The sequence below is a fragment of the Rousettus aegyptiacus genome, unplaced genomic scaffold (genome assembly GCF_014176215.1).
Source record: "Rousettus aegyptiacus isolate mRouAeg1 unplaced genomic scaffold, mRouAeg1.p scaffold_m13_p_13, whole genome shotgun sequence".
Taxonomy (NCBI): domain Eukaryota; kingdom Metazoa; phylum Chordata; class Mammalia; order Chiroptera; family Pteropodidae; genus Rousettus; species Rousettus aegyptiacus.
Window position 1 is genome coordinate 71,884,962 of NW_023416288.1, and position 72,089 is coordinate 71,957,050.

Sequence of the window (72,089 nt, forward strand, 5' to 3'; positions counted from 1 at the left end):
CCACAGCTCAGCATAGCTCAACATATGACCCTGTGGCCTGACTTCTGACCAGAAGTCCACTGGAATTCTTCACCAAGACACCAATGCATCTGCCTTGAGTGACTCCTTTATGTTTTTTTTTCTCAGAGTCCAGGCTCCTCAGGAACTCTAGGTGGCTGTCCCTGTCTGAGGTCCTGTCACATGTTGGGGGATCAAGGCAGAGGCTCACAGTGCTTTAAGAGACCACACATTTCTGCTGTCTCCCCAGGCTTGGAGGACACTTTCCACGTTGCTTTCTGGTCTTGCTTTTTCTTTTCATTTCTGAGAGGACCCTATATAATAACTGTTCAAAGTGCTTTTAGAAGCACAACATGAAATCTCCTTGAAGGATTGTCCGTGAAAATAAAATGCCAATGCTAGTCTTTTTCCTACAAACACAGATCCTGTAATGTGACCCTGTTGTGCTGACAGCCACATTCAATGGGTGAGAGGAAAAGCTGCAGAATTCTCACCTGAAACTATCCAATAAGGAGGATATGACCTTATGAGATATGAAGTGGCAGAGGAAAAAATGGAAATCAACTCAAAGTGGAAGAAAGTAACATGAATTTTGGGGGGGAAGGGGCACACGTATACCTTTTCTGTGCAAGAAAATACATACTCAATTATTTGCAAATGACAAGCATTATTACTATGATAATCATTGTTTAATTAAAAATATTATTTAATTCAAAATGAGTAACATTGTAATAATAAAATATATATGCTTAGCATTATATATTTTCATTCACGTGATATCATTTGCTCTTGACTATATCTTGGAAAGGAAGTATGGTAGATAAGATTTCCCCATTTTGCAGCTATGAAAAGTCAAGTGCTTTTCATGTTAATTGAGCTCCAAAGTCTACTAGCCAGCAGACAGTTGAGTGGGACTAGAACTCAAGAGGATTGTTTTCCTACTTTATCTCTCTGCTCTAAACTGTAAGACTGGGAGTGAAAATATAATTTATAGATGACTTATTCTTAAGCAAATCAGTTACTTTGAAGTACATCCTTCAAATTAGCCACAAAAGACCTTCCTACACTATCCAGTGAATGACCAAATTTTCCCTTCCTTTAGATCACATACTTAACCCCAAATGAGCCAAGTAAGTGAATATGTATTAAATGCTCCCAGCACTCTGTAGCTGTGAGCTGTTTGGAAGGATGTGGGTTTACAGAAAGATTAAGAATGTGCAGTCACCCATTCATTCAGAAATATCCAAATAACAATTACTGTGTGCCGAGTATCACCCTAGACTCTAGTGCTGCTCTGGCCAACATAGTAGCCATGGACCACAAGCTGTGATTTAAATTTAAATTAAATAAAATTAGATACAGTTTAAAAATTCAGTTCATAGTCACACTAGCCACATTTTAAATGCTCAATAGCCACATGTGGCTAGTGGCTACTATTGGACAAAACAGATATAGATTCTTAAAGGAAGAAAATTTCCTTAAATCTTTCTATTTATTAGAACAGAAATAGAGCATTTCAATAATTGCAGAAAGTTCTATTGGATAGCACTGCTTCATAATTATAAAGACATAAAGGGATGAGATTTGGTCTCTCACTTTTAAGAACTTATAATTATTGTATGTCTGTCATAAAACAGAATACGTCATGGTAAATTCTATAACCGAATATCAGTTTAATGTAGTGGATATCAGTTTAGTGTTGTGTCTGTCCCTATGATAAACTTAGTGAACATACTGATAGGTAAAAATTGGTCTCTATCTCCCAGTAGCTTATAGTTCAGTGGAGATATGAAGAAAATGCCTCAAATTCTTGAAGACCAGAGCCACTTCCTCTGCTTGGGAAAATGACAAGAAGAAAAGATAATTATGTCCATTTCTTCTATCTTCTCTATCCATATACATGCCTTATTTATTGAATGGCACAGGAAATACTTCAATGACTGTATTGGGTAGTAAGCAATTATTATAACCTTGCATGTGCATTCTCAAAGCACTGGCTCCCTTTGTTCTATTTTGCAAATAGGCCTGAACCATAAGGTGGGAACTGTGACAATCCCAAATTCTCTTGGCAACATTATTCATAAGACAGGCAATTGGACCTCATGCCAAAGACACTTCTTTTTGCACTCTGATGCTTGAAGCGGAGAGAACCTTCCTCTCAAACCCTCCTCCTCCATGAGTCAAGTGCAGAAGAAATTTATGTTTCACAACAATCTCACAGTTCTAAGAATGGCTAGTGGTGACTTTTTGTTAAAGCTTCTGGCAACAGTTCTTTTGTATCTCTCTCTCTTTTTTTGTCTTTATCATCTCATTTAAATTGTACAAATAATGAAATAGTTTTGCTCTTTATAGTAAAATAACTCGTCCTTTAATTTGCTGGTAGTGGCTGAATATTAGCTGTTTACTGAGACTTGTATTAAAGAGACAGCTATTCATTGGCTAAACTCTGAGGGAAAAAGTTTTCATTGACATCTATGGTTGGTGCCAAGAATTTAATCCTCAGGTCTTTTCCTGACTGACATTCATGTTACTCTACAGAGAGGAAGTTGCCCAACAGTGAAAGTACAATGTTGTCAAGAAAGACTTTTATTCCCATCTGGTTTATTTCCTCCTGTTAGTGACCTTGGATAGTTCCTTCTTCAATCTATGGCTGTGCTTCTGCCTCTACACTCGATACTGATGCACCATTCATTGCACTTGTTGTATGTTTTGAAATATTTGCTAAAATGTTAAAGAGAGATGAGACAGCCTAAGCTCCCAGGTAATCTGGGTTTATCACTTGCTCCACTAGCCACTCATTAAGAGACCCTAGGTAAGTCATTTTTTTCTTGGTGTTTAATTATTCCCATCTATAAAATGGGGTTATGAGCACCCTTCCATCCCTAACTCATAAAAATATAGAAGGATATAGATGTAGAAGAACTTGGAAGCTTATAGTTTTGTAGACATTTAGATTGAAATACTAGACATGGTATATCTCTATTACTAATTAACTTTCCCCTTGAATGAGTAATCTTTCAAACCAGGGTGCTCTGCTGCCATAGCTGCTACTTATTGGACTAGGAAGGATCACAAATGCAGAAGGAGCCAATCTGTAATCTAGTCTGAGCTAATCAGATGTCCCCTGTGAGTCTGTGGAGATAGAAATGCTGAAAAGGAAGCGAAACAATGATGGATCTTTGGAGTAAAAGGTCAGGTAGATTTTGGACATTTTTACTCAGTCTGTATTGATGAACACAAAAAGAAATATGCTCTATGAATGAACTGGATGTGTTAAGAAAAGCAGGTAAGTGATCCAGAGGCACTAGAAAGAATAAGATAGGGTGATGGAGTCTGTTTGTAACTATAATTCCCATGAGGTCTGGCTCTGTTTTAGACATTTTCACATTTCCATTTGAACTACCATCTAATGAGGTAAGAGGCATTATGGTTACTAGTTTAAGAGAATGTAGTCAGTTATGAGACTTATCCAAGGTCACACAGATTATTCTGAGGTTGGTTGAGGATTTAATTATAGGTCCCTGCTTCTAAACTCAAAGTTGTTGTTGTTGTTGTTTGTCCTACAGGGTGGCTTATTATTTGTATTTGTTACTGTTTAAAGTTGAAGGTGAAATAAAATCTAAAGAAATTGTTCTAGCTCGATGCAGATACTGACGGCTGATGTTCTATTTGTAAGTGGCCTGAGCAATATTTGACATCATCCTGAATATTTTTCTTAATGTTCAAACCTCACCGTTAAATTATTTCCTCCTCATGCATATAAATGACACTATTAATTTCTTCCTACTCGTCCTACTCAAATCATTACCATTTCTGTTAGAATCGGAGTGTGAGTTTGCAAAACTATGATATATTTTAATTGGTATTTATTCATGGTTTTGATAGATATTTTCTGAGTTTGGTCATCTTCTCAGTTGAGCCTGCATCTTCAAAACACATTATTAAAACATATTTGAGTGACAGGCACAAAAGCAATCACTAGTATTTCATTTAAGAATGAAGTTGATATAAAAAAATGTATTTATTTCACCAAGTCAATCAATGATTTTCCAATTTTCTTAGTGATAAAACTATTTAGTCAAAAAAATATTATGCCAAAAATTAATATGAAAAGAAATTAAAATAGGGCTTGTCTGTTTGAAAGAAAGTGGTAGACGCTATTCCTCTCATCTCTTCCCCCCGCCCACCACTGTTCCCTAAGGAGCTAATCAATACTTTTGGATTCTATAGGGTACAGTTTTAAAGCTCCTCTATCAAACTATAAAATTTATTGTTAATAATTTTATTTTACAAAAAGCTATTTTCTCAGCAGAAAAATAGCAAAATATTAACTCCATTTTAGAGTTGCTTCATTGATGCTTCACTGAACTTCCATGAAGACAAAGGCCTTTCTTACCCACCTTTGTCTTACTTATTGTTTTTATTTCTTATTACATCAAATAGTTGCTCCATAAGTGCCTGTTGAAGGAATAAAGTGAACAGCTATATGAACAGAAACTTGGACGAGGGCCTACATTACCTGCATTGCTTTTTACCATTTATTGTTTTTTTTTCTCCTCGATAGTACACAATGCTATTGTAATACTGCCAAATGGTGTTCTGCATTTACTATTTCTCTCAAGAACATAGTGAGTTTTGGAGCTAATGGTCATGGGTGTTAAACTTGCTGAGTAATCTCAAGTAAGTTACTTAACCCTTCTGAACTTCTATCTTCTGATCTCAAAAAACGGAGCAATGATGTGCACTCGATTTATATAATTACACATAAACCATAGAGCTATTGTTAGGAGTATTATTTGTAAGATGCTTAGCACACTGCTTGGCATATGGTAGGTGCTCAGTATATAAAGCTATTTTTGTTTGAGAACAACATAAAAGGCAATGAAGCAAAGAACAAAATGGTAGTGAAAATGAAGTCAGTGTCAAGCCAAATTATATCAATCAATGTGAACTTTGTGCTGTGCATTTCACAGAGCGCTCACTTGTGTTATGCAGTTGACAGAACTTTCTGTTTTAGAGTTGGCAGGTAACTAAATCTCACCTTTTCCAAGAGGCTGTGCAATGTCATGAAGGATTTAAAAAACAACCTTTTGAAAAGGACTTTGACTAATGCCTGGGATAGTTAGTATTTCATTAATAGTTGGCAACATATTAATAAAAACAAAGGAGAGGAGTTAGTTTGTTGCCCATTCATAGAGTGGCTCACACTGACAGCTGTTGCTTTTATAAAAATGACCGCCTTTTTCCTGTTGCAAATATCCCACTCTTTATGCCAGTTTTCATGTTTTCTTTCTTTCTTTTTTTTCAGTTGTCCTGTTAAAGTACTAGGCAGGTATATAGTCTTTTTCCCTTTGACATTTAAATTACTCAACTTTCTACAGCATAAAATCCTCATTCCAGTTGATTTTATTCACTTGCCCAGTCTAACTCTTTCCACTTTATCACAGTAAAAAAATTAAAAAAATAAAAAAAAAATCCTTCTTCCTTCCTTGTAACTTTCTAGCTCTGTGAAAGTTTAAGTGACTCATCACATAGTGGAATTGATGAAATTAGCAGCTGCTGGAAAATAATTTTTTTCTTTAATAACTGTATCAACACGTGTTTGCTATTTTTCAAGAAGAAAAATATATATCAAATGCCCATGGTAGTCCTTGTTAAATCTTTCGTTGTGGAACCTCATGATTTTATACATAAAAATGTTTAAATGGGTACAGTAGAGAAAATTTTGATGGGGGAATGAAATCATTAAAATATAAAGTGAAACGAGAGAAGAAAAAAATGGCAAGTATGTTGTGGATAATGCTGGAATTTATTTCAGAACAAGTTAGGTGATTTTCTTCATGACACTATTAGTGGTAAAGCAGAAATTTGGCACCTGGTGCCTTCATAGTTTCCAAGATAGCTTGACCCATTTATCCATCCATCTATTTATTGAACAAATACTAATTGAGTGTTATGATGTTATGGTAAAATCTCAATTTCGTGGAGTTTATATCCTAAGGGAGATAAACATAAATTGTAAATGACAAAATAATTATTCAATACGATATGTGCTGTGAAGGAAATAGAAAAGAGACTAAGGTAGAGATTAAAAAGGGAGGACTTGCTTCAGATAGGGAAGACATGGATGACCTCTCTGAGGAGCAACATGGAGGCTAAAAGATGAGAAGGAGGTAGCACAGAGGAAGGTGTAAGAACATATCGGTCAGGGGCAATGTCCATGCAAAGTCCTGTGAGCAGATAGGGCTTAATGTGTTCTTGGGAATGAAAAAAGATCAGTGTGTCTGGAGCACAGATAGTGAGGAAGTGGTGATATGAGCTAAGATGGAGAGAAAGGTAGGGGATGTGTGATGTAAGACTCTGTAGTCCTTGGTGAAGGGCTTAAATTTTATACTGAATACAATGAGAAGTTACTGGAAGATTTTAAACTCTGTATGTTTATGTACTTACGTGTGTGATGATTTGTGTTGTTGTGATGCAAAATGGCCAAATGAGTCAGAATGAGGTTGGCAAGAGTGTCAACGGAAAGACTAGCTAAGACCAGGATTTAAATAATGGTCGCTCATAGTAAGGTAGTGACAGTGGAGATGAAGCAAGAGTTCAAAGCCAAGATACATAATAGAGATGGAAACGACAGAATCCTATGAATAAATGATAGAAGATAAACAATCCTAAGAAAAATTGCTAAATGACATGGGAAGTTATTTTGCAGAAGAAGAAACACACATGATCAGTAAACATATTTAAAAGATACTTAACCTCATTGGTAAGAAAGTTATAAATCAAGACTAAAATATGATACTAATTTATACCTATTTGATTAACAAAATTTAAGAAATGTGACAGTTCCAAATGCTAGTGAGAATGTAAATTGCTTTTATTACTTTAAAAAGCCATTTGTCATTATCGAGGAAAATTGAGATGTTTCATAGTCAGGACCAAACAATTTAGTCTTAATGATAACCCCTTGAGGAATTTAGGCCCAAGAACCCCCTCAGGAGAAATGCACAGGTATGATTATAGTAGACCATTGGCATCCCAAGGGCCTATCAAGAGGCAGCTGGATAAATAGTGATATACTCAAACAATGAATTAATATATAGCTATGAAAAACTGAATGAACTAGACTATATTAAATAATGTGGATGAATGTTAAATAATGTTAAGTGAAAAAAAATCAATTGTAATATTCCATTCCACATGATACTGTTTTTTAAAAGGAAAACATAAAAATAGCTAAAACTAAGTAATTTTTAGTTTGAGAGATTGTTTATATCTAAATAAATTTTTTAAGACTTCAAGAAAATAATAAATAGAAAATTTAGGAGAATGGTTACCTCATAGGGGTAGAGGGGGACAAATAAATGGCAGAGAAGGATAAAATGTGTAATTATGAGTTTTTAGTACTGTTCCAGTTTTTTTTGATTAGGTGATCAATTCACAAGTACTAATCAATGATAACTAAATAAGAGAATAAATAAAATCAAATAAAAGAGAGTCACACATAGACTAATGATGACATTGACCTATGCCTATGCCTCTGCCTATGTCTGGGCACCTGAAGTAAATCATTTTAAAAACCTATTTGACCTAAAATACTATTATAGCTAGGGTAATCTGATAGCGTTTAATGTCTATAGATAATTCTTTTAAGATGTTTGACTGTAAAAGAAAAATAGTTTATGATTAGAGGATAATTGAGATCAAGAGAGGGAGTTTTTGTTGTTGTTGTTGTTGTTGTTGTTGTTGTTTTAATGAGATAGATAGACATGATGTTTGCATTCTGATAAGAACAATCTAGGATACAGGAAGAGACTGATGGAAAGGAATAAGAGGATATACCCAAGGAGTAAAGATCTTGGAAAAATAAAAAGGAATGAGATTCAGAACACGCATGGAAAGAATGGTTTTTGATAGGAGTAGGGGACCTTTCTTCATTTTGGTAGTAGAAAAAGAGAAGATAGGAACAAATCTATGTAAATTTGTTTGCATTGTAGAAAGAGAAAAGAGTTTGCATTGATGGCTCCAGTAAATTGGGTGATTAATAACACCTATAGAAATTCATTATTGCTCAAGTAATTGTCAGATTTGAGAATGCATATAAAAAATCAAGTAAAAAAATAGATTCCTAGAGAAATAAAATAGAAGGGTTTTGAATCTCAATGGTAAAATGTTTTTTTATCAGTTCTCTATATTCAGTCTGATTTTATTACACTGTTGAGTTTTTGTACAAATAAATATAAATATTATGACGTTTCACAATTTTAAGTGTTTCTTTCCGTCACTGAAACCTCTGTCTTGTAGTCTGTATATCAACTTGTCAGTCATATCATGGTCCTGGAAGTCATTAAGCTATAATGTGATTGAATATACACTACTATAAAACACTTTTTATGTTGTAAAACCTTATATTTAAATCTTTAAATCAAAGATTTGTGTAAATCTATGAGAACAATTTAATTTTATATTTAGGTGCAAAACGTTTAATTTGCATTTTAATCCCATATTATTGACCATTAATTATTCTTGGTAGAGGCACAACTTGCTTCCAGGTTTCTCTCATTATCAAGAACTCTGTGGTTTGGTACCATGGTTCAGCTCTTAGACTCTGGAGTCAGACTCCATGTCTATTACTGGCTATGGGAACTTGGACAAGTTATTTGACTTCTCTGTACCTAAATTTCCTAATCTGTACAATGAGGTGATAATGAGAGTACATACCACATAGGATTATTGGGAAGATTAAGTGAACAAAATATATTAAAGTATATAGAATAATGCTTAGCACCCAGAGGTTATAATAAGTTCTAACTGCTATTACATTGCTATTGCTAAAGTTTACTCCAACTCGGCTCACATTATCTGCTTATTATGTATTTAAGGGTGTGTGAAATTATTCTGCAAGCAGTAGGAACAGGAAGCCTTATGAAGAGGAGGAAGGCTTAGGGCTCAGAAACCACGCAGACAGGAGGATAGAGAAGTAGAAGGAGCAGTACTTTGGTGTTAGATACACCTGGATTAAACAAGCACTCTGATGCTTATTAGCTGTGCGTAACTGGTGACTCACTAAAATTAAATCTTATTTGTAAAATGAGGACATTAATACCGTCTCGAAATCTTGTATAAATGACATAATCCTATAAAGTGCCTGACAGGGGCTAAGAAATGATGCAATTATTTGAATCACTCCAACATTTTTTTTTTAACAAAAAAAGTAGCAGCATATTTTATGTACAGTTTTTAAATTTTAAAGTTAACATTATATTAGGATCATATTTCCATGTTATTATTCTATTATATAAAAATATTTAAAAGCTGATAGTAGCCTATTAAATGTATATACCATAATTTAACCAATTGCCTATTTCTGAATATTAATTTTGTTTCCAATATTTTCTACTACTGACTATCAAATAATGAATGTCCATGATGATGAACCTTGGTATTCCTCTGTTATTTTTGTTTAGTAAGTGAAATTGTTGGATCAATCATATGTATATTAATTGTCCTCTAGAAGGCTTGTACCAGTTACACTTGCAGAAGCAATGATGAATGTGCTTGCTTCCTTGTACCCTCACCAATTTAGATATTATTTTAATTTTTGATTACTGTAAACTTAGACAAAAATGATATTTCAATGCATTTATTTTTATTACCTCATTACTAACAAATATTTTTCATATGAATGCTTTTTACTCCTTTGTATTACGTTAAGAATATCATCACTTACATCGGAAAAGGTATGAGTCAGCTATTCAGATAGAGTCCCATTCCACTAGGTTGGTGTATATTATTAAGTAGCTAACATTTACAAAGTGTGTAAAGTACAAAGCTGTTTATTCTCAATATGGAGTAAAAGGTGTCTGAAACCATGTAATTATTTGTGCAAACAAAAATGGAACTGTTTTATGTATATGGCTGAACCAAAATATGAATAAATAAAATCTTGATTTGGTTAATCAGTATTCATTTAGAAACTTAAATAATAAAACCAATAGAAAGATAATTCTTTAAAGTCACTTGGGGGCATAACTTTGGCGAGGATCTCACATGCTGCCATGGTCAAAAGCACATCTCCATACTGCTTACTAGACATAGATTTGCTGGGTCAACACAAATACCAGACTGGTTTCCTAATTAGCATCCTCGGTGCTTGCTTGAGAGCCCACCAAAGAGAAGGACACTCTAAACTGCATGGAAGGCATTTCAGGGTGAGGGAGATTAGAAGATCCCCCTGTAAAGTTTTGTTTGGAAACTGCAATGGTTAATTTTGTGTGTCAGCTTGACTAGGATACCCAGATATTTGGTCAAACATTATTCTGGCTGTTTCTGTGAGGGTGTTTTGGATGAGCGAAAGGTTTAAATTGGTAGATTGAGTAATGAAGATTGCTCTCTTCATTGTGGGTGGGCCTCATCCAATCAGTTGATGGACTGAATAGAACAGAGAAGCTGATTCTTTCCTAAAAGAGAATTCTTTGTGCCTGACTGTCTTTGAACTGGAACACTGTTTGGTTTTTTCCCCCTGTCTTTGAACAGTGAAATGTCAGCTTTTCCTGGGTCTGGAGTCTGCCAGCTTTCGGATTGGAACTATGTCATCAGCTCTCCTGGGTCTCTGGCTTGTTGATTCACCTTGCAGATCTTGAGACTTGTTAGCCTTCAAAAATTGGGCAAACCAATTTCTTATAATATCTCTTTCAACATGTATTATTCCTTACACATTCATATATATAATATGTACATTTCCTATTGGTTCTGTTTCTCTGGAGAACCCTAATACAGAAGCTCTGGTCATAAACTTATTCAAGGTCCCCAAATAAATTGTTTCTGAAATGTGCCTTTTAAAAAATTCTGGTTAAGACATGGCAAAACTCAAGGCATTACCCCCTGAATGTGTCATTTTCTAAAGGAGAATACAAATACTCATCACACAAAGTTGTTAGGGGCTCAAATCAGATGACATATAATAAAGCATTGGGTAAATAGCTAAACAAATCTTTCTTATTAATTATAATTTTTATCTAAAGTAACCTCATGGGTGATGGTGGCCTTAGAATATTCTACCTACATACTTTGTGATAGCTGAAAGGTGGAAGATCAACCCTCCAAAACACCATACAAATGTGTATACACACTATATACATGCACACTAACCATTATACATATATACACACGCACACACAGGCACTAACACATACACATCTGTTTTGGGGAAAAATAATAAAGTCGATTGTTGAACTGTTAAACATTTTTATTGTGTAGATTTATAACCTTTACAGACATGCAGGATAAAAAAGTGTAAAATATATCAATAAGCATATAAATTTCAGCCATCTTTTGGAACAGCACTCGATCTGCATGGGGGACTAAGCATCTAAGTAGAACAGACATGTCTTGGGATAGGCAGTTTACAGATTGAATCACAAAGCAATTTCCCAAGTGAGTTTCCTTATATAAAGATAAAATTATCTTTACACTTAAAAAGTATGCAGTATAGTACATTTTCAGTTATGTACACAGTTTAAAAGTAAAACTATGTTCATGCCAGTGTCTGTTTTAAATGCAAACAATCAAAATAGGTAAGATGTCGGTAATTAAAGTGTCAGGAAAATTGAAAGGGACAAAAAAAAAAATCAGGCAGCGTCCATCCAATAGGTGTATGAAACTAAAAGTAAAAGCACAACTGAAGGTTAAAAATAAATTCCCCAAGGACAGAATCTTAATATGAGCAGGAGGAATAAAAAGCTTTTAGATGTACCAGGCAGCTTTCTGGATGACTCAGGTTTACAGGTAACTTACATTCCTCAGTTTGAGTTCAGAAGAATTCTAATTTATTCCAGCAAAACTACTCAATCTTTTATTACTGCCTCCTCCCCCATCTTCTCTCTGAGCAAAATGATGCTTGGATTAGGTCCAAAGCTCCTGGCAGGGGGAGGGGCCATGTGTCGCAGTATAACAGACCTTTGCAAGTGCTTTACTTTAAAGGGGTCACATTTGCAACAACTCTGACAGTCTCACACAATGGCCTCCATTTTATGAGCCCTTCCCCTGAGGCCCACTGATCAGCTGAAAAGGGAACACAATGTTCAGCCACTAAATCACCCCAGTGATGGATTAGTTTGGAGTCAGGAAAGCGTGATTATTCTTGAAAATAAACGAAGTTGAATAGACATGCTGACCTCATTCAGCTGATGAGAGGCAGGGAAAGTTGGCTTCCAGTCCTGCCAGCCCAGAGAGGGCTCAGCCCATTTGTTCACCTTACTTCATTTCATGGGGCTGATGTGGATCATACTCCATATGGATAAAGATGTTGCATGATCAAGTGCAGACAGGAACTTCATCCAACTCTATCTCACAGTCAGAAACAAGCATGAAGAACTCGGTAATGTATTTTCTAATTTTGGTCTCTAGGAAGGTTGCTGATCTAATGTAAGCTGACCAGTTGGACCTTATTTGTAAAGGAAACTGTGATGAACAGGAAGGCACTTGAGGTCTCATTATCTATATAAGAAATATTCTGGCACAGAAAGTATCACAGGTTAAAATTTCAAGAAGGGTAAGGCATTAGTTGGATCATGTGAAGGCAGAGTATGTTTTCTAATTTGATAAAGATCACTAGATCCCACTGGATCATTAAAGTGGATGGCAGCAATTGCTAACACTTCAGATAGTGAGGGAAGAGTCTGCTTAAAACCAGCCCACATACCTGTACAATTAATGGCCATAGCCTGGAATTCTTCCCTTATTACAAAATGATCATTTTAGAATAGGCATTTGAGGTTGTTGGTTCTCATTTTTCTTCCTCAGTTCTTCATATTTCTCTCAAATTATCTTTTAACAATAGAATCATATTTCAGGCAATAAAACAATGATCTACATGCAAATAAAAATGTAAGGAAAACATTTTAAATGAGTTTAAAAAATTTAGACCACCAAAAAAAAAAAATAGATAAAATCGCTCAGAAGAGATAAATAATAGCTCTGAAAACTGAGAGAGTGATTTCTTTTTTCTGAACCAAGAAAATTCACTTATATATTGTTGCTGTACTCGCAACTTAAAACTTGGAATTGGCACCGAGAAAATTAAAAGGAGAAAAAGAAGAATCAGATAGACTTCTATCTTTGAAATGTCATTTATATTTCTTTCTGCATGTTGATACGGATATTGCTGAATATTTTGCCAGTGGCCTCAAAGAGTGGGTCACAGAAGGTGTGGATGCAGATGGAATAGACACGGCTGATGCACTGAATCTCAATCAGGAAACTCTTAATGTACGGTACGACTACCCAGATGTGCAGGAAAGAAACAATGGCAAAGTAAATGCCCCAGATGAGTGCCATAGGGATGCCGAAGAGGGCAGACAGCAGGCGATAAAACCAATATTTCGTCACAGTGAAGGTGGTGAAGCTGGCCTTCCAGATGCCGTCGAAACTGTGTGTCCCTTCTGGTTCTGCAATCACATCTTCAAAATCAATCTAAAAGGAATAAGTGACAGAATATGAGCTTGAAATAGAAGAAAAGAAAAAAACCCACTACTGAGCATCCATATATATATATATATATATATTAGCTTTTATGTGCAGGTTCTGTGTGAGATACTTGAAGGCACCCAGCAACATCAGCATCCCTTGGAACTTGTTGGAAAAGCAGATATTTAGGCCCCGCGTTATTGTGTCTCTGGGGAGTGGAATCCAGGGGGAACTTTTAACATGTTCTCCATGTGTTTCTTTGCCATGTGAAAGGCTGAAAAGTACTACTCTAGATGAAACCAAATGGATATGATAAAATTCCTGCCTTTAGATAAATTAGAACATTGTGAGCTGAGAGAACTCAAGAAGTCTTTACAGGATTGTTTGGGGTCTTGAACAGGGCTTGAAAAATGGGGTATGATTGGAAAGGAAGGAAGAAGGGACTTTGGAAATGGTATGAGCAAGGTCCCAAGTACAAGCATGGATGATGCAGTGAGTAGGCTGTCATCTTACAAAAGAAGATACAGTGGTTCAGAGAGGCAAAGGTGACTTGCTGAAGTCATACACACAACGAAGGTGGGGCCAGAATGAAGACTTGGCCCCTTTCCCAGTAGCATGTTTTCCCACAGTACATATTCACCTAAATGATTAATTCTCAGGAGATTTCATCCCTCTGGAAGGATTTGTATAGACAAAACATTAGATAAAAAAATTACTCCCAGAAGAGTGAGACAGAGTCAGCTCAGCTGCTTGGCATTGGCAAATATATGAAGGGATCTAATGTAGTTTGAAATCCAAACAAGTTGATACCTGTAAGCCATGATACAGCTCAGCTCAGGATTAGAGAAGGAAAACTTGGGTGAATCCATGGAGCCTCTCATTGTTAAGGAGCCACTGTGGATTCAACACAATAAAACTCTTGGAAAAAGTACATGATGCTTACCAATAGTTAAAGTTTATTTTGTACAACATTCTGTTTCTTGATCTGGTGTTCGATTCCTAATAATGTAATATGTAAAAATGGTATGTCCACAATTATGTAAATGAATGAGATAGATTTATTGTCATTCTAATTTTTTCTTTGCTCCTTTAGATCTAGACTCAGAAATAAATATTATCTGTGTTTTAAAAGGTTGTACGAAATATGTGGCAAGTCAGATCAATTCTTTAACAAAGTTTCTGTGTAATTTATTTGCCTACTATGGGGTTTTGTTCTAACACTGCATTTTCCCAAAGCTATTTTTCTTCATTCAAATGCAAGATACTCAAATAATTTTATTTTTTAAAGATGATTTTGTTCTCTAAGAGGATTTGGTGAAACAATTAATTCTCAGGAACTTTGGTGAAGTCAAAATTAATACACTAGAGCAGGCATTCTTAATTTGAGTCAAAGGATTGGCAATGGTGGCCCATGAATGCTTCGAAATAGGTACCTATGTTTAGAGTATACAACGGGAGAGGGTCCATTACTTTCATTTGAAAATAAAGAGTCTATCATCAAAGGAAGTTGGGAAACATTTTACTGGGTCAGGGGATTCCGACTTCTTTATGGAATGGACTTTAAACACATCTGCCTTGAGAAACTTTTCCAAGGGAAGAGATAGTTACTGATATTTGTTGACTGGCTATTATGATCACACACTGTTCTCATTTAACTCACAGCAACTTGGGAATATATTAGTCTCATCTTATAAAAAAAAAATGTGAGGTTCAAAATGTTAATAAATTGTCCAGGTAGATAAGAGATGGATTTGAATTTCAAATCTGGTCTGAAAGATACAGATTATTCAATACCACATATGCTTTAAGAAATATTTTAAAAATTTTCTCTAAGGCAGTTATAATATTTCACAGTTAAAAGTCACATTAACAAAAAAGAGTTTGCTGAATTTGACCTTACTGGTAATTAGAAATTCCTACAGCATGGTATTGGAGGACAGTGTTATGAAGTCATGTACATCATATACACAATTGGCTATTAGTGAATATCTACAAACATATGCATGTGTGTAAGATTTATTGATAATAACTTTATTTTTATAAACTTAAATATAAAGGATTTTTAAATGAACGTATAGAAAATTCTTAAGTTTTAGTTGCTTAGAAAATTTCGGGGTAGCTTTCAAAAAACTGCCAGTGAGCATGATTCATCCTTAGTATATTCAATAAATTAGCTATTGCTCTAGTCTTGAAAATTTAAGGAGGCTTAAAAAAATACTAAAAGTACAGCTGAGAAGAAGAAAACAAAGCAAGTTAAGGAAACACAATGGAGCCAGAAATAAAGCTTAGTATCTCTCTACTTCCATTTCTGCAATAGGAATAGTAATAGATTTTTATGAAGAGTACATGAAATAATGTATATAAAGTCCTTAGCATGGGGATAGAGCACTGCAATACAGTAAATGCTCAGTAGGTAGAAGCATTAAAAAATTCCTTGCTCTGAATGACTAAAATTTTTAATAGACAATTGTAATAAGAGAAACTACCAGCTGCAAAGTATACAGTGGCCGTGAATTCAACCCCACCAAAAGAACTAACTTCCATTTGTAATCATCTACCACAACCCTCTGAGATAAATCCCATTACTCCCATTTTGCAGATGAGGGTAATGTGGAAGGTTAAGAAATCACTCAAGGTTACGCGAATGCTAAGAAGCAAAGCTGGAACTTGTCCTACTTCAAATTTGATATCTTTTTGCTTATGTATTCCCAGGGTGACAAGGCTTTATAGTAGTCTTACTTGCATCATTTTCACCCAGATAGATGTGCTTTCTAAAACATTCACATTTTGATTATTAAGAAAATTACTCTTGTTAACAGTTCCATTTTAAGTTAGGACACTTAGTAACTAGGATGCTTTCCATTTTAGGGGCTGGTTGTATTTTCATGGCCCTGCACAGAGTGTTCTCTCAAGTCTGGGCATCCAGCCCAAAACTCTCACTCTAACTGACAGATCAGGAAACTGAGGCACAGAACAATTTAAGTGGGCCAGACATTCTCAAGATCTCAAGTGAATCAGTAGAAAATCTGAAATTAGAACTCTAACTTCCTGATCCCCAGGCCTATGTCCAGCCCTGTGCGCCACATTACTTCCCTAGGAAATTTTCCCTTCCATCTCTCTCCCCACATCCCTTCACCTAGCCCGTTCATATCTCTAGGCCTCCCCTAAGCCTCTCATTGCCTTCTAAGGTATTGACTTGAATAGTATCTCTGTGTGAGGTTAGGAGAAATGTCCTTTTCACAGCATGAACACAGACATTTCTGTAAATCGATCCAGGGTGAAGAAAACTGGAGGAAACTGTTAAATAAAATATCCTCATTACACCTTTTGACATGTATTCATAATGTACTGAATCCAAAGAAGTTCTGCTAGTCATCAGTCATTCCATTGAAGGGCAACTCAAAATTCCACATCAATCAAAACACAGTTGCTTCGGCATATTCATAGATATTTAAAGCTAAAGGGATCCCCAAGGAAATAAAGCCCCACTGGAGATAGAGAAATTGATGGCTACAGCTGTCAGGTGACTGGGTCAAGAATACCTTCCCATTTAATGGCAGTCGCAGGATTGGAATTCAGGCTTAGGAACCGTCCTCGCCTCTTCCACTACCTCTTCTGCTACCACCACACGTCTTCATTCTGGCTGCTGCATTCTGTAGCCAATGCAAAAGGCAGCTAGGCTTGTGTCTGAACTTGAATAGTACCTTGCTCTCAAGAGGTCCTGCAGGTCTATTGTTCAGTAAATGTTGGTATCTCTCTTTGACAATCCCAATGTACTCATGATTCCCATGCACCATCAGTTTGATTTAGCCCTCATCAAAACTACCACTCTGGAGTTCCATTTCCTCAGGGATTCACTCTTCTTATCCCTCATAGGAGGGCAGGCCTTGACTGGAACAGAACTTTACCTGCTCTTTTAGATTTGGAGCAGAACAGGAATTAGAGATTTGTTTTAAAAACAAATATAAACAAAAGAAATAAACAGAAAACAAGAGATGTAGGTGGGATTGAGCTGCTGCTCCAAGAACTGATTTTCTGTTCCATAATTTACAGAACAAGTTGTCCTTATGACAAGAATCATTATGCAGACCTCAAGATCAAAGGCATAAATGTGCTTCAGTGATTTTTCTATGTCTTCATAGATGCTTTAAAAGGAGTCAACAGTTTATATTGCTAGATTGTTATAAATGACATTAAATACCTTTGTGCAACATTGACTTATGAGGCTAGTTTCAGAAACATAAGTCAACAAAAGTCTAGCAGTAGATGTCAGGAAAAGCAATCTGTTTTTCGTTTTGATAATACTAGGCTAATGCACTAAATCTCAGAAGATTACATCTTATTAAATATATCTTATGGCAATATTTTAAAAACATTTTATATGTACACAGGATTAAAAAAACATGGGGTCATTTTTTGTCTCAAAATCTGGACTTTCTATTTCTGAATAAGAAAATTGTAAGAAGGAAACTTTAAGTACATTTAAGATTTTATAAGTAATGATGCTTGCGAATTCTGTTTCTGTGGGAAAATATCTTTTTAGACTCATAAGTGGAAATCGTGCTTGTATTAGATACATTGAACACATAAATAACAACATAGATGTTTATAGAAAACTCATGTGTTGCCTGCTCAATATCCACAGTCCTACGTTTCTGCCAACAGAATCTTCATTATCCAGGTAATAGCAATAATTCTATGATCTCAGAGACAAATTGTGGTTGGTCTAGATTGTTGTGGTAATGTTAGTCTCCTTGGTGAGTGATTGGTTTATGGAAGACACATGACCCCATCTAACCAATGAGATCTAAGTGGAAATCTACTGGACGTGGCTTTAAGAAAAGCTTTATCTTCCTTATAAAAAAGACAGAGGCCTATGATGCTGCCCTTTTCCCCTTTCATCCTACTTAGAATATGATATGTAGCCTTAATGTAGAGAAGTCATCTTGTGACCATGAAATGACATGCACGATTAAAAGGCCAAGAATATAGAAGATGCTGCTTTTGCCACTATCAAGCTGTAAAAACAATGCTAGTAGCTGTCCATTTCTAGACTTTACTTATGTGACATATATATCCTTATTTTTAAGGTTCGAGCTATTCAGATTTTTAGTTACCTGTAGCAGAAAGCATTCCTAAGTGATACAGTAACTAAACACTATTTCCTGTTGGTTGACATAGTAGGTGTATATCTCCCCATTTAGAAACCTGAATTCAATGTTTAACTTCAATGTAACTTCAAAATACTATTAGATTTTATTCCAGAATATGCTGCCAAACTCATATCAGAAAATATTTGCTTTACATTAACATTTAGTTTTAGCAAAAAAAAAAAAAAAAAATGATAGGATTATAAATTGATCATGAAAGAAACACATGAATGTATTCTATGTAGACAGCACCTATGATGGCTCCACATGATTCTCCCCTTCCCCACTTCCTGGTATCCATGCCCTGTTTAATGCTTTCCCCTTGAGTGTGGGCTGGACTTAGTGATTTGCTTTGAAACAAAACATGGCAAAAGTGATGCGGTGTTACTTCCAAAATTAGGTTATAAAAGACCATCCAACTTGCTTCCTGTTTTTGCTCTCTTCTTACTTGCTTTGCTGGAAGCCAACTGCCACGTTGTGAGTTGTCCTATGGAGAAACTGAAGGAGGACTCTGTCTAACAACCATGAGAAACTGAGGTCCTCTGTCCAACAGTATGGGAAGAACTGAATCTTGCCATTGGCCATGTGAGTGAGCTTGTAAGCAGGTCTCTCCCAGTTGGCTCTTGAGACGTCTCCAGTACTGACAGCTGGATTGCAGCTTGTGAGAGGCCCTGAGTCAGAACCACTCGGCTAAGTCACACCTGAATTCCTGACACGCTGTAAGATGAAAAATGTTTGTTCTTTCAAGCCATGAAATTTTGGGTTAATTTGTTATGCAGCTATAGGAAACTAATACAATTACAAAACAACCACCTTCATTTTGATTATCATTTCTTATTTTCTATTTCATTGCTCTCTTCTACTAGTTAATTCAGTTTTCATGTTTATAGAAATGTGTGTATAAATACCCAGGGATTTGGTTCTAGGCAAAGTCCAGAAATGTTTGAGAAAGAAATACAACATATCCAACTTTCTACAATGCATGTTAAATAAAACATCAGAAAAGTTTTAGGGTGTCGATAGCACAATCAGCTCATACATGTAAAGTGGCTTGGTTTTATACCAAGATATGCACCAAAGACTAAGACCCAGCTCCATCTAGAAAACCTGTCATTGAATCTGGACTCTTGATTATAATGCACTAACACAGGGGTCCTCAGTTCCCAGGAGTTCTCAGTAGGGGCAGTGTGACAAAGGAGTCAACTGTGGGGATGGGCGTGGAGTGCTTGCTAGAATGCAGATGCTCAGGCTCCATTTCAGATTCAGATCAGACCCTCTGAGGTGGGGCTTGGGGAATCTGTAGTTTAAACAAGACTTCTCTTTTTTTTCTCAAGCAAAAGAGCAGGGGATGCCATGCCCCATTTGGATTTAGTGACCGCTCCTTTTTGTCTATGCCTCTCTTTACCCTCCATGCCTCAAAGCCCTGTTTCACTTCCCGCTTCTTTCTGGGAGCGCCTCCTGTGCTGGATGACATCTGGAAGTTGGTGGATAATGAATGGAAATCTCTTTGCAAAGCTTTTCCTAATTTAAGCCTATTAAACATGTATTACTGGACAAGGGTGAATGACTATTGTTTATTACGAAAAACACAAAAACTGGCAATAGAAATCCTGATTTATTTTCATGATTCTAAACCCAGTATAAACAAATGCAAGTTTTAAGAAATGAAATACACACTTTTAAAATCCTAATGTATGCACCAAACCCGGTGGGACAGAAAGAGGGTTTAGACTAATTTCAAACTCCTTTCACTGTTCTCACTCATCTTCCCAACATGTTGAGCAGCCTTTGAAGTCAATGGATTACATGTTGTGTGTGAGTGTATGAGTATAAAGAACTAGCACAGCGAAATGTTACCAGAACACAGAAACTTTGCTCTAATGCCCATGTGTTCTGTCAAGGGCAAGGGCACATACCCACGTGTTTACTGGGCCAAACTGGCACCAACAGGGGAAAAGGCTACAGTGTTCTTACAGCCCTGACTGAAAAGAAGCGGCCTGGATAGTGTTGTAATGTCTGCAATTACTTAGATTCCCAGAGGATCCACACACAGCCCAGGGAAACATGTAAACTCCGGCGGGGATACTGACATGTTTGTGCTGCCTCGAAGTGGTAAGTACTATGTACAAGAGCATAGGATTCTCCCTTGGGGAGGAAGGAAGGGGGGCATTATTAATCAGGGTTCCAATCTGGAGGGGGTAAAAAATGGGTATTTACCTACCTCTGTGAGCAAGAGGGTTGGGGTGTGTGTGGGTGGGTGGGGGATGTGCAGGGGATCTGCAGTTCCTGGCCTGGGCCTCTAGATAGAACCTTTGAGCCTGTCCCTGTGGACTGATCTCCCTCTTACTGCTTTCCAGACATTACAGAGGGCTCAGAATAATAATATTTTACATTTATAGTGCCGTATTTCACTCACCTCCTTCTTTTCAGAAAGTCGTGAAGTTCTAGGTTATTTTCACAATAAGAATGGAAAATAGTTTTCTATATTCCTATTAAGGAAAAGTCACTTAACTAATAAATGACTGGACCAAACCAGAGTTTGGGGCAGGTCTGTGCTTCTTGCACCCATCTTGGTATCCTCCACAATACCTAGTAGTACTAGGCACACATTAATTAGCAAAAAGTATTTCTTCAATATGAATAATACTTTAAAGGAGCTATAACTATCCACTGAAAGGATGTAGGCATATATAACATTTCACTAATCATCATATTATCTTCTATGAATTCTTTGCCTAGTATCACAAGTATATTTTAATTAATTAATTTTTTTCATATCTCATTTTGTTTAAAATGATCTTCTTATTCACCATAGCTCTATAATACCATGACCATTCTGACCAAAATGAAGTGGAGGGTTGGTTATCATTTAGGTGATCTGAGCGACGCAGAAAGCCCACAGAAGAAGGAGATATTCAAATCAGGTCTTCACCTTCAAGGAAAAATGACTTAGAAAATACTGATTAAAGCGTGTTTGCTTGGTTAGGTTTTGCTCCAATGATCTGAATAACTACAGTTCTGTAGACCTGGCCCCAAAGCAGGGGGCACACACTGGAGATGAGGAGGAGGAGCCTCCAAGAGGAAGCAGGGGTAGAAGCAGAGGAGCAGCCTGGCCCTGCCCTGCAGGAGACCAGCGGCAAAGTGCCCCAGCAGGAAGGGGTAGGGTCAAGAGAGTAAATCTGTTCTTTGGTGCCTCTAGTCGACACTTTTCTCATTGTGTGCGTGTGTGTGCACGCACACGCATGCGCATCCACGTGTTTATATGTGTCCCCACTGCAGGAAAGGAGGCCTACAAGTAATTTGTACTTTAGAATGAATTTAGGTGACTGTTTTCTTTCTCGATAGGAGTGCAGGTGGATGCACAGAGCAAGGCAGAGCATCAGTGCCAATTGTCTTTTATGCATCATTAATGGATTCAGGTGTTGAGGGGGCAGATAGATTCTGAGGCGGACTTTTCACAGAGGACTTGGAATAGCAATAATTTATATTATGGACACTATATACCTTAAGGGGTTCACATCACATCCTGTATGTGAAGACCTGCAAGGCAGATGTTATTTCCTCCATTTTATAGACGAGGAGACTGAGCCTCTGGGAGATTATAATCAGTGGTTGGACCAAACCAGGATTCAGTTCTCTTGGTTCTTCATTCAGTTCTCCTGCCATCACACCACACTCTTTAACCCCACCCCAAAGTCCATTCTGTTTGTTCAAACCTGCTCACTCAAACAGTCACATAGGGATTTCTGAATCCACATTCTCTGGTTGCTCTCCCTTGCCTGCACCCAAACTTTCCATCCAAACTAGGAGATAATGCCTCCCCTGACAGCAAATAACCATTTCCACCAGGAAAGGGTGTATGATCAAACTAAGAGGATGCAGCTGGCCTTCTTCCGCTGTCAGACTATGTTTAATGTTGCTCTCACTCTCGGGCAATCAAGCTTCTCTCTGGCCAGGAACCCTCGGTGATTTGACTGACCGGGGTCCCCATGGCTTTCTCATCTCTCCCTGGCTTTTCCTGGTTTATCATAAAACTGTTACTTTTCCTTATTCCATTCCTTTAGGGCCAGTGGTTCTCAAACATTAGTAAACTGAAGAATTTTCTGGGGATGTTTGTTAAAATGAAGATTCCTGAGATTCTGTATCATATTCTGAGGATAGGGTCCAGGTATCTGTACCTTCTCCCCCCATTTCGATGCAAGTGGTCTGGGGAGGACACTTTGAGAAACAAAAGCTGCCATAAGCATCATTCTCTGCTGCATGAGAGGACCTGATAAGAATGATAATAATTTAGTTGCTGTTTTGCCCCCTACTTTTGGAAAGCAATATAGTGACCTGGTTGAAAGCAATATGGTGACCTGGTTGGTGACTGGATTTGAATCCCAACTTTGCTGTATTATCCCACTTATGCTACTGAACTTCTCTGTGCCTAGTTTCCAATCTGTAAAATGCAGGTATAATAATACCTACCTCATAGAACTGTGAGAAAATGTCAGATTTCAGTAACAGTGTCAGAAGGACAGAGGAGATGTTTTGGAAAAGGAGAAGCTCTTGGCATTTCTGAAACCATTCAAGTCGCTGCTTTTTTTTTTTTTGCATTTTGCCATTAAGTGAGCAAGCAGGATTAGCTCATCTCTAGCAAGTGCGTCAGCCTTCAGGAGTTTATTACAAACATGAGGCACACAGTGACCAAGTATGCCCTGGGGAGAAGATGCCTCAGCTGACTGAGCACCTGGATTTGCTAGAAAGTAGCACTAACACCAACTTGATGGAACTCTCTTCACTTTAGATTAATTCCTTTTTGCTTTATTTTTTCTTTCCTTTCATTTGAAGGTAACCAACAGGTGTCTCCATCTTTTGTTCTCCTTAGAAAGGAGTATCAATTATCCTAGGATTTGCTTTATACTTCGAAAATTTAAGCTAAATTTTCCTATTTTTACAGCAAAGATATACATTCCTAGTTTACCTCCTGTTATGCAGTGAATTGAATCTCCCTCCAAAAGATATATTGAAGGCCTAATCCCCTGTACCTTAGAATATGACCTTTTCTGGAACTGGTCTTATAGATGTGATTAGGATGAAGTCATACCGGAGCAAGGTTGGCCCCTTATCCAATGTGGCTAGAGTCTTTACGAGAAGGTGGAAATGTGAAGGCCACAAAGAGGGTGGGCCGTGTGACTAGAGTTGTGTCACTGCAAGCCAAGTCATGCCAGATTGCTGCAGAGCCCCAGGAACAAGGTAGAGACAAGGAAGGGTTCCCCTGCAGGCTTCTGAGGAAGCATGGCCCTGCTGACACATCGATTTTGGATTTCTAGCCTCCAGAACTGTGAGACTATAAATTTCTATCACTTTAAGCCACCTGGTTTGTGAACCTTTTTAAGGCAGTCCTAGGAAATGAATATGTATACATCCCTTTGAAATTGCTAGAAACTATCCTGATGAATGAGATGATGGCAGAGTTCTAGAGCATTTTCACACCTCCACAAGTAGGCTGCCCACCTTTCCTTATGGGGCTCCTGGATGGGAACATAAAAGCACATCTGGTGTATGTGAGACTAGCTGGCCATGAGTCTTCTTTAAGAACCTGGAACCATCTCTCCTGTCCACATGGCATCATATTTTCATTATTACAAAAAGCACCTAGATGAAGATGTCTCAGTATAAAGCAGGCTGCGTATCTTTTGATACTTTTTTCAGATCTTTAGGCTGCTGGTATCAATTTGGTAGTACTTCTTGATATTGAGTTATATCAAATAAGTGACATGAAATAGTGAAAAGCGTAAAAATAGGCCACACGGGGCTAGCAACAGAAGCATTGAACTTGAACAGGGAGGAGCAGTGTTTAGGGGCACTTATGTAGCCATCCTTGAGGAAAAATAACTACAGCCCTTCCATGTGTTGAGAGTTCTCTTCCCAAATAGAAAAGTCCTGCACTGTTTAACACATGGAAACCTTATTTTATCCAAACATACAACTATAAAGATTTATCCAGAGGCCTTCCTCGCTCGCAAAATTCTGTTTACAGTTGGGAGTTTGTTATTCTTTAAACTTCTAGGTGTGTCATGGGACAAATATGAATGATTACCACACTCAAGAAAATAAAAGCTCTTTCCATTCTATCAAAGACACAAGAAACAAAACGTCTTCACCATTTGCAGGCTATCCATTGGTTCACACAGACATTTGTTTGAACCGACACTTTTTAAACACTATTAACTTCTTTTCAGTTTTCCAAGTTCACTTCCTGATGGTAGAAGTTGTTTCCTACCATTCAGTTAAGTCACATTAGAGTTACTAATAGCTTTCATCTTACCTCACTGCTAGAATATTTTTCCTTCCCGTGCTTTGACTCTGTTTATTAAACAGATAGAAAATGAAGGAAATAAATCTCTGCAGTTTGAACATTGCTTGGCAAGTGAGGAAAAGGATCTACACCAAGGTTCTTGTAAGGTCTAAGCAAGGATAATCACTGCCCATTATATGCCTCTCAAGACACGGCCCCCACCCCTACCACAGGGTTCCTCATCTGGGCACTATTGGCATTTTGTTGTTAGGGTCAGTGTGGGGGTACTGTCCTGTGCACTGTAGCATCCCTATTCTCTACCCACCAGATGCCAGCAGCACCTTCTAAATTATGTCCAAACATTGATGAATGTTTTTTAGAGAGAAGGAAAATTATCCCTGGTCGAAAAGTGCTGTTATAGAAACTCAAATATAATACAATGAGATAGGACATGAAATTTAGAAATATTTATAACCTAGAATGCTTGCTTACTATTGTAAGAAGTTTTTGTTTGTAGTACTGTGGCCTCATAAGTTCATTAATTAATTCATTCATTCAGTATTTATGAATCATCTACTTTTTGAAGATGGAATAAGTGAAATGAGAAAACATATCCGGGACAAGATAAGCTGGCTCTGTGTCCTTTGAAAAGGGGACAGTGCCTCTGGCTGTTGAGGTTCACTCAGTAATCACAACCGAGGAGGCGTGGTGTCCTTCCATGGCGTACTCCTTTATTTTTAAGGTAATAGAGGGAATCACTTTCTTACACCTCACCAAGTCACTACCTTCTTAAATTTAGACTGGAATTTTGAATAATTTTTCCCAGGACAAAGGCTCAAGCCGTTTCCCGCTTTGGGGCTTTCCTACTCGCTGCTAGTTTTGCTTGGGACACGCCCTCCATCGCTCTTCACTTGACTAACTCTCAGTTATTCGTAATATCTCAACCTAAATGTTCATTCTTCAAAGACTCCTTTCTGGTCCCCACCTCTTTTCTCACCTGGATGTTTTTTCTATCTGCCCTATCACACACATTTACTGATATGCGCGCACGTGTGTGTGCGTGAGGGGGTGTGTGTGAGAGTGTGTGTGATTTTTTTTTCTGCTACTAGACTCTAAGCTCCCTAGAAGGTACTCAGGTAACATTTGTTGAATGAATGAATGAATGAATGAATGCTATCATTTGCTAAGATATTTCTTCTATTTACCAGAGCACCAACCTGATAACATCTTTAAGAAAGTTCTGAATGTGTTATCCAGCTGAAGGGTTACTAATTGCATTCATTGATTGCAATCATTTATTCTAACCCAGTCACAGTAATATTGGTAAAAGAGTGAACAAAAGTTGACAGGGAAGACTGATAATTCAGTTTCTGCTTACCATGAAATTCGGGTTCAAACTACAAATTTTGACATAGCTTTGTTTAGGAAACTGATGAGTTCCCTAAGAATGTTCAGGTGGTCTGGAATTCAAATAACTTTATGTTTACCCTCAGACTCATACAGCTGGGGTGCTAAGTGATGAGATTAAAACCATACAGGTCCCTCATTGCTTAACTTTATAAGGGTCAGAGAAACACAAACTCTTTATAGCTGGGTAATGGGAAAATATGACTCAAATTAATAGTGCTTCTGCCCTTTAGTTCTTAGTCATCTGATCCTATTGCTCACAGATGGCCTGTTAAAAGAACTTCAGAAATGTGGCCACATGAACTAGGTGAATTTGACAACTGTCAGCACTCAGAAAGTCTAAGCATTTTCTGTTTTGCTAGACCTTTTTAAGACCATTGCGCTAACTCAAGTTGCAAGTAATTATGCACTTCTCTGTTATATGAACTAAGAGGAATTGGTTGGTTACAAAAAAAAATTCCTGAAAGCTTGTAACCAACTTTAGAACTGACTTTCTGATCCATCTCGGAACACAAACAGCCAGTTTGGAGGCAATGGCAGTAAAAGGGAAGACCACAGAGTTCTGAGCCCAGATGAGAAGGGAAAATGAACTCCAGCTCTTGATCTTCAGCACCAAATGTTTATTTGCGGTATATTTGCAGTCAGCATGCCATCTGTTGATAGTTTGGTATTTCAAAGATGATTTAAGTCCCACAGCCTGAGTATTAAGAGTGAGAATGACAATTGGTAAACTCTAGGAAGATCTTTTATAGGCTTCCGTTCTTTTATGAATACTAGTCAATTAAAATCAAAGATTTTAGAAATAAAAGTGACTTAGAGATCTTTAAGTTCAAGTTCTCGTTTGCTCTAGATGGAGAAACTGCTGTCTAGATGGTCCAAGTGACTTTTCCAAGGCCCAAAGTAACACTCAGTATCAGTGTCCAGGAGACTTACTCTGTTCTGAGTGACTGGCATCAGAAAGCACTTCTCAGTGACTTGAGGGCCCCTCCTCTCTGCCAGGCACTGGATAAATGAAGGATGCCTGCCTGTTCGTAGGTCCAGTGAAGCTTCTTGTGGCCACTGGCAACACAGGAATTTTGTTGTACCATTTGGAAAAAACAGTATATATTGTCAGTCCCATTCCTAGTATGCCTGAGCCATGAACCCAGGTAGAAAAAAGGGGCTGGAAATGACATTCTGACACCAGTTGATTTTCCTCTTGGGGAATAAAAAAGATGAAAAAAAGGAAAAGGGGAAAATGACAAGTTTAAATTACCTAAGTGACATGTGATTTATACCCATGTACAAAGTCTAATGAAGTTGCTACAGTAGAGTTCCAGAAAGTATTTGTATAATAGGAATTTGAGTGACAAATATCATATTCCAATAACATGCTAAGGACTCCCCCAGATGAGGACATAGAGAAGCATGAATTTTCTCACTGTGCCCTTATGATCCTAAAAGTTTTATCATGGTACAGTTTTATTATTAAACAATTCTGAGAGTCTAAATGAGACTCAATTCTAGCTGTACATTAGCATTGCCTGGGGAGCTTTGAAAAAAGAAAAATAATAATACATAGGCTCTGTCTGACCCCATCATAGACCAATTCAATCAAAATTTCTAGGAATGGAGTGTGCACAACAGTATTTTTAAACATTCCCCAGATGATTTGCAGCCAGGGTACAGAACCACTGGTCTAAAGTAACAAAACAGCCACCCTTTACAGAAACCATACTCTCTCATGAGTTTAAATCACAATAGGGATTTATACAAGCTGCAAAATTGTGTGAATATGCAACGCGTAGGAGGGAGTGGATGGGCAGGCTTGCCAAAAAGATAATGTTTCATACTGACCTTTTGGTACATACAATGCACGCATTTTGCAGTGTTCTACTTTCAGATGTTTACCACTTGCATTCTCAACCACTGTTAAGTTGCCACAGCAACTCCTCTTTACCCCCAAACGAACCAGGTGTCCTGCTGGAATAGAGGAGAGTGTTCGTACGTACACCTATGCTTAATTATGAGGCTGTGCATCAATGCTGTCATACACTAAATTGTAATTGTAGTGGTAGAAGGATTTGAGAAGTTACACAGGCAAGTAAGGAATTTAACACCCAACTATTATAAAGCAACCCCTTGTGACACATTTCTAAAATTAACTATTCATTACTTGGTATTTCTTCTCCCATGTAAATTAACACTTAAAAGGAAAAAAAAAAAACAACTAAGCACACACCCTTTCCTCCTTTCTCCTTGTCTGGATGGTGATTGTGTCTTACCAGTATTTTTCTTGTAAGTCTCGTAATAACCTGGCAAAACCAAAGGCAGTTGTCGTCCATGTTGCCTTCCATTTCTTCTAACAAATCATCCAGACAAAACAGTCTCTTCCCAGCCACTCCTGAGGGGTCTCTTTCTTCCCTTTTCTCCTTCCTTTAGCTCTTCCCTAGGATCTTTTCAGCATCTCTACCTCCCTCATAAGATCTAAACAGGAATCCATTCTTAATAAGTTTAATCGCTAGCAAATAAAGTAGAGAATCTTGTTTGTAACATTTCTCTTTTTGATTCCATTCATTATGCTTCCTTTAAAATGTCATTAAATTATTGAGATGTTTAATATTTAGGAACAATTGGCAGACTCAGTTTGGGTACCCTATATCCCTAGGGGATATGGAGTGTGGTGGGTGCATTTAAGGGCAAGTTAACAGTAATGATTTTCACTCTGGAGAACTTGGTCCCTTGGAGGGTGTGGAATTATGACAAGGGAGTCCATATCCATTATGCTCACCAAACATTTTGGTTTTCCCCATCACAAGCCCCCACAGAAATGACAACCTTCTCCTGATATTTTCTTATTTTTCACATATTTACCTAATTTACCTATTTGTTTTCCTACTTACTATCTCTACATTTTGTTTCTGCTTGTAAAACATATCTTACTTTGTATTGGTCTTTATCTTATTTTTATGGGCTATTTGTAATTTTTCAAAATCACTTTGATGTTATTTTTATCGCAGATGCTAACAAGGTCATTGTAATTGGTGTCATTTGTAAGTTGAGAGTCTTCTTAACTTATTCATTCTATTCATTGATAAAATATCATTGTGCAAGGACTGTGTTCCTGGGTGTATATCAGATACCAATCACACCTAAAATTCACATTAGACATCATCACCCTTTGCTTATGGCTACTTCCTACTCCTACATATTCTTAACTGAGTAATGATCCTGATTTCCTATATTTAGCTTGTTGATAGAGAAACAATTGGGGGTCAAAGTGACAAGTCTTAACTTTTGTACATATTACAATAAATCCACCTCCTAACACAGGAGATGAGAAAGAAACATATCTGAAGAGGGAGCTAATAATTCACTTGGCACAGATATCAATGATAAAATAAGTGATGTCTAACCCCTTCAAGACACAGTTAAGCATTTGCCTGTTTTGTTTTATTTTTACTGAGGAGACATCTGAGATCTATGGGAGACCACCTCTGAGGTACAAAGAAACATCTCTGCAGTTGGAAAAGTGGATTAATGGTCACCACCTCCCAGCTAGTAAAACCTCAGAGCTCCAGAGCTCCGTGTACTTAACATCCAGAAGTCATAAAGCCAAAAAGAAAGAAGAGGCATGGAAAGTTTTGGATTTTTCCCTCAGGCTGTCTCCTGACCTAGTCATTCCTCTGCCGTTTGCCTAGGGGCACGCGGCAGGGGTAGGGAGTGTGGTGGGGTGGGGTCTGACTGGGGACTTCTCTTGTAGCCTGCCCAGGCCCCTAGATACCTAGAAGATTAGCCTTATCCTTTAGGCCCCAAGATGCCACAGCCTGCTTACTGAAAGCCTTGGGAGACACATTATGTGTGTCGTCCTCAAACCGGAAATTAAAACAAAAATCTGAATGTGTACACATAATAGAAGATGTTATCTCTTTGTCTTAGTAAATAGAGTGAATGTTTTGGATTTCTTTATTAATTATTTTAATTTTTTTCTACAAGATTTTAAATGTGGTTTTTATAGAGAAAAGGGCCAAAGGAAGACAGTTTTTTTGCTCACAGGAGACCTTCAGTTACTTACATAAGAATTTCAGATTTTTTAAAGCAGATTCTATTTGACGTCCATTTTCTGACTACAGACTGACTCAGTCGGGGCCCTGGGGTGGGCAGTGAATGGCTTTCAGGGATTCAGGCGTGAAGTGAGAAGAGAAATGGGGAAAGAGAAGCCGAATACTCAGAAGGCTTCGATACATGCTAAAATAGAAATAAAAAACAAAATGTGGCAGAAGCCAAAAGGAGAGATGACCATTTCTGATGAAGGAGGTCAGGGAAAGGTGACAGAAGACAAGACACCTGAGGTGAGCCTTGGCAGGTAGCTGCGGCTGTCGGTTGTGCAGCAGGGCTCGTGGCATTCTCCTTACCTGGTATGGAGTAAATGCTTCCTAAATAGTTGTCGAACAGCCTTTCTGGGGAGCGCATTGTCTTAGAATGACTCCAATTCCTACCTTTATAACTAGAGTAGTAAACTGGCTTACCAAAAACAGTTGTGTGAACTAGTAGTTATGAACTGTTCTGAACAAATCATTTTTTCCATACTAAAATGCCTGGTGTTCAGGAGCAGGTGAGGATGAGAGCTCTGTTGGCCTAACCAGAATAATTGGCGATGAAATCCAATGAATGCAATTCTATTTCCTTGACATATTCTGATATGCCCATTTTCAGCTATATTTATTACTGCTAATATACAGAAAATATAGGCAAGCAGTGAGCCGTGATTTAATTGTTCTTCTGAGAGATTAATGGTGCCTTGTAAAATGCACTATTAAGTCTGTTCCTTACTTCTGGCATTTGTTTTTGAGAACAAATACGTAATTACTAGGGAGGAAGTCTCAGAGAAACCACTTTCAGGGTTGAATAGGCATTTCTTCCACTAGCATAAGACTGATTTTTCTCAATTGTTTCCTATTTTTACAGTGTACTGCTGTAATGGCACAAAAGTCTGTAGAAAACCAACAGGCAAACCGAAAGCCTTAAAAAAAGCTGTAAATGCAAAGTTCTTATGAGGCCCTGCTTCCTTCTCTGACATCTTACCCCTTCAGCACATCTAGGCAGGACGGCGCTGTGGCCGTCCTGGGCAAACAGGGTGCTTTAAAGACTCAGGCAATTCAACGCAAGCCAGCATTGAAGCTTGTCTGGTTCTAAGAGTGTGTTCTACTTCTAATCACTGAGACCACACCCCCACTTCGTACCTCACTTTTGGTCTTTGGGACTTGACCCTCCCTGTCTTGTTCAGAACTCACCCATCCTGCACACTTACTGAGGCCTAGGGTTTTACCTTCATCTTTACATTGCTCCTTCTTTCCTTTTTCCAACCCTCGGCCAGGACCTAGAATCTGATCTTAGAACTATAGGCTCGTCACTCTGAAAACAGACTTCTGGAATTCCTCTTGCCAAACACTGCCCACCCACTGTTGAAATACAGCCATCTTTTTGGCACAATAGTGACATCACTGTCTGCTTGGGTCATGATCAATTATTACAGAGAAGCACTGGAGCACTGTGCTTAAGAACCTGGGCCCTGGGGCCTCACTATCTGGGTTCTAACTCTGAGTTTACCACCTCCTACTTATGTAATCCTGAGCCAAAGGCTAAGCCTGAGTTTCCTTATCTGCAAAATGAATATGATTGTGAGTAATAACAATAGCGTCCTCTTCCAAGGGCCATTGGAGGAGTAAGTAATCTGTACCGCTGAGCTAGGCTGTAGGAAGTGGTGGAGGAAGCAGACCCTCTCCTGTTTCACCCCTATCTATACATTTAACACCCCTTGGTTTCGTTCACTGCACTGAAGTTAGGCCTTTCTATTACTATAGGCCATATGTCATCAGGTCAATTTGTGGCCTAAAATCGCCTAGGTGGGTCACTGCGGTCCACAAGGGAACAAATGCCTTGGCTGGGCACAAAAACACTGCTGATGAATGGCTCCTGCTTATGCCCCTTGTTCTGGCCACGCTGACCTGGTTTCCAGAGTATGCCAGCCACCCTGAGATCTCTGGGTCTTTGCTCCAGCTGTTCCCTCTACTACCGGTACCGGTCTGTGGCCTGTTAGGAGCCAGGCTACACAGCAGGAGGTGAGCTGCAGGCAAGCAAGCAAAACTTCAACTGTATTTGCAGCCGCTCCCCAGCACTTAGCATCACTGCCCCAGCTCTACCTCAGATCATCGGGCAGTAGATTCACATAGGAACAGTGGTGCCTGGTGCCAAAAAGGTTGGGGACCGTTGCTCTACCTGGATCCCTTTTACTGCCTCTAGTGTCTGGTGAACACATGTTTGGCTTTGGAGTCTGCTGAGAATTCTCTGCTTTGTGCCCAGTTATGGCCCATCCCTTAGTTACATGACCTTACTCAGATTTGTTTACATATGGGCTTTCCCATTAAACTCTAAACCCCTTGGGGGCAGAAGCATTGAGTGCATCACCAGACATGGCAGCACTGTGCAAAGCAACGGATGCAGGGATCCTGGAGTTGGCATGTGCAAAGCCCGGTCCAGCACAGAGCAAGCGGCAGGTCAGAGAGAAGGAGCCTTGTGATTTTTTTGCTTCTTTTCCTCCCAATCTCTTACTTTCTCACTACTTGAGAAAATAGTCCAGAAATAGGCATCTTTTCCAGTTAATCACTGTAAATGAGAAAATGTGTTTGATACCTGCAACATACATGATATGACCCAGTGCAATCGCTAGATAGAATTTACCTTTATGTAGAATCTATCGATGTCCATTTGTACTGTAATATTCCTGCTGGGCTCAGGAAAGGTTTGTATATTGAATATACCTTTAAAAATGTTTACTTTTAAATTGCTGTGAGATTAAGCACATATGCGCACCATTAAAATGTATTGTGCCTTGCTCTTTATCACCTAAATAGCTGATAGTGGCTAAGAGGAAGCTTGGCTGTGTCCTTAGAAATATGTACTTCCCCTGTCATCAAATAATGACCAACAAAAGACATTTTCTCAAGTTTCAATAAAGAAAACAAGATGTATTTTACATCTAAAACAGCAACGTCATTCCCACTAGAGGCAGGAAATGTGCATTCTGTGCAGGTGTAAATCCGTTGTACCAGTTAATTCCCTTGGTAGTCACATAGTACATGGATCATGCAGATTTCCTTTAAGGCAAAATTAAAAACAATTCCCCCACCCTAAACAATGATTCATGTGAAAGCATGCCATATTGGTTTCCTGAAAAATAGTTTAAACTATTTCAAACATTTTACTCTTTGATTAAGTAGCTGACAAAATATGCGATGGAAGGATGTCTGTGTTATTAACCCGTGCTGCAAGGGGAGAAACTAAGGCCTGAGGGTAGAGTAGTTTGGCTGCTACGGGCTCCTCCTCCAAGTGACAGTGCGGCCTGACGGGAGCGATGGTGAAGGCAGGAGAGAGGTAATATCAGACAGTGGAGAGGAAAGAAAAGCACGACATGTCTACGATGTGGAAATTTTGCCCTTTCAACTAAGAATAGGGACTTCCAGTGCATTTCAGGTACAAGAATCAGTGACAGGTAATTGTCAATTCACTCATGACCACATAATTTTTCTTTCCATCCGGGACACTTCTGAGCATGAGAGGGGGCACTGTTAAGGATTACTCAGGGCTGGCCAGTATTAACTGTTCTGTATGGGACAACTAGGACATATGAGGCTCTGAGCCTACAGCTGGCTGTAACCCAAAAAGTGTCCTCAAAGGACAGAGGGTCAGTGAGCAGGGCTGGTTTGGGAAACCTCTATAGTGTTTCCAAATTCTTTGGCTTGGTTTAAACTAGCTCGATCCTCAAATATTCTTCTGGCAGGATGAACATCTGGAACTATACGACGTGACTCATCTGTCATAGTAGGGTGGAACCACATACACCATCCAGGGTGTATATCTTTAAGCCAACCTTGGGCGCAATTACTTCTAAACCTGACTTCACAAAAGTCATCATCAAGGGAGCTTTGAAAAACATAGATCCTTAGGGCCCATCCCTAGATATGCTAATTTAGTAGATCTGTAATGGGCCCTGGAATCTGCATTTAAAAAAATTCCTCTGGTGATTCCCGATGTCCAGCCGATGATGTCCAGCAGAATTTGAAAGCCCTCCTGGATTTGCAAAGAGGCTATGAGGTTTTAAAAGGGCTGAAATTTCCAAATTTTGAATTGGAAGATTAGCAATTGAGCACCAATATGGGAAGAAAGACTATTAGAGAACTGAAAAATATTGTCTATAATTTTATTAGAACTTTTTATAGGACCAAAACAAAACAAATTATTTTAAAAATATGTTTCTCATTTTGCCCAATCATTATTTACTGGTGCAGGAATGATTCAAAGCATTAGAGACGAGACTTTTTTTGAACTAAGCCCCGAAGTTTATAAGTTTTAACAGACAATAGAATTTGCTAAAGGAATTTCAGTGAAAGTTTTCAAAGGAACCTGTATGAAGAGAGGCAAAGAGATAGCCATAACTCTGTGGGCAGTGCTCCTATCTCCGTCTTTTATTGTAGCCCCGCACACGTAATAGTAGATGTATAATAATCACTTATTGTAAGGTGCATAGCTTTGGAGGGGAATGCTATTATATGAGAATGACTCTCATTCTTTTAATTATAGTTAGAGAAATTGCATAAAAACATAAAGTAGTTTGCCCCAAATATTCTTAGGGTCGGTGTTTATTAACTTTTGTTACCCAAAAAAGTTTACTCCCTATTTATAAGCAGAACTCTCAGGGACTACTGAGGAAGAGAAATCTGTTGACATCCTTCACTCCTCCTTCCTTGTGTCCATACTAACTGGAAAAGACATTTTCTAGTCGAAAGAGACCACAAAAGCATTAGGTTCTTATTTTGAAACCCAAACTGATCTGATTACTATAAGCGTGCCTCTTCCTGACTGATAAAGAAAAAAAATCTTTGTGTTGGCATATTTAAGAATCATTACATTCAAGTTTTGGAGAAAAAGTTGCAAAAGTTACAAAAATATCTTTTCTTATCTTGGCACAATACTCTTTTCTACGCTATCAAGATGCCTCTGGGCACCCATGTGTTAGGCGCATTTCTAGAGGCCCAGGGCTTCTTTTTAAGGAACTTCTTTTAAAAAAAAGACAGTATGCAAATCTTATTCTCCAGGGCCTTTATGTACAGTAATGAAGATTATAGATATATATATATAGTCCAGAGTGTGGGGGAAAAAAGTGTTGTTTCTTGGCATAAACCATCTTTGCAAGAAAATAGCAGCTCCGCCCTTTCTCTACTGCAGACCCAGTCAGTTGAACCATGAAAGGGCCCAAAGCCCCACAGGTCAGTGCCTGCAGCCCCGTTCTCCTAGTGACCAGCTCTCTCTAGGCATTTCATCATAGAGAACCTATGTTGAAACTAGGGCAAACAAAGAACGGTTTCATTTGGAATATGAAAGTGTCTGTTATATTATGGACTTGAGTGGGCAAAACGCATAAGCAGGTGGTTTTCAGAATTATTGGACTTTCCAGATGCTACGTACTATTGCAGCTGTTCTTACTCTAACCCCCTTTAAAATGTAGCCATCACTGTTGTTAATTGGAAGAATTACCCGCACTGTGAACTTTTTCATAATTCAAGGGTATTTGGTATGTCTCATCTTCATATTTAAGAAACAATATAATATTTTATTCAGTTAGAACCAAAATTGAGCTAATTTTTTAATGTTTTTGAGCACAATTAACAGGTAGAGAAGTAAAAAGACTTTCAATAAGCATTTAAAATGTATATCATTGTTAACTGAACTCGAAATTGTTTCGGATGCTTAAGAATAAATAATATCCATCATTTTAGTATCATAATTTGCTCAGTGATGTGAGAATAATTTCCCACTGAAGATGACCATAATACTCCTTTACAAGCTGAGGATTCTGAATCCATGCCATATGTGGCAGAATATCAATCACCCTCTTGTGACGCTATCTCTTAAATGAACAAACAGACAAGCAAAACTGATACCGGCCCCAACAGAAGAGAACATTACCATGATGCTGAATGTTTTGAGATAACCTGATCTTTTAAATGTTATGCTTTGATTATAGGTGTGTCAAATAAATATGCAATTAAAAATTACTATTATATCGATATTAATTGTTAAGCTCTCTAGAATGTTTTCTGGTTGAAAGAGATCAGAGTTCATTATTTTAAAACCAAAACAGATCTGATTACAATGTGTATGCCTTTTCTTGAATGATAAAAAAAAAAAGTTCATGTATATTTAAGAATCATTACATTCAAGCTTTAGAAAAGAAAGTTACAAATGCATTTTTTACTTTCCACCCTCTTGGATGTCTTTATTTGTCTTAGAGCTAACCTCAGAATCATCTCAACGAATTTCTTCTCTCATGATAATATTTCATGAGAATCGCATAATCTTGACTATTCTTCCATTGTGATACATTTCAAAATATGTTTTGGAAAGCGACTATGTGAAAACATGGATAAAATTTTAAATTTTGTTAGCTGTTAAATTTCTCTTAACGTTAAAAAAGGGAAATTGGAGCTTAGTCTGGTATAACCATTATGTTCCCTTCTAATTCTAAAATTCTGTCATTTTGTGCTTTTATATAGTTTTATCCCCAATGCCATTATATACTGTCCTTCACATTCCATGTCTGGACCACCATGCAATTGCATCATAACTATTCTCTGCTCATCCAGACTGGCTATGTGTTATCACATTCTATACCTTACCTACTCATTTTCCAAAAAGCCGACCTTTATCATGCCATCCTCACTTGAAGTCTTCCTGGTTTTTTACTGCTGACATGATAAAGTCAAAATTTATCATGAGTACTGGATTCAGGACTCTGCCATCTGACCTGATGCGTCTTTCCATCTTTACGACCTACCACTCTGCCACATGAACTCTAAATCCAATCCAAATGCCCTGAGTGAGACATTTCCATTTCCATGCTTCGCTCATTTAGAATGCCTTCTGTGCCTTTCTCTGCTATTTGCATTTCATCTATCCTTTATGACTCAACTCAGATTGCATCTTCTTCATGCTCTTCTGCGTTAAACTATCTCTAATGCATCCTTTCTTCTCTCACTCTAATGCCCTACCTTCCCTAACACTTAATGTCAATACCATTCACTTAAAAAAAAAAAAAAAAAACTTTATTGAGGACTAATTGACAAATATAATTGTATATATTTAAAGTGTACAATAATCATTTGATATACATCTACACTGTAGAAAGATTACCAAGATTAAGATAATTAATAACACTTTTTATAAACCTTTTTATTAGTAGTATTATTTAATACTACTTACTTTTGATTTATTATATATATTTGATTTAGTATATATTTGGTCTATTTCTAAAATAAGGAATGAGAGGGCTTAAAATAGAGACCACATAAAACAGTGAAAATTTTAAATCATATGTGGGAGAGAATAAGTAACATGGGTTAATGAAACTTAAAATCTAGTTATATGTTTCCTAGCAGTCAAAGTAAAAAAGAATCCATTAGTTACAATTTGGCAGTGATTTACTGTTGTGATACTGTGTGTATGTTTTTAAAAACTTTTTACCTACTGTATGCATCTTGTCTCATTCATTAACGTTAATTTTTGTGACTGCTAGAACTTATGTTAGAAATTACCTTTTGTAGTATCTAGCAAAGTGTTTAGTTTAGCTTATGATAAGACTTTAATAAATGAATGCATCAATGGCTAATATATCAAAGCCATACATTTGAAGCCATTTTATTTATTTACAAATTCTAAATAAGTACACAATAAACATGAATGAAAATGTGAACATAAGAAAAAGATATAGAAATCTTAGAGGGAGAATGAAGGATCTGAAGTTGTGATCACTTTAATTACAGGAAATTTTGAAAAGCATTCATAGCCTACTATCTTTTGGATAAATATCTACACAGTTATCTCATAATATGATGCAGCAAACCTTTAGTAAGTTAAGAAACCAACTTAATGGAACTAAATGGTATAGACTAATTCATATCTTTATCACCGTGGAATAGATAATAATATTCCACCTTCTTGAAATATAAATTCATGACACACCTAGTTTCTGACTTTTCTTCCCCAAATACCATTCACTTAAAAAAAAAAAACTTTAATGGGGCTGAGAGGTACTATGCTGTTCCTCACACTGTCATCAGGGTTTAATTTCTTCTCCATCTAGAGTTGTTTTCCTAACTTGGTACAGGAAGCTTTTTAAAATGCAGGGAACACTCTTGACTGGTTCTGTCCAATAGTGACTTCCACGAATGTCATGGAAACATTTTATTTCTATACTGTCCAACACAGAAGCCACTAGCTTCATGTGCTGAGAACTCAAAATGTGGCTAGTATGACTGAGGAACTGAATTTTTAATTTCATTTAACTTGAATTACTTGAAATTTAATGATAAATAGCCATGGTGGCTAGTGACTACAGTATTGGATAAAGCCATTTTCACAGAGCTGCTTGCCTTTAGAACAGAACTTTCCGTACCTGATTTGGTACCTTCAATAGTAGATTCAGTTGATCACTGTTTATGATCACGTTAAGTTTTAAGCTGCCATGCATTAACAACGAAGCTTTGGATGCCTTTATTATTTTAAGAAGTCTATGTTGTCAAAATAAAATTTACAAAAAATTTTTTATTTACTGTCATGGTAACATGGAAAGGATCATCCTTGTTTCAGTCATGATGTTTGTGCTTAGACTCGAAGAAAAAAATTATAAACCAAGACTCTCTGTAGACCCCCTTTCCCAGCCCGACTGGCAGACAGCACTCCTTGGGTCTCCCTCTGTAGGGCATTCTGAAGTCCTCCTTAGTCAGGGCACATAACTACTGTGGCCTACCAAATTCTTCTCAAGGTAGATTTTTCTATTTGACTGTCTTGTGTTGCTCACAGTTCTATGAGCAAGTAGGCGGGGTTTGCTTTCTCTAGGCCAGCAGGAACTTGCTCTAACTCTTCCTTTTAATTTCTTTAATATGAGGATCCTCACACTTGCTCTTTGAAATACTATTTTGTAAACTGTTGCTTCCTCTAAGCCTGTTATGCCTTTTTTCCATCTGCGTTGAAGTATCTTTTCCCAGAGGGACTTTCTTTCTCAATTTAGTCATGCTATGTGTGGAGACCCACATCCACACTGCTGGCCTCTCTGACTCATGTGGGAGGTTTGCTTGCTCCAGGAACCCCACTCACCCTGCGATGGAACAACAGGGAGGTTCCAGTGAAGCCAGCCCTTTCTGAAATCTGCCTCTTTTCCTGGCATCTCTCCTTGTCCAAAGCTACATGAGAAGAGAAAAAAGCAAAAATGCCCTTACCCCTGTTAAGGTAATGTTTTTAGTAAATAGCTTTTAGCAATTTTAATTTTCAGTTTACAAGGTACTTTTATTATTGCTGCTACTTTTAAATATTCCTGCTAATGCTCCAATTTTCCTTTTTCCTCCACCAGTGAGCCAAGAGAGTCAATTCTGACAGTTATACTTTCCTTCCAGTTACAGATTAAATTGTTCCCTTTTTTGAAATCTATTATTCATAAATGTACATAGTCTCTGAACTATAGCTCCTTTCATCTATGGATAGGAGTCCTGGTGGGTGGAAATTGCTCATGCACCTCATTGGCTGCTCCCAGGTTGGACAGAACTGGGTCTTCACAGTCTATCTTCCAGGCTGGGACTTTCATCGGCCCTCCTGGCCCCTCAAAGAAAACCCTTTGCCAAGGATGGCTCAGGCCCATGACTTCACAATCCAGATGGGTTCAGACAATAAATTCCTCTGACTCGATTTGCTAAAATGGTCAAAGTTGAATAACATAATGAAATAGAAAACTGACCGTGGAGTCAAATCTAAGTTTGGCCAACAACCAGTTCAATTAACCTGTTTTTAATATCACCAAGCACATCCTGAAAGTATAAAGAACTCCAACCCAAATGTTCCATGAGTTCGGGGAAGGCTGACACAGATAGTCACTAAAGAAGCAACTTTCCACACCTAACTAGAAGTATCTTTGGGAGAAATCAGGAGGGGCATATTATTTTTGATTTTGTAAAATTTGCTTAACCGTGCATAAGAGCCATGTTTTTTTTTTTCAGTTAAAATACCATAAATATGTACATATCAATCACAATGAGTAAATATCTGTATATGCATTTGTATGATCTTTGTCTTTGGTCAGAAGCATTTCTTCTCATTTTATTATTTTTAAGAAAATCACTTTAAGGTACTTAATTTTAGCTCGGGGACCTGCCAACTCTGTATCACGGCTTTTGCCTTTGGCACAAAACCTTACAAAGTGACTTTACTGCTTTAATTCTATGTGCAGTGAGCACCCCACTTCTTCCCTGGACTTTCAACCTGAGAATGGAGAGAGGAAGACTTGTAGCATAACCATCTCGCCCTTCTAAGGAGTGCAGGTATGTCTGTTGCTGAGATCAGGAGGTTTATTTGCCAGGAGAAGAGAGTGCAGTTATATGAACTCTTACAAAACCAGATAAATTCCAGCTGAACTAACCAGCAGGAGGGGGGAGGAGAGATGAGACATTTCTGACAACCGCGGGAGCTCCAATACATCAAGCCCAGAAAACGGTATGTGTGTAGCAAAGGTAGAAATGGATGCACAGGATGCTTGCCAGAGGAGAGCTGTCCCAGGCCTGACAGCGTCCCCTCAGGCAGGAGACCTCCCTTCCTCACTGGCTGTCTCAACTTACCTTGACCACGTCATCGTTGAGATGCTTGGGGTCGCGGTTGACCAGGTCGATCTCCTTGGTGTGCACGTCGTACACTTGCTTCTCGTTCATTTCGTCTGTCATGGCCTTGTTGTTGGGCTTGTAGATGTTGCCCTGTTCCCGGATGGGAACAGTGTAGAGATGTCCCTGCAGAGGGCGGACGGCCAGGAGGAGGAGAGTGGCACCGGCAGTGGAAAGAAATTTTCAAAAAGAAAAACAAGTGATCAGAAGTCAGCCTGGCGGTGGAGCAAACCTTGAGGCTCAAAATTGAACTAACCACTTCTGCAGCAGTGGCTCCGCGCTCAGTAAACTCCTTGGCGCCGCAAGCTTTTTAAGAGAATGGAGGAGAGGACACCACACCCCTGCGTACCAGGCAGGGAGCGCCTGCCTCCCACGCCCGCCGCCAGGGGTCAGGGCAAACCCCGCCGCGCCGGCAGCCGCGGCCCCCGCCCAGCGCACGCCCTGCCCGCGGTACCCCGCAGAGACCCCGGCAGGGAGGGACCGGACCGCCGACTTCTTTCCAGCCCCTCTCCTTCATCCCAGTGCTTCACCTGCTCCATTATCCCGCTCCGGACCCCATTCCCTCTCTCTCCACAATCCTTCCAGCTTCATCCTTAAGATTTAGTTGGAACTCCCCCGACTCACGGAGTGTCCCTATTTCGTTGCTTCCTGGCCGCGTCTCCCTGTCACCTGCCCGCGTCTCCCACCCTCCCTCTGCTCTCCACAGCACGACCGCGGGCCGTGGTGGTTACAATACGGCATGCCCCATCTCTGGGCGGAGCCTTGTGTCAGATCCCCTAAACTCCCTAGAACGATATCTCACCTGCGCACTCCCCCGACCCACCCTCAGGTCACTCCCGGGCTGAGGACCAGTGGCCGGACGGCAGCTGCGTTTGGGATAACGAGGTCTCCACACCAGGGCCGGAGGGTGGTTAGAAGTGGTGGTGATAGTTGGGGGAAGGGAGGTCCGTCCCTCTCTAAACACCCTTGCCAGGCGCCGAGATGTGGGAAGAGTTCTTGAGGTGGCCTAAGAGCTTTGGAAAGTGCAAACACCGCGCGCGCCGTCGTCGGGGACCGCGCGGGTGCAGGCGCCTGGCGGGGAGTCGCTGGGACAGTTCTCAGGACTGCGGGTGAATGATCTACCACCCTCAGATCCAGCTCTCCGCCTCCCAGCAGGCAGGGGTCGCACCTTGGGGTGTCCCGCAGTAAGGCGGCACCTGGGACCCACCAAAACGCGCGTCATGAAGACCCAACTTCAGAACCCGGACTCCCTTTTCCGTGTCCCTCTAGCTTAGCCCCCACCCCCGAGCCCCTTCTCAAAAGAACAACACAGAACATTCCTGCCTCCTCTTCACCTCCCCGCCCAGGCCCATTCCTCTGCAGTGCCAGCGCAAGAGGAGTGCTCCGAAGTCGAGAGAGGGCTGGGGCAAGGAAAGCAGTCGGAGTATTTGGAGAGGGAGATAGCAGAAGGAGACACTCCTCGCGAGCCCCGGGGCCCGGCGCGCACCCACCCAAGCCTACCTCGGAGTCTACGTATTTGCCCCCAGACATGCTGGCCGGTGGCTGGATGAAGGCTCTGAGATTTCCCTGGCCTGTGATTTAAGAGAACTGAGGAAGGAAGATCTTGTATTGTATGGGGCGGGGGAGGCGGGGGGAGGCGCTGGCGGGGGATGGGGGAGGGGGTGGCGATGGCTGGGAGGGAGCCTCCTGGCCGCCGGCCAAGGGTTTGTTCTGCTCTGGGTTGGCCAGGACGTGCGCTGTGCCGGGTCTAGGCACATCCCCAAGGTTCTGGCAGCAGAGGGCTGGGAGTGCCCGCAGGGAGCAAATACAGTGAGAAAGCGCTTCACCCGAGCTGGGCACATATTTTAAACCCTGGGCGACATTTCCCCACCTACAAACCACTGAGAGGCGTCTGGGGAGAGCGAATGTTTTTGCAGTGCATCATCTCAATAGGGGTGGGGAGTGGAGGGAGCCAATTTGCCAACAGAGGTGCCCAGTATAGGCACCTGAGCTTCAGAAAGAATTCTACTCTGTTCTAAGACGTTTCTTCCGTCGCCCACCTTCTATCGCTGCCTAAGACACAACTATCTCTCAGTTTCAGAGGGAAGGATTAAAACAATGGCTTGGAACCTTCAGGTGCATTTCACATCTAAACATAAGGAAGGGATCTGTGAGGGTGCCTGTGTGATGTGCTTTTGGTGACATTGGTTTACATTTAGTCAGTGTGGACGGAAATTTGGAGAAAGCACACATGCAGAATTTAATATTTCCCGACTGCTTCTGAAATGATTTGAAATGAATGAAAATATGATATTTTGCTATAATTTTATTACTTATCTTTTCTGAAACAAAAGAAATTCATACCAACAGGTCCTGTCATAGTTACAAAATACACAAAATATATACAATTGTAGAAGTATTTCATTAAGCTTCAAGTTTACCAGAGATAATTTTTTTTAATGTGCTTGGCTGTGAGCTAGGGGAGACTTGACTTTTCTAATTGATTAAAATTTTTGAAAATTGTTAGTGTTTGAAATGTTTTATCTGTTTCTGAATTTGGGGCTTCTCTCTTTACCTTACTGTAAAGTAGCATAAGATGAATTGAACAATAATCAGTCATTTTTACTTTGGGGCTATAATAAGTCAGGAAATTCTTGACTTATTAATCCAAAAATGAAAAGGATTTTTTTAAACCTAAGTTTCCATATTCAATCAAAAGTCAAATTATAACATGAATTTAAAAAGCTGGAAATATATTTAAAGGGGCACGTGTTACATTAAAAATACTAGCAGTTTAGAAAAGGGAATCTGGGGAGGGCACAAAAGGAGGAGGTAAAGAGGAAATAGAGGATGGAATCCTTAGAGCTTATTATCTAATTTTAGAGAAGACATGGAACTATAATGGAGAAATGCAAAAGACAACCTTTTGTTTATAGCAAAAATGCAATATACTTTTTGAAAAAAAAGATCAGTTTCAACTACATGGCAGGGAAAAAAGTCACATGTTGGCATGAGTTTAATTATGCTGGTTAATCATCATTATAATACTAAAGATCTTCCAAAGTTTGGCTTTTCTTAATTTATTTCTGCCAAACTGCATTTCTAAAATATTTGAACAAATTTTGTATTAACAAACCTGATATTCTAGAAAGGGCGGTGTCAGGTTCAGTGTGTTGTGGAGTGCCCAGTTTACCTCTAATGCTTGCTAAACGATTGTTGTTCCTCTAACTCTTCCAAAAAGTTGGCTGCAAAGTGGTTGGGGCTGTGTTTTATGGAAAAATGTGGAAACCGTTTCCCATCTATTGTTGTTCAGTCTTCAGCTGTGATGAGTAATCTTGACGGTGAAAAAAGTCAACAGGAACAGTGAGAAAGCATGTCCTGCATTCCAGCAAGGAAAGGACTTTCTGAAGAGACCTGTGAGTGAATGCTTAACTAGTTCTCAAAGGAGGCAAAGCAGCCTAGCTGGGAAGTCCACCTCCAAGTCGAATCAACAGCAGCGCATGAAATCATAATGATCAGTGAAGCATTGTCAATGACAAAATGAATTCCTAATGAGAGGGAAAACCACAAACCTTCATTAACCTGCCTCAACAAGAAGCTGGCACCAAAGAGAAACAGATCTTATTCTGGTTATAGTGGCTGAGAATTGGCTCAAACTTTGTGAGAAATAAGGAAAAGATGAAGAAGAACATTGTTAGCATAGTATAAGAATTGAATAGGTGATGTAAGGAAACAAAATATTTTTTCATTGATACCCACACAGATAACTTTAGGCTCAGAGGCAAGTTAATAACTTTCTCCAAATCATTTACTAAAAAAAAAAAAAAATGGGTAAATGACGACTCATTTGCCTTTTTTTTTTTTGGGAAGCAATGTTAAAGGTCAGCCAGCTCATGTATTATATGTTACTAAAAATACGGAGCTAAAAGGGACACAGATCATGCAAACCGGCCATCTTAGATGCAAAAACTGAAGTCGAAATACATGAAAATGATTTATTCTTTAGGAATTTCGTGGATGTAATGAAACATTGTAAAGCTGATAAACAACTGTAGCACCTATTAACCTCTTGTGGGACATGGGACTCCTAAGTGGTCTAGGGAGGGCCTGCTCATAGCAAGGTGGTGAAGCTATTTGCCTTTCGTGTTCTCTCACTCCCTTCTCAAGGACCCCTTACCCCACGGCACAGCCTCCTCTTCCCATTCTCTCTACCCCAGGCCCTCTTCATATCTCAGGTGGCTCCATCTAATTAACACTTTAGGATTAGGAATCTAAGGTTCGATCACTTGCAACGATAATTAAGGTTTTAAGAAGCAGGCATCTTTCCAACATTTCCCAACACTCAAAGCCTGAGACTAGCCAAATGTGCCTTTGTTGAGTAGTTCAGAAAGGGATTATAGCTTGGATTATATCTAAAGTTATTACTAGGTGTGATGTAAAAAAAATCAGTAACCAGTATGACAGAGCCACCCAGAGGTCATTCCAGACTTGGATCACAGCTCTGAAGCTGCACCTTAGAGTCTTGCTGGCTAGTTGCTAGCTCAATGGGAGGGTGGGGGCCCTTAGGAGAGAAGTGAGAGGGGAGAGGGTGCACTTCAGAGAGTGACTATTTATACGCAAGGACATGAATGACAATAATTTTACAATCCTTGCGTTCAGCTGTATATTTACTCTGATTATCACCATCACCATCTCACACACCTTCCACCATTGACCACCATTCACCGAATTCCATTCAGGCCTTCTTCCCATACCTGTCATACTTCCATATTTTCCATTTTATACATGGAAAGATATTGCTTTCTAGAAGAAAGCTTGCCTCCTCGCCTGATCCCTTCCTTCTTCTGTTCTAGCTTGAAGTACCTGCTAGAATCTTCCTCAGTTTGAGCCTTTCCATTTTGAGTATTTTAAATAATTATTAAAATATATTTCTTTAAAAATAAAATAACTATTTCTATGTTTTAAAAATCTTTCTGACCAAGGTGGATGAGAAAGCATTGTTTTCATGGTGTTTCTTTAAATTAGCTTCACTTTTTAAATTCACAAATGAAAAATGTTATTTGACATCTATCTAATAGATGTGCAGTGAACATTTAAGGAGGTGATAGCTCAACAGATATGGGATTAGGGGTATAAATTTTAGTCCACAGATTCAAGGTTGGAATAAATGTATTTTAGTTTAAAGTATTTTTATTGTAAAATAGTTCACCATTCAAGATACCGCAAACAGTATAATGAACACCATCAAGTCTGATCAAATAATATCATTTTTCTTTATTCATTTCAGATTTTTTTAAAAGTAGAAAACATTACGAATACTATTGAAGTCCCTTGTGAGATATAACTTTCTCTTTCCTGTAACCGAACTTAATTTCTTTTATAAACCCCTGTTCCTTCAGGATGCAGAATCTTCCTCTCAATTTCTAGTTTCTTGCATTTTGTTGGGTTTGCAGCTACATTCCAGAGGCTTATGAATTGCCAAGGAATCTCAGGGTGGGTCTATGGAGAGGCTCTTCCTTAGCTGCGCATCACGAATCTGCGGATGGGTACATGTTTCTATCTGTCGTCAGTTATTGGTCCATGTGAGGCACTGCTACAATGCCCTTCATGCTCATTCCACATGACCCCAAGCCTAGAGGCCCTTTTTAATTTTTTTTTAAAATGCCTACAGCACCTGCTATTCCAAAGTGGTCTCTCATCCAGGTACTAACGAGGCCCGACCTTGCTTAGGTTCTAAGATCAGAAGACATCAGGCACTTCAGGGTGGCATGGTCGTAGATGAGACACTTTTTGCTACTTCTGTTCTCTTGGCTCTCTGTGCAAATCTGATGAATCTGGGCAGGCAGGACACAGTATCATGGAGACTCCCCTGATGAGTGAGGTGCAGAGACAGAGCAAATTCTGTGCCGTGGTGCAGAGAAACTCCAGGAGGTTGCTACTTCTGTGGGCCTTTCCCAGAAGCAAGCGGCACAAGTCTCTCTGCTCTAAGAGCCTCCTAACTTACCTGGGTCTGTGCTAGGGACATATGTGTCAAAAATTACTTTTCCTTATTTCCCAATTTCCTCTCCCTTGAGCAGGAAGCTTTGCACATCCATCACCCAACAACTTTTTTTTTTTCTTGTGCCCTGAATTCCCCCCAGGACTAAGGCTTTTGGAATAACAATAATAATAAATTCTTATCTCTGCTTTTCTGATGTAATAAACTTTTGCTAGGAGTGGAGATAGGTGGAGCAGGGGAAGGCTCCAGGGGCATCCAGAAAAGAATATTAGTGAAAACATTTCTGAAATATCATCATTTACCAGTTTTTCTCTTTCCCTTCAACACAATCCTACCAAGATTTTGCCAATAACATGTCTTAAGATCTATCTGGTATTTCTGAACTAGAGCAAATCCTTAAACTCAAATTCCAAATACGTAATTTTAGAATTTCTGCTAATATTTATATTTTATTGATAGCCTTGCATTAGGACTTCTATCCTTCTAATTAACTCAAAATATTGATTGTGGAATAATATGTCTTGCCTTTAGCTACCACTATGTTAGTTTACATTACAATTATCTTATCAAATCTTTTGTTACTCAAGATCAAATCAAGCTGACTGGTTATTTAATTTTCTTGAGAAAACTTTTTGGTAGCAAATCCTGTGTAGAAAAGTACAGTTGTTTTTTTTTTTTGGTGTCCTACCTAAAATTAGTAAAGGTATTGTAAATCCTAAATTAGTACAGATGAAGCTTTATGGCCATGTCTGAGTGATGTTACAACAGCTAATTAAAAAGGAGAGATGCTGTGAACAAACTTTTTTTCCCATCATATATCCAATACAAATTTTAAAACTGAATTTTAGGGTTTATCAATTATTGCTACATTAATCTGGCATGAATAAACTAATATAAAACTCAGTGGCTCTAAACAATAACCATTTATTCTCACAGATCTGTAGGTTGGGTAGGCTGGGGTTTGACTGATCTTGGCTGAGGTGGTTGGGGCAGCTGTGCTTCTCACCGCAGGTCTATGCTGGCTCTGCTGCATACGTCTCTCATCCTCCGTGGACCAGCACCCTGGTTAGGGCAGATTCGTCTCATCATTTAAGAAGTAGCAGCTAGCTAAGAGGACAACAAAAAGGTTCCTAGAAGCCTAGATTTGTAAATGGCACATCGACACTTCTGTCTCTTTCTGTTGGTGAAGGCAAATAATATGACCCAGCCCAAAGTCAAGGGTTGGAGAAGTAAATTTATTAATGTTGAGGTCCTGGCATGGGTGTGAATACTTCAAAGCGTAAAGAGCCCAAATCTACATCAAATGACTTAGTCAGAAAGGCTGGTTTTTGGCTTTCAATTTTCAATGTTTTAATATAGTACTTGAGATACACCCTTTGTCGTCTTTTATTTCATTCTCAGAAAACTTTATATAGTACTAAAAATCTTTCCAAAAAAAAAATCCCTTAATCTTAAATTAAATGAAAACTTCTATATAATGATTCTTAATTATAATGCTTGGCAGAGGGCCCAAACAGGTTATAAGATACATTCTCTTGTCTTAAACAGAATGTGATTTTCAAGGTAGTTGACAATTTATCGTACTTTCAAAAAATTAGAACATCATCTTACATCATCTTATTGTCATCGTCGTTATTATTGTTTTGGATTTAGAACTCAATCTGATGAAATTTGTGATTCTTCGAAAATGTAGCAAAGTTTTATCTCTAAAAGTACTCAGAATTTACAGACTTGATTTTTATTTTATCTGTAAATTTTTTAGTTTTTTCACAAATTACATGACTTCTTTTAAAATTGTGCTTTAAGTCCATGCAAAATTCCAGGTCAATTTATCATCTCATCATAATGACATATAAGAAATCAAACCAACTGCTATGAAAATGGGTTATCTACCTACCTTAACTATTTTAATAACTGCTTATAAAAGCTCTAACAAAATAATTTTATTAGCATTCTTTAAAGAGAGGAAGTCTTAGTCTAAACATTAACATATTCAATGGGTTAATGTATTCAGAAAGCATGAAGTGAGAGGTAAATATATATTTAGCACATTACTTTCATCTAGGTAGATTTGTATTAATAATAAAAGTAATAATTATGTCCTATCTAATACAAACCTGAAAATATTTAACATAAGGCCTGGCCATAGGAATTTCCAAAAATTTGGGGTCATGTTGTGAACCGAATTACTATATTACATCTGGTTGAGAGAAGTAGAGTATTTAGATATATGGGCAATGACTAAATAGCCTATTCAAGTGAAACAAAATTGTGACCACCTTTTAGAAATATAGATATTCCATAAATCTTTTTTAAAATGTGACTCTGAAAAAATTTAATAGGACAATGGACTATAATGTGGTATAATATAATAGAAGATATTTACCATTTTATAGTATACCATTAGAGTGTTTAAGTAGCATAGTAGAAACATCACATATATTATTTTAACAAGTCATTAATTTCAACATTTCATTTTAACCATAATGAAATCATAAAGATAAAAATGATATTAGCCTCTGGATACTACCATGAAATTATATTTAAAAATTGTACATTTTTCTTAAGTTATTGTAAATATTTGGGAGGAGTCCTGTACAAAAGCCTTTTGTTTTGTACCAACCCATCTGGCTTTAAGTCAGAGCTCCATTATTTAACAGAGGAAACTCTCTTTCCTTTTGGCCTCTTCCCTAGTAAATAAACTATTTACCAGGAGTTGCTTTTACCTGGGGGAAATTTATCTCTACAACCACTACCTTCGAGGCAAGTATTTCACTCTTTAAAAAATATATATGTTATTGACTGGTCATTAAGTCATCTTGTTTATAGAGACCTTTACTTTCTCATAATCAGTTGGTGAGTTTGTTTTTTCACTAATTCCAGAGAAAATTTGTGATTGCAACATAGGCTTTTGTACATACCAGAGGATGGGCTTTAATTCTGCACTACGGGCTTTGCCTTCAATCAATTCAGCTTACTTAGGAAGGAATGTGAATGCGTTTTAAATTGAGTATGTGTGTAGAATTATAAATTTTTTATAGAGCCAAAAAATGATTTCTCTGTCAGGTTCTTCTTTTCTCTGTCCACAGCTACTTCATCTTCATCTCTCTACACGTCTTTCTCAAGATAATTGCTAGAGCCTTGCTACTCGAAGTGTGGTCCAGGGACCCAAAGCATCAGTATCAGCCATGGCCGGGGAGCTCATTAGAAATCAGGATCTCAGGCCCAATTTCAGATTTACTGAATCCAAATCTGCATTTTGACAAGATTCCCAGGTTGTTCATATGCACATTAAACTCTGAGAAGTAGTAATCTAGGGGAAACTTGAAAATACACATTTTCTGAAGGTATTTTAAAGGACAGAAGCTAAGCCCACAAATACCACTGTTCTATATAAGAACCATGAATGAATTAAAACTCGCACAAATTCATGCATAAAAGAGCCCTTTACATCATGGGAAGAGCAATAAAACTGCAGCCTGGATGACTTGCAGGGAATCCCAATTCCTCTACAAGAGGAAGTAACATGCTATTGAAGAAATATTTGTAAGCAAATTGAATGAAGCAGCATTTAAGGGGGAACCCTTACCAGCTAAGTTAGCCAAGTTGCTAGCAGGGAACTGGCAGTTCTTTCCATTTCTATAAACTGAAGGCTTCTTGGAACGTGAAATCAAGAATTACAAACTGGAGAGCAGCCAAGAATTTTTTTTTTTTTTGATTACGGAAGAGCTTGAGCTATATTAAACTCTCATATTAGCCACACCCAAAATGTATTGGCCTGTGGCAAGAGTCGAGGCAGCCCTGGCATATTAAATTTATAAGAAGACAGAGCAGTTCCTTAGGGAGTGCTTTGAAGTGGCCAGAACCTATCCTGTGCCATGAAGCCCTTCCTGCTGAAAAAACTTCATTGCACATTTTAGAAATGGGGGCGATTTTCCTTTCCAATTCTGAATATTGCTTCGATTCCAAGAATCATAAAAGCTTTAAATGAATCCCTAGTCCATCATGCAGGGTAGAACTTGCCTGCCTCTGATCTGTCCCAAATAGATCAATGATTATCATTCCCAAAGTTCTTCCAGGAAAAATATTTTACAAATATATACATATTTTTTACCATGTGCCTTGTTTGGATATATTTATGATCATGATTTTGTTGTGTGTGCTTACTCTAATAAAATTATCACTTAACACAACTCCACTTAGGTTTTCTCTTTCTCAGAAAAAAGTAGTTTTAATAAAATTGTCTTTGTACAATATTTTCATGTTTCAGGTGGCTATTTAACCACCTTTAGAACAAGTAATATTGACAACTCTGGTTCTTTTTATAGAAGTCTATTTTTAAATTTTTAATCATCATAGAATCTTTCTCTTGTCTAATAAAATATATATAAATAATTCAGTTGATTGCTCTTTTGTTTCTTCTACAAGATAACAATTTTTCTTTTTTGCATTTTTCCCCCTAATACTTTGATCATATCCATTTCTCCACTCATTCCACTCCTTTTATCGACCCTGCACATGGAGCCCATGAAATGAATTAAATATGCTAGATACTCTGTAGTGATTTTCATCTCGTTTATATTATCTAACCCTAAATAATATGGGCTATTCCTGTGATTTATCAGCCAGGTCATATGTAAACTGTATACGAAAGTTTGTTTGAATCTTATGCTTCTTTTTATACATTTCAATGTCACGTATTCCTATTTTTAATATTGCTCCCTATTTTTATATTGACTAGTTTACTGTGGCCTTTTTGTGAGAAAACATGTATGTAAAAAATATTTGTCATTACAGACATTTTCATCTCGTGATTTCTTTATTTTGGCACATTGTAGCTTACAAAGTTTTGATCAGAAATAATATTAAACTTCGTTAGATCATTTAAGACAAAATTCTCAAGAAAACAAGATTATATTGTGTGATCCAATTAATTTTTCTTTGTGTCATAGCAAGACGTTGTAAACCTTCACCCTTCAAAGGCATCTAAAATATTCAATTAACTAGACTGGATGAGAGCAGGGAGGAGAAGAAAGAGGAAAGGAAGAGAAGAGTGGCTGGATCTGCAGTGGCCATTGCCAATGATGAGAAATGCAAAGTTCGTACCCTACGATAGGGATCCAGCATGACCATTATTGCAAAGGAGAGGCAGCATTAGTCTATTAGATGTGAATGAAAAATTAGAGAAAAAAAGGAGCACGGAGATCACAATACTCATTATCACTATAGAAAAATGCTTATTAAAATTTTATATGTGTAAAATGAAATCCTATAATGTTCTGTAATGCCATCTAGTACCTTAGTGAAAATTACGTATGTATATGGAGATATTTTTATAAATATATATAACTTCTTATTCATATATATACATACAAATGCTGATAATGTGTAGGGAAGCTATCACACATACACTGCTATTGCAAGTATAAGTTGTAAAAAAACTATTGAAAAGCAATATGATAATATATAACCAAGCCATTAATATGATTGTATACATAAATCCAGTTTTTCTGCTTTGGAAATTTATCATGAGCAAATTATTCTATAGGAGGAAATTAAGTTTGCATATGGTTTTTCCTTGGGATTTCCAAAATAAAATATATGACAATAAGATTGCATCACATATTTAAAGATGTACAAACTAACAAGAATTCTAACTACATAAAGATATAAAATATGGCCTCTATCTAGAAAAATATATGCTTTATTTAAATAGAAATTATTACTGAATTACTAATATTTCATGTCAAGGTGTCTGATATTGAGAAATATCGTCATTGTGTTTTTTATACATACTAAGAAAGTTTGTTAAAAGTAGTTAATTTTTTTATGAAATTTACAAAACATAGGAATAATGACATTTGAGGGAAAAAATACCTTTTTTGACATTAGCTGGAGTTTAGAGCCTAGAGCAAAGACCATACAGAGAAGCAAAGAGTGTGCCAAGGAAAGCAGGGTACTGGGCTGGGAGAAGATCAGGGATTAAAAAGGGGGCAGGGTAAAGAGGGTACAGGGAGCCCAGATACCAACATGAGAGGAGCTCTAACCATTGAGGATTTGGAATTTACTCCACTGATGGGAGAAATGGAAAAAAAGATGCTTCTCAGAATATGAAAGGTGACATGACTGAATGATGAATAAAAAGAAAAGAACAGCCATGCACACATTCTAGAAATAGTTGGTAATCTCTATCAGGATTAAGAGCTTGAAATCTGGTGTCAGATTCTCTTGGCTCAAATCCTGACTTCCAGTGTGATCTTGGGAAAATTTTTCAACTGCAAAGCATCAGTTCTCTCATCTGAAAAGTGGGGATAATAAGAGAACCTACATCATAGGGTTATTGTGCAGATTAAATAAATACCCAGCAGATAATAAATGCTCAACCAACATGAATGTTATTGTTTGTACCAGAGATCAAGATTCCAACCCATTTCCTCTCCAATAAAAGAAGCATGTTAATCCTTGTCACTTGACTCACTGGGTAATGGTGTGTTTATCCCTGCAACTTTCCAAATGATTCCTTGTTTCACTGCCCCAGTTAGCTGAGCCAGCAGTTGGTTGGAACTGTTGTGCCATTCAGTTAGAGAAGCAGGACCTGCTTATTGCCCTTCTTACCCCTTTTGTTACTGGCAGGTGCTTGATGACAAGCTACTCAGAGACAGGGAAAGAAGAGAATACTCCAGAGATGACCTGTTGCTCTGATCTCCTCCTGATCCATTTATGTCTGGGAGAGATATTTACCCTGCACTACGTGCCTTTTCTCACTTCGAATCATGTCTCTTCCTTTTTCATAATTCTCTACTCCTACCTTTTCCTATAATGGCAAAATGACTTCTCCGGCTATGCAGCCAGGCTGAATGACCTAACACGTCCTAGTGCAGGCAGATAGGTGTCTCTGTCCTATTTTTGGATAACTGTTGAAGTGGTGTCCTTTGATTTCTCTGACTGCTGCATGGTCTCCTTTCTTTGCCACAGATACGTTGCAACAGTCAACAGAGTAGAGAGGCGAAGGGCAAGAGAGACCGATGGTTACAAGTTGTAGTTCAGTTTTCATTTTAACTTTTGCTCTCTGCCATTCTCTTCAGGGGACACGGTTCTCGCAGAGCCCTCACACCTCTCCCAGGGCCCTTTTCATTCACTAAAACATAGGCAACTTTCCTTTATTGAAAAGTCTTCAGCAGACTTCAAATCCCTCCATCCCTGTTCAATTTCCATTGCCCCTTCACTAGGAGTCCGACTGCAAAACTGTGAAAGGTGAGGATTGTGTCATTGGAGACTCCTGTTTTCCCTTTTCTATCCTGATTTTCTGTTTGGTGGCTCTTTTAGTCAGTGTATGGTGCTCTCGTACGGTTCTCTGCTCAAGGCCCTCATGTTTGGGTATTTTATGTCGTTTCAGTATCTCCTTTTCAGAATGTCCATTCATACTGAAGTAATGACTGACTGCTAACAGATTGAAATGTTATCCCATCCAAAGGGTATCTTTCACTTAAACAAGCATCTAGGTATAAGATTTCAATTGTGGCATTTCAGATGCAGTTCAAAGAAAGAAGCTAAGGTGTGAGTATGAAATGATTTAAAAATATAACAGATGCCTTCTTTTGCTCATTTGGTAATTTGAACGTGATCAGGGAGGGAAAATTGGGATGATTAAATTATGGAAGCCCAACTTATTTTTATCCCTAAAAAATATAACCTGATTTTCTAGTATATCCTTATCCTCTACTCCATCCTCCTTTGGTTTCTTCCGTTGTCCTCCCTACATAGATATATACCTTGAAGGAAGAAAATATACCAGATCCTGATGTAGCAGTGGTAATTTGTTATTACAGCACTACCTACTTTTTTTTTTTTTAAGTTTCTTAAAGTAACGTGCAGTCTTGTAAAAATTCTTTGGGTCATTGTTATCTTAGAGAAACATTCTAAAATAACAAAGTTGCAAGCTGATTATTTATAAGATTTCACCACTATGCCATTTAATTTGTCCTGGATTCAAACGAGACAATATATGGGACTATGTTTTCTAAACTGTAAAATAGGAAATAGCATAGTAAAAGAAATAGCAACGTTCTAAACTGCCAGAAAGTACGTTTCCAAACCAGTTTCTGAGTGTCAGTGTTTCCTACCCCTGAAGATGTGAAATAAAATTAAGAGAATTGGGAATAAGAACGGGCAATATCCCAAAGGATGAAAATACACCTGGAATGCTTACATTTGTTTTAGTTTTACTAACTTAATGATTCTTGAATGAGAAACTGGTGAGAAGAAAAATCTTATTAGAATCAGTACATTTCAAACCGCTCTTACAAATGAAGAAAATTATGAAGTCAAATGTGATTCTTACTCTGGCTCAGAAATCATCCCAAGTTTTCTTCAATTGTTTATTCACATAGTCATTCATTCCAAAAATATTGATGGAACTCATTAGTGCTTGGCACCATCTCAGAATCCCAGGAAACAAAGATGAAGCCATGTTTTTAGACCTAACTTGCAGTCTAGGGGGTTCATTAATGAGATTAATATTACTGTATGGTAAATCATAATAGAGATTTATAAAAAATTTTATGTGAAGACACAGAAGAGGCACTTGATGTGGAGGAGTTTTAGAAACAAGAGAGATTAGACGGGCCATGAAGAGAAGAGTGATGCTGGCGTGGGGATGGGAGAGAGCCAGGCACCCAGCAGCAGCATGGGCACCTCGGTGAGGGTTGCAGGAAGGAGTTGCTGAAGATGATGGTGGGTTGATAGTGAAGGCCTTCTATACATTACTCAAGGGTCTGGATTTTATTCTAAGGGCGATCACACATACAATTGATAGTTTTAAGCAGGAGAATGACATGGGAGTCTTGATGTGAGCACTTCTTTTTTTTTTTCTTTTTGCTGGGGAAGATGGATTGGAGATGATCATACTGAAGGTTGGGGGTGAGGCCGGTTGAGAGATTGTAATAACTAGCCAGGCCAAAAATGAAGACAGCAATGATAATGGTGGTATAGCATTGATTTTGGTAGAAAAATCTTCAAAAAGAATTAATTTTAATGAATTTAAAATACAGAGTAAATATTATTTTGATGAAAAATGTCACAATAATAAAGGCTTAGAATTGTTATAAATCTAGAAATCTCTGTCACAAAGAACCAAAGCCACATATACAGTCTCGTAATCAACTGAAAAGTGAAAGCAATTGTATTAATTATTGTATTTAAAACACACCAGCCCTCTAATTGATAGAACACTTATGAGTTTTAAAAATTCCTGGACTGAGCAGATAAATTGGTTTGCATATATACATAGCCAAGTTTCCACCCTACTGAAGTCACAGAAAACAATAAGTTAGAATGCTCCTGAGAGATATTTTGGTCCAGTCCTTTCATTGAAGATAAGAAAATGGAGACCTCTGAGATTAAACCATTTGCAGGAGATGACATACCTCAGTAGTAAAAATGCTGGGACTGGAATCCAAATGCTTGACCTGAAGGATAGGGCTCTTCTTCATCTTCTTCTTCTTTTTTTTTTTTTTTTTTTTGAGATTTTTTTTTTTTAATTAAAATTATTGAGGTGGCACTGGTTAATAAAATCAAATAGGTTTAAAGTGTATGATTCAATAATAATATGCCATATGTATGTTGGACTATGTGCCAACAGTTTTCTAAGAAAGGCCTCTAAATAAATTCATGGGATGTGCATAACTATTGAAAAGAGAGACTTTTTAAAGTTCTTTTGAAACTATAAAGAGTATTTTAGGCAATACCTCCTTTGTTATTAGACGTTGGTCAGTTTTCCAGATTAACTGACAAGAAAATCTATGCCAATATCAGCAACTACTCTTTATATACTCACTTTCCAAAAATAATTTTGGAATTTAGTCTGGCTTCATGGTACCAGTATTCAAGTACATGTGATTTACATTGTTTTACTTTTTTATTTAAAAAATTAAAAACAGAAATATCAGTTTATTTAGGATTAGCAAAATACTTTATTTCATGAAGAAGATGAAATACGATGGGCTTGTGAACAAGCTATTCCATACTATTCATCAAATGATAGAAAAATGTAAAGGCAACCCCTTTAAGTGCTGAGAAAACAGAATTAAATTACCAATCTCATAATTTTTTCACAAATATATTCCTGAATAAGCACTACCTCATATATTTTTCTAAGTTATTAATACAGTAAAATTAATTTAATAAGGTTCTTTATTGATCAGTTCTATATTTAATGTAATAAAAGCAATAAATATATTTTATGACTTTTTAGAAAGTTTATTATGGATATTGGGAAAGTCTTGTTATCTACCTCTCCCTGACACCAGCTAAAAAAACAAACATGTTTGCATATGAAACCTGGATCCACTTGGTACAAAATTTCAGTATTTGAAAGGGTTAATGGCAAATCTCAATAAAAATTCATTTTGAAAGTATTCAATGCTTTTCAGAAATAAGGAAATCATGTGTCACTTGTTAAAAATTAATAGGTTTTGTTATATGACTATGTGTATGTATTTTGACTTTAAAACTTGCCAATAGCTATTTGAAAAGACAGATGCTCATGATTTATTTAAATAGATATTTTATTAATCAAATACTTTGGCCAATTGACATGTCCAAATGTTTTTTTTAAAAACCACTTTAAATACAAGGTGCAGTTATAAAGTTGTGAGACTGATTGACCTTTTTAACTAACATAATAAATCTATGCAGTCAAATGAGTGGTAATGCTTTAAGGTAATAATCATGAGGCCTTTTCCTAAGGATGCTGTAATGGCCTAAGATAGTTTTAAAAAGCCTCTTTTGTGGCTACCTTCAAAAAAAATATGAGTTTCATAATTTATTCATTTGTTCTGGTCCCCAATAGTATTCCAGTTTGATTATCCTTTATATTTACTAGTCCTGGCAATTTGGAAAAATAAAATTAATCTTCATTGAATGAATATTTGTCATCTAAGAAGATATTCAAAGGAACGTTAATTCAGGTTCTGAGAGTAATTCTGAAATTTGAGCATTTATACACTTTTAAGCTGTGTAAATTATAGGAACCACTCATAACATAGGCAACTTTTGAACATGCCTATCATTTTGGAATAATGAGATTTTTAAAACAACAGCGACTCAAAACACTGAAACAGAATTCTAAAGTTCAAAAATGATAAGAATAATTTTGTACTGTGTAACAAAACCCATATTAGACAACATATTAAAAGTTCGTAGCTGTTAGTGTTTAATTTATAGATAAATCAGTAGCATGGGCCCAACAAGTTGACAACTTTCTTGTAAATCTACATGAATCACTATAGTTGAAATTGTACTGAAGTGTCAGAAATAGCCTTTATTGTAAAATATTATTAAATAGCACCAATATTACTTGAAGGTAAAGTGAAATATTAATAGTAATGCAACATACATGTTGAATTTCTGGCTAGACAAAATAAGAATTAGATACAGATTATTTTAAGATCACCCCCAGATAAACATTAGTTATAAAACATTTCAAGGTTTTTCTTAGAAAAGTTAGAAAGAAAAGCCTAGTATATTGCTCTTTTACATTCTATCCCCAGAGAAGATATATTCGCTTACATATGCTTACATAATCAAGACAGTGCAATCTCACCAGTGAAGTTCCTGGTGAAACATACATTTACTCACTCTATATATTAGCTCAATAAGATCATAAATATAATAACAGTGCTTTAAAGCAATCTAATCAGAGCAACATTTAATATTAAGTGCAAAATATACAGTAAAATAAAACATCTTGTTAAATAGGCCCATAGGTTAACAATACTTTATTTAAAGGAACCCATTTGCTTCAATCTATTTTCACATTTGTTTTACTATATTCGATAGCCCCTATCACCACTGTACACTTTTGTTATTGCAATCTCTAGGATCTTTGTATATCTTATCTCTGCTAATTATGCCCATGACTTGACTTGCCAAGGCAATTAAAAAAATATTACTTCCAGAGTTAAAAAATAGAAATAAAGAAAGAAATCCTCTATTTTTATGGCAATCGTAGACAAAACCATTATGTTATTTGTGAGAAATGTCCCTTGATCATAATAAATTCATCATGATAAAATGTCTATTTTCATACTAGAGCAAAAACTGTCTACCTTTAAAATTAAGTGTTGCCAACCTATTGTATTATTCTTATTATAAAGTTAGACATGAGATCCTTGGTTATTAATGAGAAAAGCATTATTTGGAAAGATTTGCCAATAAACATTTCTAACTGTGGTTGCCCATCTTAACAGTTTTCTTAATTAGAACAGTTGGAAAATGAACAGAACAGTAGTGTTTTTATGTTATGACAACAAAGAAGTATTACAGTATCCGAATCTCCAGACCTGGGGTCCAAGTGTTCAGTCATGGCTCAGTTGCAGGCTGACAGAGGAGAAGATGCGTCCTACACTCGTGGACAATGGGGCAATGAGAACATCTGTCACACTCTTCCATATTGTCTGCACTGAAGGCAGGACCATTAGGCAGGTCTTGACAAAAGGCATTATAATCCTGGAACGGAGGAAGACAGATGTGTAAGGATTATTGGTGTTACCAAATAAGGCCACTGACTCTTGCATATGTGTGAAAAGATATAATAATGGCCTAATTCACCTAAATTTGGTTGAATATTTGAAACAAATAAATAAAAATGACCCACATAATGATGAGATACACAGAAGGCATATTGCTTAAAGAAACAAACAGGCACGTAGATGAAAAACAATAATCTTTCCGTTGGTGCCATGCTATCTGAATCAGTAAAACAAAAATAAATAAATAAAATAGTGAATTTATCTACCGGACCTTTGCCCCTAAACATTTATCTGCTAAACTCTTCATATTTCCCTGCGGTTGTATTTCCTGAGCCTTTCCTGTCACCTCATTCCGCTTCCTTCTCCCCTGGGCCAGGCAGGCTTGGACACTCCTTTTCTTTGTGTTTCTAAAGTACTAAAACAAACTCCTTAATGCTCAAATTTACCAAAAAGTATAATAAATGAATGCTAATAGTTCTAGAATGAACTTTAAGTGAGGCCATCCTTGACCCTTGGTAAATGTTGGAGCTGAAGTGAATTTAGCATTCTATTATCATTTATATTTATTTTCCATAGTAATTACGTACACTGAAAAAGGCTGTGTGGTATAGTTAAAAGAGCCCTGCAATGATATCAGAACTCTTAGGCAGGAAAAACTAGACTTTTCTAAAATTATTTTTTTCCATATGCCTTTTCTTAACATAACTGCATATTCTCATATTCCTCAGGCTGGTTTTCTGTGTAATCCTCTGAGTAATGTTTTCTGTTGTAGTGGTGCTCTTTGAGCACAAAATATCTGTAAATTCTCAGGCATTGCTGATAGCCTCAATGGAATTTTTACTATTACCTGGGTGGGTACAAGAAAATAAGGATGATTTTCTTGGTTTGCTATTAAAATGTAATTTTAAATAAAGGTCTGTTGTATTTATCCCAAAGTGAAGGAAAGATAAGAGAACTATCTGACTGGGTCATTTTTAGAATACTGAATTATTCATACTGACTTAACTTGTGTTTTGTTCCAAGCACTAAAGACTTAACGCAGTCTTTAAAGAGCATTAATTACTAGGTGTTTTAGAGCTAAATAGGTGAATAGAAACCTGAATGATGGCAACTTTTGACCTCTTATTCCATTATGTTTCTCATTTTATCTGTGGCTTTGGGTAAATCACTAGAAATTAAAGATTAGGAAATCTTACAGACTGGCTATTAATATTAACATGTATGCACCCTAAAGATGTCTAAATGATGTTGTCATTATAATGAATAATAAATAGAACTATTTCAAAGTCAGAATACATAATGAAAACAATTATAATAAAATAATCTCAAATTCACAAACTATAAGACTTAAGTTTAGATCAGAAAGCTTCCTAACAAAATCCACTTCATTCAGAATATATTTCACTTTCTTTTCCTCCTTAGGCTAAGGAATTTTCTATCCCCATAACTTGTTAGGTGCCCATGTCCTAAGGGAATTAAACTCAGGACAAAAGTGGATTTTCCAGTTTAGCAGAGGGCCAGAGCCCACATTCAAGGACTTCGGTCTGTTCATAGGATGTAGTGAGCTCATTTTAATTTTATTTTCTTCAAGTTGTTAAGTTGTTCTCTCACTATGGATCAAAGGACCCAATGATCCTCTGATAGTGAAATCATGTCCTCAACATCCCAAATAGTTCCCTGTCTGAAACTCCAGGCAATTTGAATTGATCTAGTCTGATAATTTATAAGATTATATATTCCTCTATTGAATACTAAAGCCCTTAGGACATAGACTTTTATTCAGCTTTGTATTAACTATAGCGTCATGCAGATTGCATTGTTATAGCAATTTGCTTCTGAGAAATGATCCTGCTACTATTGGATTCCCATCAGTGGGACCATGTATTTGAATAGCATCCCAGTAAAAATAAGGGGTAAGGGTGGTCCAGCCACATTTCTTTGGTATGATTTACTCATGACCAATAACCTGCAGTTACCAACTGGAAGCTATCTCAGGAGACTTGGATCCTAATGACGTAGGTACAACATCACCAGACTGAGTTCTGGGTATTTGTTGATGTTGTTGTTGTTTTGTTTAAAGAATCTAAAATTAGATCAGTTGTGATGATGTGATGTGGTTGGAAGACCCACTACTTCATATTTTCATAGTTTTGGTCACAAACTTCCTGGTAAAACAATAAACTCCCAACTTTTATCAAAAAAGAAAAAAAGGAAAGAAAAAAAAAAGAAAAAGGAGAGAAAATAAAAAGAAACAGGTTTGTTTTATAAAGCCTCTCCTTGATCCATTCTTACCATGTCACAGGAATGTAGTCCATTAATGATAAATCTGTTTAATCAAGGTACAAACTAACTTTTAAGCATTTTTATTTGCAATTACTCCTCTACTTGCAATCATGACTGCCTGATGACAAATGTATGATGGTTAAATATTAATGTTGTACATGAATGTAATTTGAAAAACAAGCTAAAGTTAAATAATACATTTTGTGGCTGAAAACGAAGTGGTTTGATGATTCACCATGGGAAGCACTACACAAAAACGCCTGTTATTCTCAGGAGAGCCAGGTGGAAAGAAGCATCATTTGGTTAATTGTAGTTTTACTTATATCTTTCCACCATTTAGAAAATGAGAACGCTTTTGTTTCCAATTCTTCCACAAGTGCTTTAGAAACACCTAGCTTTGTTGGCTATTAACATGGTACTCTATATTTCCAAATAGCTTCATAGCCAACACTTCTTAATATGCTTTGTGGTTACTCAATTTTTCACATTTTGAAAGTGAGAAAATGACATAGAGGTGTAAATAATTAGGAATCCAAAATTTTATAGGCTACTTAGGTATCTTTAAAAATCTATGTGCTAAATGTCAAAATATGAGCTAACTGTATACATCTGGCTTTTGTGGATCTGCTGATATATAAAGGAAAAGAGTTTCATTTCTTTGTTGGTCTTTTGGCACTTTCAACATAATTTAGTTGTTTATAACCTTTAATGATCAAAAGAATTGGTATTCATTGTTTATCCTTTACTTATCTGGTGAATTTTTATTCATCCTTTAAAAGCCTTTTAAGACTCTTTTCACTCTACAAAGTCTTCCCTGTGTCTCCTTCCTCTTTGACCGATTTAAGTGAGTTTCTTCAGTACCCACTTCTACCTAGCCAGGTGCCCTGATATACTGGGAGGAAGCTGAAAGCAGATCCTCTTATTCATCCTGGGCCCAGTGCCCCACACAAACTATTCAATAAATTCCCCTGGTTGCACTAAACAGCTAGCTAACTGACTAACGAAATTGATTCAGATGATAAAGGGGAATGAGAATAACTTTATAACTTTTAACAACAGTCTGTGTTAGGGTGTAACAAATACCATATAAAGTGATTGGGAAAGGCACGGAAGCATCTGAAGTTATACATTTCACCTGGAAGGCCCTAAAGTACTAGCTTGGCAACTGTTGCCATACTAGAGATAATCTGAATGTTCTCCCTCAAGTGGGTATCTTGTAAAACAACAAAACTTCTTGGTAAAATATGACATTTTCTGTTAAATTTTTAAAAATCCTTTTAACTGTTCTCCAAAGATATGTGATGCATTTTGTGTGAATTGTTACTCAAAACATCTGATCAGTGTCCAGTAAGTTTCTGTATTTATTTTCCCTTTAACTAGATGCCACTCCCATTTGTTCCTCATAGGTAAAAAAGTTAATTTGGAGGCCTTCTCCTTTCACTATCTTGCAGTTTGAGTTTTCATTCATTTGTGCTTGGGTAGGGGGCTCATCTTAACTGTGGCACCTTGAATCTCCTCTGGTCTCATCCTGGCCATTCCTCCGTGACAAGATTGGAGCAGCCCTTCTATAGCACCCTGTCCAGTGATATTACCACTGGCATTCTGCTCAGAGATTACTTTTGTTTCACCTCAAGCACAGGTGGTGACTGAATAAAAGGTGATGGAAAAAATAAGAGCCCTGCCCAAAACCACAGGCACAAGTCATAACACAGCCCCATGAGAGAGCAGCCTGTGGCAGGAAGCTTGGCCTCCAGTCAGCTGGGCCTTAGCATTCAAAGGAAAATCACATCCGAGGACAGAGGGACATTCCTTCCTCTATTTAAACTCCTAACCCAACCTATGATTCTAGAGAAAGCACACTGCCTTCCAAGGCCTTCCATTCTTACCACTGTATCTGGAGCTGATGTGAATTCCTCCCCCTGCAGCCCCACTTGGGAGAGGGGAGGACCAGGGGCAGGTGGCAAAGGACATTCCTATGTTTTAGAAAATTTGTCCACCCCGTTGTGCCCGTTCTCACCAGATGTGCAGACAGCTGAGGGTGGCAAAGAGAATTCCTGCAGCAAAGGCCAGGGGGATAGCCAGGAACACTGTCAGGAACTTGTAAACCACATATTTGCTGACTTCAAAGAGGGCATGGCTGCAGATCCACACTTTGTCAAAGGAGTGCGCAGACAAGGGCTCCGCGATCACATCTTCGAAGCCCACCTGCGGGAGAAGCAGTAAGAGAGGACTTGCTGGGATGCCCTATCTTCTGTTAGGGTCACGGTAGGCGCACAGGAATTTGGCTAAGAATTCCTGGCTACGCAGGCAGCCAGCGGCTGGTGGATTCTGGGTCACGGACCCCTCAAGGGCTGACCCAGTGGTGAGGGTGAGGCGTTAGGGCAGGGGTAGAGGGGACACCCGCATGCCCAGGTGGTGGCGGGGGCTTGGACCAGCTTCAGGCTCAGGTTACAACCCACCCCAGGCTTCACCTTGAGATGCGAGTTGAGCCTGTTGGGATCCCGATCCTGGCCAGAATCCGCGAACTTCTCGGGGTCGGCGTAGTCTACGCCACTGTGGCGGCTGTAGGAGTCGTCGTCCATGAAGAGCTGGACGTCCGCCTTCTCGGTCTCCAGCCCCATAGCCCTCCTCCGTGCGCGGCGGCTGCAGCCCGGCTGGCGCGGCGCGGCTCCCAGCCGGCTGGGCCTCTCCTTCCCGCCGCGCCCGGCCCCGCCCCGCCTCGCCTCGCCTCGCCCCGCGCAGCCCGGGCGGCGGCCGCTTCCCGCTCCCGGCTCCTGCTCCTGGCCCTGGCGCGACCCGAGCTCCGCCCCGCGGCCCGGCCACGGAGGCGGGGGCCGGACGCAGCCTGCGAGGTGGCTCCGGTCCGGCGCGCTCCGCTGCCTGGCCGGGTCCCCGCCAGCCCCCCGGGCCAGGAGCACAGGGAATCGTCCCGACTAGGCACAGCCCGGGCCTGCCAGCCGGGCGAAGCGTGTCACGGGGACGAGGACCCGCATTCGCCCCACAGAGGCCTGGGTCACATCGTTAGACGCCTAGAATTGTGCTGCTTAAGAACTGGCAGGTTGTCCCAGGGATGATGGACTTACTGGAAGGAGGCAGGTTGGTGGTTAAGAGCCGGGGGTATAGAATCAGAGGGGCTGTCTTCTCCTCTTGGCCCTACTGTTTGCAGCGTGTGCTACAGACCACCTGGGAACCTCAGTTTCCACCTTATGCAATGGGAGCAATGGCACCTCCTTCACAGAGCTATCGCATGAGAATTAAGAGTTAATTCATGTAAAACTGTCACATGGTCCCTAACACATAGTATGTGTCTAATCTGCGTTGTTTCTGCTGCCCTGTGAGATCAGGAGCCATGACACACCTGACTGCCAGGCGACTCCGCAAGCGCCAGGGCACTCAGCAGTTTATCAGCTATTAGGCTATCCTGCTGCGCAGTGTGAGCCTGCGGGACGCGCTGTGAGGATATGGAGTTGGGTGGGTCCCCGTTGTAGTTTGCGCCTTCAGACCACGAAGGAAAGTCTGATTCTTTTTCTTCTAAATTATAACTCAAATTTCCTTTGAATCAGACCCTATTCAAAGACTTCTGATATTTTCTAAGGTGCACTCACATCTGCCACGGCCTTTCAGGAACCATGTAAACAAACCCTTAGCATAAAGCCACACTGCAATAGATGAACCAGCCTGCTCACTACTCACTCAAAAGCTTTTAGAAGGGAGTGGTTTGCATGTTCATAAAAGGTATAAGGGCTGTTGGAGTTAGATGTATATTAGGAGGGGAAAAGGACTTTGTGAAAACTTGTCAAAAGCTAAATAATGGGTCTTAGACTTGAGGGGGCAGAGGCCTGCAGCTTGATCATAGCCTAAGTCATGGTAGGAACGCAGTTAGGTGGTGCTGAATACAGTGCCGTTGGAACTAGCTGTACACATCAAAACCCCTTTTGTGAACCGGATGTGAAGAATTACCTCTTCTGAAGGAAAAAAAGGCTATTTTTGAAACAATAATAATTACAAAAAAAGAGCAGGGTCTGAATTGGACAAGTATTTTGGACCCCAAACTCAGTATTTCTCATTAAGCAAAACTTAACTACTACTACTACATATGGATGACAGTGTTGGAACACTGTATAGTGTCACACTTAGATCTCATGCCCCTCCTTATCTAGAGATGGCCCATCTTGCCCTTTCTCTTCTTTCTTATGTCTTCTTTCTTACTTTTCTCTCCCAATTTTATGTTCAATTAATTCCAAAGTGATGACTTTGACATTCTGCTTATTGTTTTTTCCATCCTCTACCTTCTCCATTCACCTGGACAGGCTGACTCTGAAAGTTAGAATTCTTCTAGAGTTTTTGCCCAACAACTGTTTATATCAAAGTGAATAGAAGACCTTAATCTTTAAGGAAATCTGTAATATCAATTATCAGGACATGGAAAATAAGTGAGTTTACAGCTAACTAACATTTGTAAAAATTTGTTTTTCTTAAAATTATAACCCCAGGTTTTAAGACATTTCATTCAAAGAAGAAAGTCATTCCCGTAGTGCTGATGGAAAATCTTGCATTAGGACTCCTTTCCTTACTGTTTTTGTTTTTGTTTTTGTTGTTGTTGTTGTCATTGTTTTGCCTGAGCACATTTCCATTTCCAATGGGGTTAGTAACATATTTGCAATAGTTTTTACAAGTAATTGCCCACTGCCTGATGGTGGGGGTAGGCGGCCAAAATAAGACCATTAACATTGTCTTAATGAGACAGCTTAAAGATTTATTTGTAATATGATAACTATCCATGAAAAAGTGTCTCTAAAACCTAAATTAAAAGAAACCCTTCTAGGTTTGTTCTATGTAGCATACGACTTAAGAGTAGGATGCATGCATGAATCCATTCATTTATAATTTTTTTACTGAGCACCCTGCCCCCCCCCCCAGTAGGTTGGGTCTGTGTGAGGTTCTTATTTTGATGACATTCTTGTCCATTTAATCATACAGTTTTTGAGAGGAGCTATCAACATGATTTTTCTTTTCCTATTAGTAAATATTCGGAAAATCTTAACTACTATTGTTCGCAAGGAGTTTAAATCAGTGATTACCACAGCGAATTAGTGTCCACTAATTCAGGAGTCCCCAACCCTTGGGCCATGGATGGGTACCAGTCCATGGCCTGTTAGGAACCTGGCTGCACAGCAGGAAGTGAGCAGCAGATGAGCTAGTGAAGCTTCATCTGTATTTGCAGTCACTTCCCAGCACAAGCATCACTGCTTCAGCTCCAGCTCAGATCATCAGGCATTAGATTCTGATAGGCGTACCAGTCCCTGATGCCAAAAGGTTGGGAACCACTGCTCTAAATGGAGGGAAGATCTTCCAGGAAGGGAGAAGAGAGGACGTGGGTTGGAGCTAAATGTCTGAACACACTGTAGTATCTCCCAGACCATAGGCTTACTCTCCAGTAAGCCACCTTTAATTTTTTTAAAAAATGGCCCAATGATCAAAGGAACTAAAAAAATTTCATAATAAATCTATACTAATGTATTTATCTTCTGGCTATCATTATAACTTTTGACAAGAGGGCTAGTTTTCAGATGGCATATCCATATATTTGAAGAACAACAACTTGATAATAGATTAGTATTTATGAGTAGGATAGTTTATAACTATTTTGTTCCTTACAATTCTCAGCATAGTGTCTAAAAAAGAGGGTTACTTTTCTGGTTCATTGAAAATTTTATGTGAATGTTTTTATGAATAAAAATATACCCCCCTTTTTTTTAGAAATGATAAATGCATCATTTCTTTTCCCTGCATAGTTTCATATAATTTTACAAAGGGTCTGTTTTTCAAGTTGCCTTTGTGCAACCTGGTTATTAATGAAAATAATAATGACTCTTGATTTCATCATTATTTAAAGCATTGGGATTAGACCAGAGTTTGTCAGCCTCGACACTGTTGATATTTTGGACTAGATCGCTCTTTGTCGTGGGGGCTGTCTTACGTATTGCAGGATGTTTAGCAGCATCCCTGGCTTCTCCCCCACTAGATGCCAATAGCACTCCCCAGTCATGACAACCAAAAATGTTTCCAGACATTGCCAAATGTCCCCTGGGGACCAAAATTGCCTTTTGCCCCTTTCCTGGGCTGAGAACCATTGCATAAGACATTGTCGAAACAATTCTTTGTGTGAATGGGGAAATTTAAGCTCTAGCTGTCCATTTACAAACCCATGCTGAAATCTCAGAATTGTAATACCAATTTGTCAGAAACTCCAGGGATTTTTGAAATTAAATTTAAGGATATTTGTTTGCCATGTAGTATTTTCAGAAGAACTCGTTACCACCAATTAATAGCAAGATTTTAATACAATGTTAGTATTTGAGAGATACATAGACCTCATTAAGAGAGCATCAAGAAGCAACTGCTAGGCTCTGGCTGCCTTCCAGCCTCCTGCACTTTCCTAACAAAGGCAGGACTGTTTGAATAATTATAGCTGGAGGAACAGAGATTTGGGACTTCTTGATTCCATCTCAGGACTGTAAAATTTAGTAATTTTTGACACTCTTTGGCCACTGAATAGCTTTTGCAAGTTTTAGGTGACCTGAGGAGTCCACGGGCTTGTTAGTGAAATAGCCAGGCCATTGCTTACCATGTACTTTAAACATCCTTTCCCAAACTTGCTTGCTGTCAGCAAGGATAAAGCTTGGGAAATTTGGAAAGACCTGTAGTCCTATAGGAGCCATTCTCTGTGGATAGTGGGCTTTGCATGAACTCCTAATCTCCTACTCCTTCTTTGTTAATGTATCTTTTCATCTTCTTCCCTTTCCCTCATGTCCTTGCAATTATCCCCTCCCCAATGCACAGGACCCCCACCCTCCAAAAAAAAAGATGTTTAAAGAAACAGATTTTTAAAAGTCTGTTATTAAAGTTATTCAATAATCAACTTTTGTGGAATTGTGCCAGAGAGTTTTATGTCCTTTAATGAAAGCTTGTTCATTTTTTCTCTTACCTATCACTTGTCTTTTTGTCTACATTCTGGGTAAAATTAGCCTTGTACCAGTGAACCAGGGAATTTTTGGTTTAATATTAAGGCATAGTAGCTTTTTTGTAGTTGGTATCATCTTAATGTCCTGAGTATTTTAAATAGTACCTCCTCTGGCCAAACACTTCTTTTCATACTCAAGAATTTTCAGAATTAACTGTTTGGGACTCCTTGGATCTTAGAAATAGATGAGGAGGAAGGTATACTCTTGAAAAGTCTATATTCACAATTAGAGCTGATAAGATAGCTCATTCCATTCTCATTCAGAACAATGTATGACAAGTAATTTTAGATTTATTTTATCCTGTTTTCCATAAGTAAAGGATGTTCCTGTTTAATCTTTTGAGTATCCCATTGATTTCTGGAATATTGTATATATAAATGAAACATCTCCATAGAACTTTGATAGTTTATCTTTCTAAAATGTGAAATACGCACTAATTAACTTATGGTGAGCACTAATTTTCAAATTAAATTCTTAATAAGTGTAACTCCCTCTATATTCAAATGAAATGTATTTCTGCAAAGCTGCCAAAGTTGCATGTTTTCCAAAAACCAATGGAAATATTCACAGTAGGATTACTAGTTACTGAAACAACAGATCTGGAGGTCATTTTCTTGAATTAGAGTTTTATTTTGGACAAAAAAGTTATTATAGCTCAATTTGAAGCCTTTGTTTTTTCTAGTAATTCTTTTTACAACTATTATTCTACTTTCATTTAGAGTAAATGCCAATTTTTAAAAAATACCATGGCTAATTTCATTAGTCCAGAGAAAAATGTTAGGAAAGTTGTTTTTTTTTTAATTTTAGTTTTTGCAAATTTTTATCTTATTGCATATTTCCAATAGGAGAATAAGGACAAAAACACAGACTGTTTTCCACCTTGTTCTTATAAATTATGGTTTCGTTGTCTATTAGGTGACTTAATGCTTGAGAGAATAACCTGGGAATCAAGAGCAAAAAGAATCCAGCTGCACAGAGCAGATGGAAGACTGGGATGCTGCCAAGGGGCTGGGCAGAAGAATTTTTAGATTATATTTTCCTATCAATAAATATCTGGGAAGAATTTTGTTTCCAGAGAATTTGCTAAAAGAATGTTTGTCTATTTCTGTTCTGTGGCTACATGAAACTGTAAGGCAGGTTTCTACACTACATAAAGGCACACAGTAAATTAGACGACTTAAGTGTCTGTAGCCACTCTTTTTGAGTCACTGAAGCCCACATTGGCCCTCACTTTCTCTCAACTGTTTATCGAGTTTTAGATTTCCTGTTTAGAACAGCAAGAAGATTAGATCTAAAGGTAGATATTAACAAGTTTATTCTATTAAATGCATTATATGTAGGACTGTTGGCATTCTTGTATATCTGAATAAGATAATTCTTCTCTGGTTAAGCACTTAGCAAACAAATAAGTGTATTATTTCAAAACAAATTTTAGTAGATGTTCGCATTTTCTTAAAAAAAAGGTGGGAATCCTTCAGGGCATTCAAAATATTCTCATCATGCTAACGTGGAGAGAAACAACACACTTTTCATTAAAATATACACTGTTTCCTATAACATCTGTATTTATGTTACCATCTTATTTTTGGGAAATGATAACAATTATTTACCAAATAAATAGTGACAATTTCCCCTTAATAGTGAATGAATATAAAATTCTGCTTTGACTTATTATCGCTCTACATACATTCACATTTTACTAACAAGCATGCTTTTTTTTTTTTTTCTTTCTAAAAACTATTGTGTTCATTGGAAGCTCTTGGATAAACAAGTCACTGAAAATAAACTTACTGAAACACTGTGGTCCTGAAAAACTGCATACTACTTTATTTGGAAATAGTAGAATTCACAGAATGTTGCTGTAAAGGGCATGCTACTCAAATTACTCGGCCCTGAAGACTCTTACTATGAAAGCAAAGTATTTTCTGAAGGAGTAGAACACAAATAGCTAAATGTTTGGGCCAAAAAATAGAGTTATTATTTTATCATTTTGGAAAAGCCTATCCAATTTCACTGTGTACATATTGCAGGTCTTTTTCATTAAAAAAAAAAAGTAACATAATAGAATAAATGAGAGGTGACAAATGAATGACCGTTAGGTTTAAATTATTTATAACTATATGATACCAATTGTCTATCAGAGTTGGACTGTCTTTTAGGGAAAGATTAAAATGCAGTTAAGTTCCTTTTAGGTGTAGGCAGATTTTTTTTAGCACATTATAACTTACTTTAGAAGCTCATGCTCTTGCCATGGATCTTATTTTTCCCTTAGTTTCTTCAGTGTTTTCTTGCTTGGTTTTTTACTGCCAGAGAAACTGTTTCCATGATAGAACTGTTTCCCTTTTATTCTCCTTTCCTCTTTTTTAATCTCTCTTCCTTGCTCTCTTTCTTTCCCCACCCCTGTTTTTCTCAGCCACAGTCCTGCTCACTAACAATGTCTCAGGGTTGGGAGGGATTTCAGAAGTTCCAGATCAGTGACTGCCTACCAATAGATCGTCATCAGTGAGCACACAGGCTCTATTGCTCTATAGGAATATTCAGCAATGGCAATTACTTTATAAAGCAACCCAAATACAGTTATAGTGTTGTTATAAAGTCCTCATTATTTGTGCCAGGACTATCTATCCGAAATTTCTTCCTTTCTTCTCTCTCTCTCTTTCTCCCCTTCCCTCACCTTCTCCTTCTTTCTCTCCACACCCCCACCCCATCATCTCTCCACGTTAATCATCTTCTGCTTTCAGTTTTTAAGGTGTGAAAGGTCAGCCATCAAAGTATTGCAGGCCATTTTTAAACACCAACCCTGCCCCTACTGAGTCCCTTTTCTAGTTAAACAGATTCATTTCCTTCAGCTGTTCTTTGTGTGTCTCTATTTCTAAATCCTTCTTGTAATTTTATTTTTCTCTGAAACATCACTCAAAAAAATCACATTAAAAGTCACATTTAAAGTATAACACTTGGTCTGGGGGCTGAGTGGTCCGAGGAGCAAGAATACTGCATTACCTTCTTTGTATTGATTTGTAGACTGTTTCGTTTTGTTTTGTTTTGGTTTTTGCCGATTTATCTTAGTGCTTATTCAATTAATCCCACTGTCAAGTAAAATCTTTTGTACTTGTTTGTATTTTGGTTAAATCACACTGCTAATATGAAGTCATTAGTTATTGGAAACTAAGAGGATGACATTATTCCTATTAAATGGTATCATGCTTTTTCTAACTTTTGACACTGTTCGTCT

The 72,089-nt window shown here is 38.0% G+C and overlaps 2 protein-coding genes across 5 annotated transcripts; both read right to left on the reverse strand.

The window, feature by feature from the left end:
- Positions 1 to 11,227: 11,227 nt before the first annotated feature.
- Positions 11,228 to 42,840, reverse strand: CAV1 (caveolin 1). 4 transcript variants are annotated; one of them, XM_016119321.2, is made up of 4 exons: positions 42,543 to 42,680; positions 41,004 to 41,168; positions 39,496 to 39,581; positions 13,316 to 13,470 (listed from the first exon to the last, which is right to left on the reverse strand). In XM_016119321.2, the coding sequence occupies exons 1-4, from the start codon at positions 42,570 to 42,572 to the stop codon at positions 13,452 to 13,454; spliced, it is 300 nt and encodes a 99-aa protein (XP_015974807.1). In that variant the 5' UTR covers positions 42,573 to 42,680; the 3' UTR covers positions 13,316 to 13,451. The 4 variants fall into 4 exon arrangements, with proteins under 4 accessions (XP_015974805.1, XP_015974806.1, XP_015974804.1 ...); XM_016119319.2 differs by lacking the exons at positions 39,496 to 39,581; positions 42,543 to 42,680 and adding an exon at positions 41,845 to 42,109 and having other exon boundaries at positions 11,228 to 13,470; XM_016119320.2 differs by lacking the exons at positions 39,496 to 39,581; positions 42,543 to 42,680 and adding an exon at positions 41,299 to 41,412 and having other exon boundaries at positions 11,228 to 13,470.
- A 14,126-nt stretch (positions 42,841 to 56,966) lies between these two features.
- Positions 56,967 to 64,542, reverse strand: CAV2 (caveolin 2). Its single transcript, XM_016119317.2, has 3 exons — positions 64,304 to 64,542; positions 63,850 to 64,037; positions 56,967 to 59,526 (listed from the first exon to the last, which is right to left on the reverse strand). Exons 1-3 carry the CDS (start codon positions 64,451 to 64,453, stop codon positions 59,376 to 59,378), a joined length of 489 nt encoding a protein of 162 aa, XP_015974803.1. The 5' UTR covers positions 64,454 to 64,542; the 3' UTR covers positions 56,967 to 59,375.
- Between the last annotated feature and the right edge of the window lie 7,547 nt (positions 64,543 to 72,089).

Coding starts and splice junctions, on each gene's coding strand:
- CAV2 (XM_016119317.2), bottom strand. CDS start 64,453: ATGGGGCTGGAGACCGAGAAGGCGGACGTCCAGCTCTTCATGGACGAC. Junction 64,038..64,303: donor GGCTCAACTCGCATCTCAAG/GTGAAGCCTGGG, acceptor CTTCTCCCGCAG/GTGGGCTTCGAAGATGTGAT. Junction 59,527..63,849: donor CTCAGCTGTCTGCACATCTG/GTGAGAACGGGC, acceptor CCTCCGTTCCAG/GATTATAATGCCTTTTGTCA.
- CAV1 (XM_016119318.2), bottom strand. CDS start 42,572: ATGTCTGGGGGCAAATACGTAGACTCCGAG. Junction 41,169..42,542: donor GCAAATACGTAGACTCCGAG/GTAGGCTTGGGT, acceptor CGCCCTCTGCAG/GGACATCTCTACACTGTTCC. Junction 13,471..41,003: donor TCAACGATGACGTGGTCAAG/GTAAGTTGAGAC, acceptor TATTCCTTTTAG/ATTGATTTTGAAGATGTGAT.